The 72,089-nt window shown below is 43.2% G+C and overlaps 1 protein-coding gene across 1 annotated transcript; it reads right to left on the bottom strand.

Annotated features, from left to right (window-relative positions):
* Positions 1 to 27,995: 27,995 nt before the first annotated feature.
* Positions 27,996 to 68,470, bottom strand: LOC126992436 (fat-like cadherin-related tumor suppressor homolog). The gene is made up of 23 exons (XM_050851188.1): positions 68,349 to 68,470; positions 67,313 to 67,521; positions 66,205 to 66,349; positions 64,444 to 64,605; positions 62,117 to 62,373; positions 61,833 to 61,967; positions 61,485 to 61,731; positions 61,225 to 61,361; positions 61,004 to 61,124; positions 60,649 to 60,884; positions 55,937 to 56,117; positions 54,774 to 54,971; positions 53,185 to 53,373; positions 52,340 to 52,554; positions 50,523 to 50,660; positions 48,447 to 48,590; positions 44,612 to 44,785; positions 42,086 to 44,458; positions 41,590 to 41,881; positions 36,286 to 36,369; positions 31,408 to 31,431; positions 30,905 to 31,063; positions 27,996 to 28,561 (listed from the first exon to the last, which is right to left on the bottom strand). Exons 2-23 carry the CDS (start codon positions 67,475 to 67,477, stop codon positions 28,080 to 28,082), a joined length of 6,258 nt encoding a protein of 2,085 aa, XP_050707145.1. The 5' UTR covers positions 67,478 to 67,521; positions 68,349 to 68,470; the 3' UTR covers positions 27,996 to 28,079.
* Positions 68,471 to 72,089: the final 3,619 nt, after the last annotated feature.

Below are 72,089 nucleotides of genomic sequence, written 5' to 3'. Positions count from 1 at the left end.
CACTTTAATCTCTTACAACACACCGGGGCTCACGTCAGCGTCAGAGGGGAGGTGGAGTGTGTTTGGAGAGGCAATTGAGTCCACTCCTCGCCGCGTGTGATTAAGCCAAACGAAGACAGAAGCAAAAACACCACCTACGTCCAATTGAGTCCCGATATATCCACCCACCTGTCTCTGCCTCCCACACACCTCCACCCCGTTCACCTGCATCATAGCTTCCCTCCCTTTCCCTCCTCTTCTCTCCCCACCAGTCCCTCCCATACACTTCTATCGTCCCTCCTCCTCCTCTTCTCTCCCTACCTGTCCTGTCCCTCCCATACACCTCTATCTCCCTCACCTGCATCAACTCGTCCCTCCTCCTCCTCTTCTCTCCCTACCTGTCCCTCCCATACACCTCTATCTCCCTCACCTGCATCAACTCGTCCCTCCTCCTCCTCTTCTCTCCCAACCTGTCCCTCCCACACACCTCCATCTCCCTCTCCTACACCGTTTCCTCTCTCCCTTTTCACTCCTCTCCTATCTCCCACGCTTATCTCCGCCGCCTTACAGAGACGTACGCTTAAAAAACTATACCTACCCCCAATGAAGATTCCTATATATAGTGCACTAGTTATCTGGTAATTACACACACCTCCATGTCATTCACCTGCATCGTTTCCTCCCTCCCCTCCTCTCTCTCCCACGCTTACCTCGCTTACCCACGACCAATGGAGTTTAATTTTTATTCCTACATAGTTACCTCGAATTTCCATACACACTTCCCTTCCCCTCCACAGCTCTCTACCACGCTAATCACCGCCACCTTACAGAGACGAACGCTTACAGACTACACCTACGCCCAATGAAGATTCCTATTTATACTGCCCTAGTTATCTGGAATTCACACACACCTCCATCGCCCTCACCAAATCGTTTCCTCCTCCTTCCCTTCCCTCTTCTCTCTCACGCTTCTCTTCCCAACCTTAGAAAGACATCAGTTTACTAACATCGCCTACGTCCAATTGAGATTCTAAATATAGTTCCCTAGTTATCTGGCAAGCCCACGCTCTTCCTGTCCATCACCTGCTTACCTTTTTCCCATAATGATCACTCTTTTATATATATATATATATATATTTTTTTTACAACAAAGGAGACAGCTCAAGGGCACAAAAAATAAACATTAATAAAAAAGCCGCTTCTCGCTGCTCCTAAAAGAATTTGTCCTGTTTTGGTCGGGGATAGTGGAAAGGGGGGTGAATGAAGAGGGGGATAGAGTTAGGTAAAGTTGGAAGTGGGTGAAGGAAGGAGATAAAAAGGTAGAGGGCTGTCTGGGTTGCTATTCACATGTTTTCCTTTTTAACTAAGCTATTTATTCGCCGTTGTTTATGTACCTCCCTATCGACCCTTTCCTATTTATACCTACCTAGTTACTTGACAGTTCAACGCCCCCTGGTTACCTTTTCCCATAATGATCCTTATCTCTCACCTGCACATCTTTATAAACTACCTCCCTACCTGTTTTGTCTCTCGTAACGCCTTCCCTCGCTCTCTCTCTCTCTCATCGACTTCCCTTCCTTCCCTATTCTCTCACCTGCACACCTTTATAAACTACCTCCCTACCTGTTTTGTCTCTCGTAACGCCTTCCCTCGCTCTCTCTCTCCCATCGACTTCCCTTCCTTCTCTATTATCCCTCCATGCTGCCCCATATCCATCACCTGCTTACCTCTCCCCATAATGATCCTCTACCTCTCACTTACACCTTTATAAACTACCTTCCTACCTGTTTTGTATCTCGTAGCGCCCTCCGTCTCTCTCTCTCTCTCTCTCTCTCTCTCTCTCTCTCTCTCTCTCTCTCTCTCTCTCTCTCTCTCTCTCTCTCTCTCTCTCTCTCTCTCTCTCTCTCTCTCTCTCTCTCTCTCTCTCTCTCTCTCTCTCTCTCTCTCTCTCATCGGCTTACCTTCCCTCCCCATCACCTCTCCCTTCCACCCTTACCTTCCTTACCCAACGGAGACAGATGCATAAACATAGGCTCCCTCCCTCCCTACCTACCTACCGGCTATCCGTCTGTCTACCTGCCTATCCCTGCCATGCATCTTTGCCTGTCACATCTGGTTCCCTATATACCTACCTGACTAGTCCCTCCCTCTTGCACCTCTCTTCTCGCCTCTCTTCTCTTCTCTTCTTTCTCTTCCCCCTTACACCTGACCACCAAAATGCACCTCCACTACTTAAGCCTTCCTCCTTCTTCAGCTTTCTCTCTCTCTTCACCTTCCTCCTTCTTCATCTTTCTCGTTCTTCACCCTCCTCCTTCTTTACATTCCTCCTTCTTCATCTTTCTCGTTCTTCACCTTCCTCCTTCTTCCCTTTCTTCATTCTTCACCTTCCACCATTTTCACCGTCATCCTCATCCTCATCCTACCTACCCACATCTTTTTCCGCCTTTAAAAATAATATTGATCCTTAACCGAATGAAGGTACGGCAAGTGCTTTAATCTGTTCCGTTTAGTTACTGAAGAACCTGACTAATAGAGAACATCATTTCAGCAGGCAACCTCATTAAATCCCAACACTCTTCTTCTGCCTGTGCTTCAATGTTTCCACGCTTCTCCACTTTCTCGTCCACCTCCATCCCCCTTCACCCTCCCAACATGCCTCTTCTGCCTGCTCTTCTATGTTTCCACGCTTCCTACTCCACTTTCTCGACCACCTCCATCCCCTCCACCCTCCCAACATGCCTCTTCTGCCTGCTCTTCTATGTTTCCACGCTTCCTGCTCCACTTTCTCGTCCCCCTCCGATCACCCACCACCCTCCCAACATGCCTCTTCTGCCTGCTCTTCTATGTTTCCAAGCTTCCTTCTCCTCTTTCTCGCCCTGCCAACATGCCTCTTCTACCCTCTCTTCTATGTTGCACCTTCCTTATCCTCTTTCTCGTCCACCTCCCATCCCCCTCCACCCTCCCAACATGCCTCTTCTGCCTGCTCTTCTTTGTTTCCACGCTTCCTTCTCCTCTTTCTCGCCCTGCCAACATGCCTCTTCTACCCTCTCTTCTATGTTGCACGCTTCCTCCTCCACTTTCTCGTCCACCTCCCATCCCCCTTCACCCTCCCAACATGCCTCTTCTGCCTGCTCTTCTTTGTTTCCACGCTTCCTTCTCCTCTTTCTCGCCCTGCCAACATGCCTCTTCTACCCTCTCTTCTATGTTGCACGCTTCCTTATCCTCTTTCTCGTCCACCTCCCATCCCCCTTCACCCTCCCAACATGCCTCTTCTGCCTGCTCTTCCATGTTTCCACGCTTCCTCCTCCTCCTCCTTGTTCCCCTCGCATCCCTCTCCTCCCCCTTCCCCCCCAGCCCTCAGCACCTTGACGCCTGGTGTGAATCAAGGTGTTGCTAAGCTGACTCACCTCACCTCGGGCAGCGTCGTGGTGGTGGTGGTGGTGGCCAGACTAATGTACGTAAGGTTGGACTTCCCCCTTCCCACCCTTCCCAAAAATAATAATGATGTATGGAAAAAGACGGCCAGTGTACACAAGAGGAAGGAAAAACCACCCTGCGTGCTTACCTGTTTGAACTGCTGCATATGGCTCCGATGGTTCTCCCCGGTGGGTCTTCTTCAGGGGGGGGTATTGGGGCAGTGTTTATGGTGAGGTGAAGTCATGCGTGGAAAAATTTGAAGCCACTGACTGATTTGTGAGAGGTAGGTGTGGGAGGTTAGGTGAGTGGAGGAAGGGGAGGGAAGGGGAGAAAGGGGAGGAGAGGACGGGAAGGGAAGGGGAGTCAGTTCTTAATGGTTTGCACGACTTTTACTATGACAGAAAAGTAGAGACAAAGGGAGAGACACAAAAAGATGAAAGCAGAGAGAGGGAAATAAAAGATATCCAGATAGCTAGAAAGATAGATAGACAGAAAGGCAAAGACTCAGCCAGACAGATAGACAGACAGACTATACACAAAATTTAAATAGGATCACTCAAACCAAATTGCTAAACACACACACACACACACACACACACACACACACACACACACACACACACACACACACACACGGTGGTCAGTAAACAATTTGATCCCCCCTAAGTCTGAGGTAAACGAAATCGGACAAGGCGGAAAATGAATTACTTCCTCACTGGATATGTACACTAAGGGGAGAGAGAGAGAGAGAGAGAGAGCGAGAGAGAGAGAGAGAGAGAGAGAGAGAGAGAGAGAGAGAGAGAGAGAGAGAGAGAGAGAGAGAGAGACTATCTATCCCCTTCTCTCCACTCGCTCCTTATCTTCTCCTTTCTCTTCATCGTTTTCTCATCTTCTTTCTTCTCCTTTTTTCCTCTCTCTCTCTCTCTCTCTCTCTCTCTCTCTCTCTCTCTCTCTCTCTCTCTCTCTCTCTCTCTCTCTCTCTCTCTCTCTCTCTCTCTCTCGCTCTCTCTCTCTCTCTCTCTCTCTCTCTCTCTCTCTCTCTCTCTCTCTCTCTCTCTCTCTCTCTCTCTCTCTCTCTCTCTCTCTCTCTCTCCTATTCTTCTAATTCTCTATCTTCCTCCTGCGACAATACTACTACTACTACTACTACTACTATTACTACTACTACTACTACTACTACTAAATATATACCCCTCGTTACGTTGATGCTGCAGTGCTCGCTACGTGACTGGCGCTCGAATACATCCCCTCCCGATCAGGTATGTTATTCAGCTGGCTGCCCCGTGATAAAGTGGCCGTCCTGAATAAGATACAGGTAATGAGACACGTGAGCAGCCCAGGCAGCCTTGATAATAGTGTAGGGTGTCAGTCAGTCTGAGTGGGGCGGTGGACAGGGCTAGTGTGTTAAGGGATTATTCCAGACGCGTGAAGATGTTGACTTCAGTTGATACAGTTGCAGTAGTATGTAAAAAGACACTGTTGAGGCTTATAGTGAAGCTTACGTTGACAGTGCCATATAGGATGTTACAGACTGAAAAAATTGTTGTTGGAGTGTTTGAAAGGAGTGTCCGAGGAGTGTGTCAAGAGAGAGTTGCAATTGATCTCTGCATGTTGTTTGTTGATGTGGCAGAAATGGGAGCGTGTGAAGGTTTGTGAAGGTGTGAAGGTTTAGGTGGTGAAAGTAGAATGAAGCACAAATAAACCAGAACCAAGTGGCCACGAGTATAAAAAGAAAAGAGAATCCTGTGTTGGAAGTCATGGTGTCAGCGCCACAATACCTACATAAGAGAGTTTGAGAGTAAGAAACCTGGTGAAATATTTAAAGACAAAAGAGATCATAAATCCAAGAACCAAAGAAATATAAATAACAGAAAAGGAAATGGCAGAAAGAATTGATCTTAGGATGGTAGTGTTTTGTGCCAGTAACTTGACATGGACTGGAGAAAAAAGCTGTTCCCCCTACTTCTGTCCAAGTATAACTGAGCTAATACTTTTTTTTAACATTCGAATAATCCTCTCCAGGCTACGTGAAATATCTTCAGTGCGACAGAAAATAGAAAACAGATCTTAGAATGACAATGCTTCGAACTGTGGCTTGGCACGTAGACAGAAAAAAGCTGTTCCTCTCCTTTGTCCATGTGACTTTGTCCAAGTATGTAGCTGAGATCAAACTGAATCAAAATATCAACATAATGTACGCACAGGCTCCGAAAAGTGCGCATGTCAGTGGAACAAAACATAAAATGGAGTTATATGCAGTAATGTCACCCGGTGTGTTCTGGACGTCATTGAGAAGACTGCACCATAACTACATCAGCAGCGATGGTCATTATATTCAGGCTCTCATTGTCTCACTTCTGCAAACAAAACCCAATAGTATCAAGAGCGACAGTCAACGATAGGGCAGATGTAATGTATATTATAACATAACCACGTGTGAATGTGTAGATCGTATGTCGTAACGTCCTGGCGCCGCTAGACCATAGCGGCGATACGACATACATTCACACATTCACATGTATGTTATAATATACGACATAGAACAGGAAACGATGCGCGTTCTCCACGAAGATAAAGTGTTTCTCAGGAACTGCAGCCAAGGACTCAACAGGTGCGTACCGAGGACACTCAAGCGTTTTTTTTTTATGTGAACGTTACTCTGATGCACAAATATTTTTTTTACAGTAGCTCCATTGATAAAAAAAAAAAGGCTGGGGGGAACGGGAAGAATCACTCTCTTCCACACAAACTAAGCATACAAATCCAGCTATAGACCAATGATATAAAAGTACTTAATAATATAATGATAAATAAATAACCTGATTAAAGATGCTGAGCGGTAATAAAATTAATTAGTACAGTTGAGTGGCGGTAGCTATGACCATGCAGTATGCCGATCGAACCTCCGAAAAACTAACCCCAACGATATATAACACTGAGGGGGAGTAAATCATTAATAATGCTAGCGTTAGTTACAAAATCCTATGAATAAAAAAATAATTGAGACTAATTTGTCAGAGTTCAGAAAAAAAATTAGTGTAATCACGAGGTATTACTGAAGTTTCGTGCTTGAAGACCCGAACTGAAGATATAAAACTAATACAAACCTTCGAGAGATAGACACACCACACGAATGAAGAAGTAAATCACTAGAGTCACGTCGTATTAGTCACCAAAGCAGAGCAGAGCCGCCGCCGCCGAATGAACGCCTGAATACAAGAGATGAAGCCGCTCCGAGGTGACGATTATATTACATTGCCCCATAGAAGCCAGGCGGTTAGGCTCCACTCCTTTCGCACCGCGCTCCTGACTCCACTGCCCTCCGTGCCTTTGATGACTTCATATTAGGCTCATCTTTTGACACCGCCAGCCCCACCGAGACAGACACATTCACGGGGCAAACCTAGCAGTCTTGTTTAATGTATGAATATTAACATGTATTTGGCAACAAGAGTAATGAGTAAAACCGGGTAGTAGCACATTGAAGAGCAGTACCGTATTAACATTCAACAAATTTAGTAGTCATGTTTTATAATGTATGAATATTAATATGCTTGCTTAAGACCTGAGTAATGATAATATAATCACAAGTTAGATAATATAATCACAAAGTTATGCCATCAGTGATGCCCAGGTTCATGGCTCTAGCATAACCCCATAGCATTAAGTGTTGAGTTATGCTTTACTTATCTTACATTATTCCCCACAGGTGTGTGGAACTGTGTGAAGAGGCAAAATGAAAAATGAAGTCCATGATAGTGAGGGCAAAATTTACTGATGTACCAAGGTGTGGCTCAGCGACAGGCTGCAGAGTTCAGGTAAATGGTAAAAAATGTGTCAAATTTTGCACAAAAAGCAGTGCCCTTCATGGATCAGTTAAGAGCCCATTTTTAAGTTGATCTGTTACATAGAAATAGATTTAAATGTGGCATGAATATACATTATGTACTAGGTCTGCTGAAGATAAAAAAAATTGGGTTATCAATTAGATGAACCATGATCCCAGGGTATTGAATGGGGAACTTAGACTATATAATTGCTCCAATAAATGGCCAATTGATCTGTAATAGACAATAGTAGCATGATGAATGGTGGTAAGTCCCATGACAATTACACATTAGGTAAATCTAAATTTAGATCATCCCATCGTTGAAGAGAATCAGGCTTGCTTGAGTGTTCGGCTTTAACCCAGAAATGATTGCATTCTTACTATTAACTGGCCTAATAAATTGTTTCATTAAAATCCTAGAATTGATAAAAGTAGCAAGTTTCAGGCCGGATTAAACTTGCTTTGGGCCCTATGCCACCCACAGTTTTGCCCCCCTTGAATAAATTCGGCAGGATCTGGACATTTTCATATTTTATTGAAACTTCAGACTGAGTTAATGATACAATATATTTAATACAGATTGTCATCATCTTTATTTTCTATATATTCTGTATTAGCAGCATATATACCATACCTATGTACTACATAGGTAACTATAGCAGCTACACCAATGACTGTTTTCTTGATTTCTCTTGAGAAAACAGTTCAATTATGTTTTCAAGTGTCATTGAGGAGGTTACGTCATTTTCAAATGACACAACAGATAAATAATTAAGTCGTTTTTGAGTCAGTGTTGAACGAAATCTGTTTTGATCAAAGACAGTTTGGAAAATGAACGTTCACCTTCGCAGACCGTGACTGGTAATGTTAAGAACACTCATGAGCAGTTGAAACATTGACAAATCTTGACTCTGCAACTGGATTCTTCCTTAAGTATTTTAACAGGTCATGAGGATCACAATCCAACTTTAAATGGGTTACACATTCATCCTCGCAGTGGGGTTCCAAGTCATTGATGTATTTTTTCACCAAGCTGGATACATCAACTCTCAGCTGTGCAGTATCATTCTCCCTCATTGACTTGATAAAGGCAAAGTCGTCAGATATCTTGTGATAAGCCTGGCGACGTTGAGCTTAACTTTTAAGTAACTTGTCAATGACAACAACAAAACTCTGTACACGGAATTTTGTGCATCTTGAAGATCTGCATCATGGAAAATGTTCAGCAGAATCATCAGGTTGACGCCGCCGTCTTCTCTTCCGTACCATATACTTGCTGAACATTTTCCATGAGATTTTGCATCATTCTCCAGTTCATCAAATTGACCACGAAGCTCAGCAACAAAACTTTCAAGTGATAGAAACAATGATACAGCCATATTGATATCAATATTTGTGCTTTGGAGAAGAGTACTAGCTTTCTGAAAGTGCTGGAGGATCTTTTTTCTAAAGAAGCACATAAATGCATTTTCAAGAAAGGCACATTTTCTCTACAAAAAACTGATGTAGCAAGTCGAGCATCTCCTTTTACTTCCTCATTGTCTGCAATTTCATTTAATTAACATACCATAGATGCTAGTTAAGTGCAGTGGTTTCACTGATTCAGAATGGAAATGCCAACGTGTGGACGATAATGTTTTAAGGTTAGAATTCTACCATTTTCATTGGTGACAATCCCTTTGTTAGTAAATTCTAGCTATTTGTTGATCCAACTGAATATGCATATAATTCTACACAAGTCCAAAGAAATTGCAAACATCCAGGCAACAGTTGACATTGGCAATCCCAACTATATTTAAAGAATGTGCTGCACATGGAATGTAATCTGCTAATGGATTTATTTCAATTATTTGCTTGTAGACCAGCATATTTCCTGACATATTTGCAGCGTTGTCATACCTTTGGCCTATACAGTCATCAAGGGATGAGTAATTTTCTCGAGAATTTTCAGTACATCTTGTTGAAGACTTTCACCTGAATGGCTGAAAATAGGAAGAAACTTCAAGAATCTCTACAGTCAATGACATCTCAAATAATGGACGGCTTACTCTTTTGATTTTGTGGCGCCTTTGTCATTAAGCCGCGAATTTTGGAAAATCAACCGCTTTGGTGCGAATTGCCATTTCTGGTGTTACAGAAACGTTTTTGGTATCAATCGACGGCAGAATGAAAGGGCTATATTTTTTTAATTAGCGACCGGGCTCGAAAACCGCCTCGAAAGGGTCAAAAATCGAGTAAATTCGCAAAAAACGACTCTTAAATAAACCTATTTTCGAGTTACCAACGTTGAAACCCGCTCCTTTTTTTGAGAATTTCAAAAAAAATTATTTAACAAATGATTTAGCCTTGCCAATGGGCTTTCCAATATGGTGCATAACATTTCCCTTCTCCCGGTAGTTTCGTCGCTAGAGCTTCAAATGTAAACCCTGTCGAGAGCGATTTAGACGAACTCCAGATACTTTGCCGTTTTCGTCTAGTGTGGCCTTGCTATTGCCTCTAGAAGGCTGTAATTTGGCATGTAGCCCCTCTTGGCAATGTAGTTTGACCAACTAGAAGGATTTTTTGATAGCTCGATTCCAAGTTCGTTGTCGAGCCATCACACAATAGCCTGTTTTTCGGCCCTTTTGCCGCGATTTGGACACGTCCTAGTTTTTTGCTTTTAACTTTTTTATTTATTTAATGCTATCCATTTTTTTTTTCTGATCATTAATCTGTATTAAAAGAACTTTCATTTGCCACCAAGAACGCCTTCCTAGCTTCAGTAATTTTTGCTTGAGCTCGACCAGATGTCGCGACGAACATTCGCCGAATCTGACTCATTTCACGCACCGCGACTAAAAACCTTCCTGACGCCACAAAAATTAATATATCTGCATAAAAAATCATATATGAACATTTCAATATGTTGACTATCTTGTATTAAAACCATTTTTAGATATCTATATAAAAAGTTACTAATTTTATATAATCATTTCATTATATAAATCAACCTATACTACGTGCCTTATTATAGATGTTATTTCTTATTTTTTTTTAGTATTATTCATAAGTGGGAAGAAATAAGGTTGAATACTAAAAAAAATGAGAAATAACATGTATAATAAGGCGCTTAATATAGGTTGGTTTCTATAGTGAAATGATTATATAAAATTAACTTTTATATAATTTTATCTGATAGTCAACATAAGTTGCCGGTTTCCTGCCGCCCGCCAGCGCTATTGACTTAATTGTATTGCCAACACTTGTAAACAAATTATCGCTATTTTATTTTATCTATTTATTTATTTTTCTATTTTTTTTTCGATCAACAGTCCAACGAAGCATACTAATCTCCCTGAGGCTACAGGCATTTCCAGGATTTCCATTATGTGGGGGCCCAATTATGGGTCGGGTCTATCAGGTTTTGTGGGCCCCTCACTGCTTGGGGCCCTACGCCATGGTGTACTTGGCATATAGGATAATCCGGCCCTGGCTAGTTTCATATTTTATTTGGCATTTGCCAAGCCTCACCTTGATGTTTCATTTCAGTGAGGGATATTTTTAATTGAATATTGTCCGGGGTCACAGCTGTACCCAGTCCATTGGCAGGAAGGAGACGGAAATGCAACATCCCTCATTTTCTTCTTTGTAAGGGCTGTGAGTCAAATGCTTCAATATTTCAAGAAAATTCAAATAATTTTGTATGAAAATATAAATATAGATCCAAAATTATAGCAGAAAAGAAATCCTTGCTGAAGCCTGATTTTACCATTATCAGCTTGATAAGAGGGTGTCAAGAAGTATCTGGAGTTGAAAAGTTTTCCCTACAATGGCTTGATTTTTTTTATTATGCAAATAAATAAAGCAATTAAGGTGACCAACACTTTCTTATTTGCTATATTTTCATTTGTATTTTACTGAAATATTGTAGCATGTGCCCACCCTCTCAGCCATTTTAAAAAGGGACATGAGAGGTGTTGTATTTCCACCACCACGCCGAGACACCAGATGGCACAGTGCTGGCCCCTACTTTGTAATGTGTATTTTATAATGTACATGTGAATGTATGACTGTACGTGTGGTGACACCCGGTCGGTGTCGCACAACAGGATGTTTAACAACACGTTGTGCTTTTGGCCGTGGGAAGCTGTGATGAACTGACATTAGGATCAGCAAATGATGACTTTATCAACAGTCATCAACTGGAACCCACACCCTTCCGGACAAACAACAAGCAAATAAAACGGGCAAACAACACGGAATTCAAAAAGTCCTCCATTCTGGTTTCCTTATTACAGGTCTTAGAGTGTAGAGATAATGATCCATGCTTACTCAAAAACTTATCATACAGGGAAATATTAAGGTAGCTACTATGTGTTTCAGGCGTCGGACAAGGATGGTATTTTAGAAGACAATGATTAAGACCCTGACCTAATTGGCAAAAATAGGCTTAGTTGCCAAATGTGGATGATTACGGCACTTGTAGGAGCAACTTTAAGGTAAACTTCACTAAATTATACATGCACGGGTAGCAAGGCTAGGTGCCTCTCGTTCGTGACGTCCATGTGACGTGTAACTATGACGTAGTAGTCATCATCTCAACCGGCAGTTCTCTCTCTCTCTCTCTCTCTCTCTCTCTCTCTCTCTCTCTCTCTCTCTCTCTCTCTCTCTCTCTCTCTCTCTCTCTCTCTCTCTCTCTCTCTCGCGGTTCTACCTCTCTGAGTGAGGGCAGGGGGGGGGGGGCCCCTGCCCTCACTCAGAGAGGTAGAACCGCCCTGCTCTCCTGAGAAGCGGAAGTGAGATCCACGTTGCGATTGTACACACCCTTGCTGCTTGTTGCCTGTGATTTCCCTGCGTGTGTTTCGAGTGTGTTGTGTGTTTTTGCGTGTGATTTGGCTTTGTTCTCGAGTGTTTCTGCGTGGGTTTCCGAGTGTTTCAAGTGTGCTGTTGTGTTTCCGAGTGTTTTCGCATGTGATTTGGCTGTTTTCCCGAGTGTTTCTGTGTGGGTTTCCGAGTGTTTCTAGTGTGTTGTTGTGTTTCCGAGTGTTTTCGCGTGTGATTTGGCTGTTTTCCCGAGTGTTTCTGCTTGGGTCTCAGAGTGTTTTGAGTGTGTTGTTGTGTTCCCGAGTGTTTTCGCTTGTGATTAGGCTGTGTTCCCAAGTGTTTCTATGTGGGTTTCGAGTGTGTTGTTGTGTTTCCGGTGTTTTTGCGAGTGATTTAGGGGTGCTGAACCTTGTGCTTATGCGTGAGTTACTAAGTGTTTCTCATGTGTTTCGATTGTGTTGTGTTCCCAAGTGTTTTCGCGTGTGATTTGGGTGTTTGTGCGCGACTCTCTGAGTGTTTCTCGTGTGTTGTTTACGAGTGTCTTGCGTTGTGCATGCCGACACCTACCCCTTTGAATCCCTCTGAGAATTCAATCTGCTCCTCCTCACTACACTCTTTAAATCCCCTAGAGGAATAACCCTTCCTACCCCCCCCCCTTTTCCCTCACCTCACCTCACATGTTGACCTGACCCCCCCTCGCTCACCTCACCTCACCTCCTTTATAACCCACCCCTTCACCCACCTCACCTCGCCTCTTTCCTAACCCTCCTCTCAATCACCTCACCTCCTTTCGAAATCCCCCTCTTCACTCACCTCACCTCACATATTGACCTGAGCCCCCCTCGCTTACCTCACCTCACATCCTTTTACCCATCCCTTCACCCACCTCACCTCGCCTCTTTCCTAACCCTCCCCTCGATCATCTCACCTCCTTTCGTAATCCCCCTCTTCACTCACCTCACCTCACTCACCTTTCTTAATCCCCCTCTTCACTCACCTCACCTCCCTTCCTACTCCTCCTCTCACCCACCTTACCTCCTTTCCTAAACCCCCTCACACTCACCTCACCTCCTTTCCTAATCCCCTTCACTGTGTTTTTATCTCTTTCATTTCAGGCAATCATTAATCACTTTCAGCTAAGATGGCGCCTAAGAAGTGCAGTACTTGTAACGGTAGCTTCCCAGCTCACTTTTTTACAGGGCGTTCTGTTGTCTGTCGACTGTGTCTCACCAGGCAGCATCTCGAGACAAGACTGCAGGAGCAAGAAGAGAAGATGGAAGCAGGTCAGAATAAAATAATAAAGCTTTCTCACACTGTTGCCTCCTTGCAGGAATTCATCCAGGCTAACGTTGCCATGGTGCCAAACCCTTCTCCAGCCGCCCCCTTGCCCTCAGCGGTACCGTTGACACCAGCGGACAACACCACGCAGCGGGAGGGTGGTAGTGGCACCGCCCATGATGGCTTCACCATCGTGAATGGAGGAGCCAAACCAGCCAGACAAGCAATTTATCCTGTTCATTGCTTCAACAAGTTTGCCATTCTGGAGGAGGAGGATGAGCAGGAGATCACCTTCCTGGTGGGTGACTCCATGATTTGCCAGCAGGTCGTTGAGTTCTGCGGCAGAGTTCCTCGTCGAAGACGGAACTATTGCTATCCTGGTGCTGGGATCGACGATATAACTGCTGCTTTTGAGGAGATCTCCCCCCAGGCTACTAATGATTCACTGTTTGTTATTCACACAGGTACGAATGACATCGCCACGATCCGGTCTGAGGAACTCCTGGACAAGTACCGTAGGCTCATCCAGCAGTATAAGTCTAAATCCCCTAACATTTTGATTTCAGGAGTTCTATCACGGATGTGGGCGGAGAGCGACTTCTTCAGTAAGGCCTTCAGCCTAAACAACTGCTTACAGACTCTTTGCAGAGAGCTTGACGTGGAGTTCTTCAATGCCTGGGACAATTTCTACGGACAAAGTGAGCTCTTCCACAGGGACGTAATACACCTGTCTCCCATTGGGGCAGCCAGATTCGGAAGGCTTCTCAACGACGCAGTACGGGACACCCGATCAAAAAATGACCCTCCACCCCGCCCGTGTAAATAGACGCCATGCATCGCAACAAACCCGTAACCGTGATCCTGCAAGTACCACCACCTCTATTACCAAGCCTCTAGATAACTTGAAAAGCCTTAGTTTCAATGCGTGTAGCCTAAGAAACAAATTTGATGAACTGAGATGGCTTGCTCTAACAGAAAATTTTGACATAATTGCTATAACTGAAACATTTATCGACACCACAAATACTGATTTAAGTTCCGAATATAACATAGATGGCTACAGACTCTTCAACAAAGATCGTGTAAACCGTAGAGGCGGTGGCGTCGCCCTTTTTGTCAAAAGCTATTTGCAACCCACTGACAAAACACCAAGAAACAGTAACATTGAACATTTGTGCGTGCGAGTAAACATTGCAAAAGTCAATTTAAATATATCTGTCACCTACAGGCCTCCCGGGCAATCACTTGATGACGACCTTGAAATATACAGCGTTTTAAGGCAGTCACTTAATAACAATGACTCACTGATATTAGGAGACTTTAACCTCCCCCATATCGACTGGGCGACACTGTCAGGTACAGAAGGCAAGTCACATAGAATGATCGAATTTCTAGAAGAAAATTATCTAAGCCAAATAGTTTCTGAACCAACTCGACAAAATAACATACTTGACCTTGTTATAATGACCCAAGATAACCTAGTCAGTAATGTCACAGTTGGAGAACACCTCGGTTCTTGCGATCATAAATTAGTGCGTGTCGACATTAGAGCTCAAATATCAGTGACTGAAAATAAAGTAAAGGTGCCCAATTTCAAAAGAGCTAACTTCGTAGGAATCCGACAAAAACTAACAGAAATACAACTATCAGATGACGGCAGTGTAGAGGAAGCCTGGCTAAGCTTTAAAAATCATTTACTCACCCAGCAGAACACATTCGTCCCCTTGTGCGAGAAGCGAAATAACACTAATAAAAGCCCACCTTGGTTTAATAGCGAAATTAAACACTCAGTCAAGGAGAGAAAATTGTCTTACAGGTTAAAGAAAGAACAAAGCACGCCCGAAAACATTAGACTTTATAATGATGCCAAGCGACGAGTAAAAAGATTAGTATGTCAGGCAAAGCGTAGATATGAAGAAAATGTTGCAGCCAACTGTAAAAATAATCGGAAATCTTTCTTCAGTTACATAAACAACAGAAAGACGATCAGAAGTGGAATTGGACCTTTAACAAACAGCGACGGTGCACTAGTGACTGACAGCCAACACATTGCAAACCACTTAAAGAATTACTTTTCCTTAGTGCTTAATACTAACAGTCTTCCTCCCACTACCATCAACACCAGTACTAATGTAAATCTCGAGCATGCGTTGCCTAATTTTGAAATAACAACCGATGAAGTCCTTAAAGCTCTCCATTCACTTAAAACAAATAAAAGTCCCGGACCCAATAAAGTATATCCTATACTGCTTAAAGAAACAAAGAGCGAAATACTCTCCTCCCTCACTACCGTATTCAATATGTCCTTGCGACAAGGCATCGTCCCTTCGGATTGGAAAAAGGCTAACGTGACACCGATTTTTAGGAAAGGAGACAAAAAAATACCAGGTAACTACCGACCCATTAGTCTAACTTCAATTGTAGGTAAGCTACTCGAGAGCATAATTAGAGACAAAATGGTGAGTTACCTCGAAAGCCACTCATTAATTGGGGATTCACAACATGGCTTCCGTAACAAAAGATCCTGCCTATCAAACCTATTGACCTTTTATAACGACCTCTTCTCAGTTTATGACGTAACCAAATCACTGGACGTAGTCTATCTTGATTTCCAGAAAGCGTTTGATAAAGTCCCGCATCATAAATTACTTTATAAATTAAAGCAAATAGGTATTGACGGTAAAGTAGACCAATGGATCGTGAATTGGTTGAGCAACAGACAACAAAGAGTGGTGATTGACGGATTTAACTCAGAGTGGGCACCGGTCACTAGTGGCGTCCCTCAGGGCTCGGTTCTTGGCCCAGTGCTCTTCATTATTTACATCAACAACGTGGATGTTGGACTCAATAATCGCATTAATAAATTTGCAGACGACACAAAGATTGGTAACTCGATTCTCACTGACGAAGACAGGCAAAGCCTCCAAGAGGATTTGCACAAAATTTCAGCTTGGTCGGATAGATGGGAGATGCCCTTTAACGTAGACAAGTGCCAGGTCCTTCAAGTTGGAACAAGAAATAAGAAGTTCGAATACGAAATGCGCGGCGTTAAGATCACAAGTGTTCAATGCGTTAAGGACCTGGGGGTCAAAATTGCGTCAAACCTCAAATTCTCACATCAATGCGTCGATGCAGCAAATAAAGCGAACAGAATGTTGGGCTTCATTAAAAGAAACCTTTTATTCAAGAATAAAGATGTAATACTTCCACTCCACAATAGTTTAGTCAGACCCCACTTGGAATATGCAGTACAGCTTTGGTCTCTTCACCATGCAAAGGACATTGCTTAATTAGAAGGTGTTCAGCGTCGGGCAACAAAAATGATCCCTTCCTTGCACAACAAATCCTATGAAGAAAGGCTTTCCACCCTTAACATGTTCTCTCTTGAGAAACGTCACCTCTGAGGAAAATTGATCAAATGTTTTAAAATACTTAATGGTTTCATGAATGTAGACAAAAAATTGTTTATGATCGATGACACTTTGCGAACGAGGAACAATGGCATAAAACTCAAATGTAGACAAGTAAATTCAGACTGCACCAAATTTTTCTTCACCAACGTTGTAGTGCGAGAATGGAATAAGCTCCCACCGTCAGTGGTCCAGTGTAACACGATTGACTCCTTTAAAAACCAGCTCGACCGTCACTTCCTTGAACTTAATATTAACTAGAGTAGAAAAGCAACGTTTTGGAGCCATCTGATTAATGTAAAATCACTTAGGTTTAAGGACAGACCACCTAGTCTGGACCATGGGGTCTGTGTGGTCTGATTTTCTATGTAATTCTCTCTCTCTCTCTCTCTCTCTCTCTCTCTCTCTCTCTCACACACACACACACAGTAACAATAGTTCAGCCACTGCTCTGTGTTATATACGTACTTACAGCATGTGTAGTACGGCGACTATGCCTGATGAACGAGCCTCCCATAACCCATTTAGCCAGTGGGGTACCTCTTTGGCCGACTTGGTAAGGAGTGGCTCTCCCGTCATGCTGGTTGTGGGTTCAATCTCAGGCAGCCGGCGAATACCCTCTCCTGGTCTTGATTAATTTCTCCTGTGTTTCGATACACGCAGAGGTTGTGTTGGATAACAGAAAAAGAGAAAATACAGCTCCCGGGGCATGACACATGTTGTACCAAAGACCGTATTTTCCATGCAAAGGATAAGTAATTTCCTGCAAGTAAAACTTTTTTGCAAATATATAATAATTTCAAATGAGCATCATCCCTATGTATAGGACTGAACTAGTGTGTGTGTGTGTGTGTGTGTGTGTGTGTGTGTGTGTGAGAGAGAGAGAGAGAACTACCAGTTGAGTCAGTGATTACTACTACTCCATAGTAAAACGTCACATTGACGTCATGATTTCAATGAGAGGTGGTACGTACATGATGACGACACCTAGCCTCACTACCCGGGCCTGTATATTTTAGTGAAGTTTACCTTAAAGTTACTCCTACAAGTGCCGTAATCATCCATATATGGCACCTAAGCCTATTCTTGCCAATTAGGTCAGGGTCTTAATCATTGTCTTTCAAAATACCGTCCTTGTCCGACGCTTTGTTAAAATGTTATATTCAAAAAACTGTGTTTCATAGCACCTGCAACGCAGAGTAACTCTCAATCTCTTCCACATTCCCTCCTTTTCTCCCATCCCCCCCCCTCTCTCTCTCTCCACTTTTTTTTTCTTCTTTTTAGAGCTTAATTTCCTATTTCTTTCCTTACTGGTAACGTTCTCCATCCTCCCCCTTGCTTAAGGGGGGACAGTAACCACTCCTAGTCAATGGAAAGAATCTGGCCTGAGCAGGCTCGAACCGCTGCCCTGTCAGACTGTGAAGCCCGGCAGCCCAGCACTCTAACCAGTGTGTGTGTGTGTGTGTGTGTGTGTGTGTGTCTTGGTTCACTCCAGTTCTTGTTGGTTTGTTAACATGTTTTCATTGGAAAGGTTTGGCATAAAGATCCAGTAAGGAAATATTTTTGGAAGGTGAAAAGTAAGAACTATATTTCTTTCCTCAACACCTTTATTTACACAAGTACTTATTAAAAATACAGTTTGAAATTTTCCATCTTGCTTGCGTGTGTGTGTGTGTGTGTATATATATATATATATATATATATATATATATATATATATATATCTATATATATATATATATATATATATATATATATATATATGGTGTAGGCGGTGGCCGAAGTGATAGCGTACTGGACCCATATTCGCCGCGTGATGGACGACGCGGGTTCGAATCCTCACGCTACCACTCGGATTTTTCGGTCACCGCCGAGTGGCTTAAAACTACCCACGTGCTGTCCTGAAGACCACCCATCAACCCGGACTCTAAAGGAAGCCGTCCAAGCGAATCAAGAACGAGTTCGGGGCAGCATGAGCCAATGCAAGATGGCGCCACTGTAAACACTCGCCTGCGCCAGAACGGGCTGGGCCGACCATCAGGCCCCACCTGGAAGAAGCCTTGGGCCGACCATCAGGCCCCACCGGGAGGATGCCTACCGGCGCAATAGGCAATAACGTAAAAAAAATAAATATATATATATATATATATATATATATATATATATATATATATATATATATATATATATATATATATATATATATATATATATATATATATATATATATATATATATATATATATATATATATATATATATATATATATATATATATATATATATATATATATATATATATATATATATATATATATATATATATATATATATATATATATATATATATATATATATATATATATATATATATATATATATATATATATATATATATATATATATATATATATATATATATATATATATATATATATATATATATATATATATATATATACAGTCATCCCCCGCCGTTCGCGGGTATTTCGTTCCCGGACTTCGGCGCGATGCGCGAAACCGCGAACGGCGGGACTATAACCCTATGGGAAAATATGCATTTGGGGAAGTCACCTCTGACACGTCATATAAAACATGTTTTTTTCGTTCCCAAAAGTAGCCCAATTTGCGATAAGTAGCCCAATCTGGCAACACTGCAGTGTGGCGGCGCGTGAATTTTTTTTTTTAGGATAATGTTGCTATGAGAAAATCTCGACCAATAGCAGTCGTCCCTGAGTGAGCTGCTGGCCAATAGGAAAGCATGACGTCACAGTCTAACCGTGACGTCACTCAGGAGCAACCTAAAGGCGGTGTCACACTAGCACTTTTTCCGTCAACTTTTTCCGTCGTTTTTCTGAAAATCGTCGATATCTTGGCTGCGGCCTGTCACACACAAACGGTGTTTCGTCTGAAACTTTCCGTCGGCACAGACCATGGGAATGTAAACAAACATGGAGTCCACGCTGCGGCAAAGATACGCTGCTCTGAACCTAATACTGTGTATTGTGAGACTTAGACGAGCTAAACAAGCCAACAAGCGTGCATGGATGCGCTAATGGTTGGCTCGTCGGGAAAGTGAAAGTGTGGACCACTGGCTGTTAACAGAGCTGAGTTTAGAGGATCATGAGACTCTGAAGAATTGGATCAGGTTGGACAAGAGCCAGTACCACAGACTTCTGGAGTTAGTGACACCTCTTATTGCCAGAAGTGACACCAGGATGAGGAAGGCTGTCACTGCAGGAGAGCGTTTGAGACAGGTTGAAGCCACGCGGAAAGTCTCGGTCTTGGTCTTGGAAATGTAAACAAAGGCGGAAATTTGCAGGCGGAAACGATCCTGATCGTCTGACAAATTCATGCGATAAGTTCATGCGGAACGATGAAAATCGACGGAAATGGCATTAATCGACGGAAAAAGTAGTGTGACACCGCCTTAACGTCCATTGCCCCGCCTCCTCCTCTCTCCTTCCCCCTCCTCTGCCTCCTCCTCCCTCCTCTCTGCCTTCCTCCTCCTCTCCCTTCCCCTCCTCTGCCTCCCTCCCTCCTCTCTGCCTTCCTATTTAGCGTCAATGCATCCGCGTATACGAAACTGGGGCCGCGTATATAAGCGGGGGGTCACAATTAGTTGACCGCGAATACGCGAAACCGCGATGGGTGAGACCGCGAACGGCGGGGGGTGACTGTATATATATATATATATATATATATATATATATATATATATATATATATATATATATATATATATCTCCAGTGGTGGGCACGGTTCCGCTTATCCACTAACCGCTAATTAGCAAAGCTAATGTTTTCGTTAGCTGATTAGCGTTTTCGGTAACTTTGGAAACAGTTAGTGGACCAATTAGCTTCCGCTAAATGTAGTTCCTCCTCCGCTAACTTTAAATCCACTAAAAATTCATACAGATTTGTTATTTGTGTGCAGACACAGGACCAGTTGAGCCACATGGCACAATAATTCCTTTCACTTTTGGGTAAATTATGCCTTAAAACAGGGTAATTGAATATTATTAGGGAAACCTTTTTGTATTTTATGGTAATGCATCTTCCATTTCCAATTCTTTGAACTCAGAATTTAATAACAAAAATTCAATATTTTCCACCTGACAAGAAATAAACCTAACTTTAAATAATAAAAATAAAAGTGTCAGTTATGGAAAAAGTTAAAAATTCTTAAATTTGCACAAAATCTTGTGTAAAATATATGGGTTTAGGATAAACTGGAGGCTTCTTTCTCTTCTTGTTGTTGCTTGCTGGGCTCTTTGTTCAGTTCAGTTGCGACGTTGTCACTCTAGTCGCGTCCATTATTGTCGCCTTGTTTATAGTTATCGACGTCATGGAAGATGACCCAAGTGAGGCCTTTTTTTTTTTCCGCCTGAGGATGCTGACCCTGTTAAGGAGCCGGCAGCAGCTGATTTGATTTTGACTTGCTATACCTTTCTGGAAAGCTCTCTGTCTAAGCTACAACATATTGAAATTTCAGGTCACTAGGTCTGGTTTTAATTTTTCTAGAGCCAAAATACTAAACCGAAGCTAAATCCATATAAAAAGTTAGTGGTTAGCGTTAGCTTCCACTAATTTCTTTACCAGTTTAGTGGTTTAGCGTAATCGAAGCTAACTTTTTAATTAGTGGATTACCAGTTGGCGAAGCTAACTTTTCAGTTAGCGGCGACCACCACTATATATATATATATATATATATATATATATATATATATATATATATATATATATATATATATATATATATATATATATATATATATATACACACACATACACACACATACTTATTTATATATTAAAAGAAAAATAGAGTACAAAAAGCTAAGCATTTTGTTCACTATGTTGTTATGATGCAGCATGTCCGGATGAACCAGTGAGTGGCCGCACGCTGTGCTGGTGGGTAGCACAGTAAGCCACCCACAAGGCAGCAGCCTCCCACAAGCCCTTTGGGGTGATCCCTTCATGCCATGACTGTGATGCTCCAGGAAAGCGAGCATGTGGCTCAGTGGTTCATCTGAACATGAATTACCTTACATCAATATATAATGGTCTCTTGCATAGGCACTTGTTCTACTCCGTATCAATAATGACTAGTCCACAAGAAACAAAACCGTGTCAAGAGAAACGTCTCTTGTATCTTCAGAAGTCCCGTCTTTCTCGCATTCACACGTATGATTGTTTCTTGTATATCACTCACGTCCTTAAAGGCATGGTATGACTTTATGACAAATGTTTTTTGGGAAAATGTTACGTAACAATAAAGAAACGCACTAAAAAATATGTAACTCTTGGTAAAAAGGTCTTCAGTTATTAGCCAAAGAGTTTGTTGGACACAATGCATCATATTGCTTGTCTGTAGCTACACACTACACAGTTCACTTTAAGAAGACTTTGCAATCTTCACTCACTCCAGCAGACTGTAGAATCACAGGAAGATTGTAACTTTTGTGCGTTCGCATGGGACACATCAATAAAGAAATCTCTAGCGTTCACTTTTTCACATTGGAATATTAAATATCAAAGTTTCCATGTGTACAAGCTGCCAGTAGTCCCCAAGGCACCACAGTAATGACCTGCCTTCTGAGCAGCTCCTGCTGGGAGGCTCCTCATTGAGTCTTGAGTGTCACACTGTCATGAGAGGTTACTGTCTTGCATGGGGAATCAATGCAGGGTGTGACTGGCTGGTGGTTAAGCTGTGAACAGAGCTATTGGTCGTAGGAAAGGAGAAAAAAGTATAAAAAACTAGTTGTTGCATGAAATAAAAAGGCAGTACCAGTACAGTACCGAAACCTGCTCTTTGTATGTCCTGTTATCGTCCGTTTCATTTCATCTGTCCACCAACAAAGCAGGAATTTTGATGGATGTGGCACCTGTGCATTTCCAGTTCATGAATACATGAAAATCAACTGTTGTGATAGACATTCAAGCTTATTTTTCAATAATATATTTGAATGTTTATGTGTACAAAAAACTACTCGGTCATTTGCATCGATAATCTAACACACAAGCACACGAAAAGACAAGCTTGTATCAAACAACAGTCACATCATGCTCCAACGATCTATGTTTTTTTCAAATTCATTGATTGATAGCTCATTTCAGGTATATTAAAAGACATCTGGCCCTGCAATTGCATATAAAGGATATCTTAATAATTTACTGCATGTATATAATGATTAATAATCAAAATAACATGAAACTGTATATAATAACTTGAATGCGATGCTAGGCTATTTAGAATATTAGGCTACCCATGCTGTTTCATGCAACACATCAAAATTCCTTAAATTACTTATGTATAGACACTTGCAGAGTGGGATGTCACTTTATGTTCCTGAATAAGATGAAATATGGGTATCTGAAAGGCTATGAATCGTTTGAGTATGATTAGACTATATTATTTGATTTGCAAATTGTTTTTTCGTGTGCTTATATATATATATATATATATATATATATATATATATATATATATATATATATATATATATATATATACAGGGTGTCCCACGAGTTATGGTAAATACTTTGAGAGATGATATATCAGGTAATTCTAAGTGAAAATTACTCTATACACATATGCTCGTTTTTGCTTTATTATGCGAGAAATTGAGTGTTTAGGTGTGGCGGTTTGTGTGCTGGCGGGGGCTGCGGGGCCATGTTGTGTAGGGAGCAACAGCTGACTGACTGCCCGGGCGTGATGCCGCCAATCTGTAGCCTAGTGATAAACATTTGCATTTATTACAACATGGGGCTGCATTATCAACAAATAACACTTACTGAGTGACCAAATAAATTACTGTGCGGGATAATCAAAGAAAAAAATACTCCGAACTTAACAATGGAACAGTTAGAAAAAACGCTTTATGCAGACATGGCAACTCACAGCAAGGAATGCCGACAGTCTGTTGAGGCGCGCGTAAACGTCGCACTGAGAAGTGTTTCCTGACTACACTTTATCGAAATAACCTCTGGAAAATGCCCTTTACCTTCACTAATATTGAATACTCAGACATGATGTTCATCTACGGATTCTGTAACGGTAGCTCCTGGGCTGCCGCACAAGAATACAGACAAAAATATCCTGACAGAAGACATCCTGACAGCAGAGTATTTTGCCGAGTTTTCCAGCACCTAAGAGATTTTGGAACTTTCCCGGGAGTGCTTGCAACAGCTGAGCGTGCAGAAGGGGCACAGGAAGGTAGGGGTGTTGTTCAAGCAGCATTAAGAAGCCCGAGCATAAGCACACGGAGGCTTTCATCGCGTCTGGGAGTTACACGCATGTCAGCTTGGCGCACGCTGAGGAGAGAAGGCTTTCACCCGTACCATTTACACAAAACACAACACCTAAAACCAGAAGACCATGAAAAGAGACTGAATTTTTGTCACTGGCTCCTTCAACACCAACACCACAGCAACCACATTCTGTACACAGACGAGGCAACATTTTCACGCCACGGAGTAACAAACACTCACAATGATCACTGGTGGGCAAAGGAAAATCCACACCAAACTGTTGAAAGCAACTTCCAGCATCGCTTCTCCGTAAACGTTTGGTGTGGCATTGTGGATGACCTACTTCTTGGACCTTTCATTTTCGAGGGGCGCCTAACAGGGGACGTCTACCATGACTTTTTGAGAGATGAGCTTCATCTCCTTCTGACAGAAGTTCCACTACACATTTATGAACATCTCATACTACAACAGGATGGTGCACCACCACACTCCAGTAAACGAGTCAAGGAATACCTCAACCAGCTATTTCCTGAGAGGTGGATTGGTCGAGGAGGCCCTCAGCAATGGCCAGCGAGATCCCCTGACCTAACACCACTGGATTTCTACTTATGGGGTCACATGAAGTCTTTGGTGTACAAGAATAAACCGCATTCAAGAGAACAGCTAATTCAGCTGATCCAGGAAGTGACACAGGAAATAAAGAACAACAGACCAATGCTGAGGAGGGTGACGACATCGGTCCTGGATCGAGCAAGGAAGTGTATTGAGTGTGAAGGCTCTCACTTTGAACACTTGTTGTAAGGTGAGTTATCACACTGGCGTTTAAACACTACACTGTGTCAACTGTCACAGCCCCACAGTGAGCGCAGTGAGTTGCCATGTCTGCATAAAGCGTTTTTTCTAACTGTTCCATTGTTAAGTTCGGAGTATTTTTTTCTTTGATTATCCCGCACAGTAATTTATTTGGTCACTCAGTAAGTGTTATTTGTTGATAATGCAGCCCCATGTTGTAATAAATGCAAATGTTTATCACTAGGCTACAGATTGGCGGCATCACGCCCGGGCAGTCAGTCAGCTGTTGCTCCCTACACAACATGGCCCCGCAGCCCCCGCCAGCACACAAACCGCCACACCTAAACACTCAATTTCTCGCATAATAAAGCAAAAACGAGCATATGTGTATAGAGTAATTTTCACTTAGAATTACCTGATATATCATCTCTCAAAGTATTTACCATAACTCGTGGGACACCCTGTATATATATATATATATATATATATATATATATATATATATATATATATATATATATATATATATATATATATATATACAGGTAACTCTCGATTTACGCGAGTTTGGTTTACGCGTTTTTGAAATAACGCGGGGTCCAAAATCCAAAAAAAAAAAAAAAAAAATTATTTACACGTTTTTTCCACTTATACGCGATATTTTATGGAGTGGCCACCAGATGTCTCACGCAACTGGACTCACATAGCGCCGCGGCCACACAGCAGAGCTCAGTTCTTCCCGCGCGCCACTTGAACAACAATACAGTACCCACGCTGCCACGCTACTCAACAATAGGGGTGGGCAGTTACCGGTACTAATGGTACTAGCTATATGGTACAGTACCGGTACCAGACTGCTCGGTACCGGTACCAATACCAGCTAGCCACTCATGGTGTCCCTCATTTCTTCCTCACACGAGTGAGGCTGAGACTGAGTGCATGAGTGGATATCTCGGTGATATGGATATTCTCTCTCTCTCTCTCTCTCTCTCTCTCTCTCTCTCTCTCTCTCTCAACAACAACAATCTCTCTCCACTGAATGAAGTGAATAAGCATATTATTCCCACCATCACTCGTAGGTTATGACAGAGAACTAGGCAAGACACAATTCACACGTTTCTGGTGACACGCGGCATGCAGCTGTTTGTTGTATGGGTGTGGTTGTGTGGTTTGTAAACAATGCAAATGGCGGCCTGGCTGGTATTGCGCGAAATATCTCCTCGTACAAGACTCATGATGTACAGTTTCTGATATCATATTTACCCCATTATTCTCACTAATATTAATAATTAATAATGAACACATGGATATTTTTTTTCCAATATGATTTTTTATGTAGCTTGTACTGCTCCTTTTTTTAATCATACAATCAAGCCACCTGTGACATCAAGATCAAGATCATACAAATGGCGCCCGACGGAAACGGGATAACAGCAAGGCATGGGCAATCCTCCATCGATTTCAATTTTGTATAGTAGTTATTAGATCGCCCTGTATTCTATGGTAACATATTGTAAGACAGCTACGGACTATGAAGGATTATATACAATGATAAAGGAAAGTTTGCCATTGTTATTGGATAAGACAAAAAACAGACCCTTAAAAACACCCCAAAGAAGAAAAAAATCATTAAAAATTTGTACATTCGGCGTACAAGGCGCAGGGCTAAACTTTCAGGCATTTTTTATGAGAAAAAGGTGTGCGCTATACGCTGAAAAATACGGTGAAAAATACGGTATTTATTTTTCGACAGAAACCTACCTCTTGTTTGATTTACATTGTTTTTGATTTACGCGACCTCTACAAGAACGCAGTGCTCGCGTAAATCGAGAGTTACCTGTATATATATATATATATATATATATATATATATATATATATATATATATATATATATATATATATATATATATATATCAAATGATGCGGCTCAAAAAAAAAAGGCCCACTACTCGCCGCATCCACAAAAGTAGACAGTAAAGAGTAGCCACAAGAGAGGTCAATTTCGGGTGGAGAGGTGTCTTGATACACTTTTCTTGAAAGAGGTCAAGTCATAGGCAGGAGGAAATACAGACGAAGGAAGATTGTTCCAAAGTTTACCTGTGAAAGGGATGAAAGAATGGTGATGCTGGTTAACTCTTGGTAGATTATCGTTGCAAATCAGCATGTTTGCGGTTCATATAAAAAGACGAGGGTTTTTTGTATACACAAACATTCAAATATATCGCTGAAAATATAAAATTGATCTTCACGCAATCACGAACTAACAATGCGCAGGTGCCACATCTAAGTTCGTGAGTGGACAGATGGAATGAAACAGTCTATAGTGACTGATGTGGACTTGCATTCATGGAAGGGTTCCATAATATGAATTTCTTTAACTTAAAATTCCCATGAGGAGTAATGATAATAGGTGCACTTGCATTATCAGACTATGAAAACATACTAAAGTATAAAAAATGGTATAACACATTTTACAATATGATGCTTATGCACATCCTCTCCAGCATCTTGAGGTCTATTTGTACAATCTTATCTGGTGCGAGGCATATTTTTGATGGCCTTAGTCGTGCCTCCCCCTTCAGTACAGAACCCTTCAGTCCACACGGGAACAGTTCTGTGGCTTGTGCCTCACAATGCACTCACCCACTCATCCTGTTGCTCTAACATGAAACCCCACCTTTGGCAACAGCTTGTAACCAACTTGGGCTGGCTACAAGTGGCTTCCCTTGACCGTCCTGAGATACTGTGTGTTCATAAATCACAGTGTCTGTCCTTTGCTAGTTTGTACAAAACTTTTGGTGATTCTCGACTCACTCAGCTCAGCCTTGTTGGTAAAAATGTTCTTTTCTACGCATCGTGCTGACCTGACATGCGAAGGCTTGGCTTGAAAAAATGTTGCACACTGCTTGTGATACTTTAGATAATTTATAGAAGTGCTGTTGGTTATTCCAGGTTTTCAGGCAGTAATAGAAAGTAACTACACCTGTTCCATTTTTTCCTTAAGGAATAATGAATTTAGTTGGTGCTAAATTAGATTTTAGTAATCTTTCCATGAATGCAAGTTTGTCTGAAACATGAACAGAATGTGTATGTTATGTATATATTTGTATAAATGTATAATTAATAATTTCTTCTTTCTCTCAGTACATCTACCTATCTATTCATCCATCTATCTATCTACCTACCTACCTATCATGTAATTCATATTTATCTTTCCCACAAATTTAATGTAATGTTAAACAAACTGCTGGGAGTTGGTGGGGTAAAAAGTTTTTGCTTCCTTGTCCAGCAGCAGCTGTCATCACATCACAAGACTATAGAAACACTTCTGAGAGGGAAGTCTGCACCAGTGTGGGTGTGAGGGGCTCACTGACTCTATCCAGCGGCTCATAGACAGATTCCTGGAGTTCAGACATTGAGTCGTCAACCCCTTCCTCCTCCAGGGCGGAGAGGAAGGACAGGTCTGACATGCAGCTGTAGTCTCTGCGGTGGAAGGGGCGGCGGCTCCTGGGGCTGCCGAGCCTGTTGGCATCCTCGACGACAGAAGGCATGTTGGATATCTTCAGGGCTGACTCTGAGCAGTCATCTTCAAGGTCTGAGACAATGTTGTATTTAGACGAATGATCAAGAGTCAGGTCTTGGCATGAGTCAACAGATATATTATTTGCCAGGAGTATTTCCTTAAAGCTGCAGGGATCATCACCAGCATCATCATTGTCCTCGTTACCGTCTGGTGTGTCCCGGCCGTCTGGACCGCCCTGGGCGTCCACACTCAGCAGGGGTGTGGCAGCAGAGCCTGGAAGGACAACACACACTCAGTCAGCTCAACAGTCATGGTGTTTGTTATTATGGAGCTGGAACTAGTAGTGATAGCCAGTAGTGCAGTAACTGCTTGAATATCACTGGTGGAAGTAGCAGCAGCACCAGTACCAGTAGCAGCAGTACCAGTAGTAGCAGTAGTAGGAGTATAATAAAACCAGATTGGCGAGCCTGTTTTGGCGTTGGCTCCCGCGGGTCCTTTCCTCCCCTCTGCTCTGCCACAGTCCCAACACCTATATTTTCCTTTCATATGCTAGCTATAGCTAACATATGGGAGGAAGAGATAGGTGTTGCGACTGTGTGACAGAGCAGAAGGGAGGAAAGGACCCACGGGAGCCAACACCACAACAGACTCTCCAATTTGGTTTCACTATAGCAGTAGTGTTATGCCCCGGGAGCTTCATTTTCTCCTTTTCTATTTTCCTACATGTCCTCTGCGTGTATCAAAACACACGAGAAATTAATCAAGATCAGGGTATTCGCCGGCTGCCTGGGATTGAACCCGCAACCAGCGTGACAGGAGAGCCACTCCTTATCGAGTCGGCCAAAGAGGTACCCCACTGGCTAAGTGGGTTATGGGAGGCTCGTTCATCAGGCATAGTCACCGCACTATAGTAGTAATAGTAGTAGTAGTAATAATAAAAACAGTTCAACAACATAGTCTCAGTAAGTCCCATGGAATATTTGGCACCAACAGATCCACCAGCAAAAGGGTTTTCAGCAAATTTCCACCAGAATGCCAACAAATTTTCAATGCTTGCATGATAACCAATGTTACGGGTGAACCGCTCCCTGGGTGTGGCGAGGTAGACTCTACGGGAACAGTCTACCACGTTTACATTACTCACCGGCTCCCACGGTGGACAGTGCGACCTCTCAAGGGCCTCAGCACATCACAACCCTTGCTCATACACTTTGATCTGCTTCAATAAGTCGCTCCCTCAATGACCAAAAGAATTATGTGTCCATCACGTGACAAGGTTGAAGTACATGTTTATATTTGGTTCTCTCCTCTGCTGCACCTCTCAAATATTCTACATCACCATACTAGTCATGTGTTGACAGGATGAGTGGTGAGCTGCTACTCACTCTTCCTGCCGTGGTGAGCTCCTTCCCTCACACACACTCACTCCTCCTTGCTCCTCTGCTGTACATCTCACTGCCTGCATCACATTATTAATTTTCATATATATTTATTCTTTATTTTTTGTTTTACCGAATTTTGACAAGCATTATGCAAGTTCTACAATCAGTTCTAAGTCTGTTTATCTTATATAAGAGGCGAGCTGTGACAAATATCATAGTAATGTGTGGCACGAGAGCATGTGTGATTGACAGGCCATTGTCATGAGTCATAGAGAAACCCAGCCAATCAGGAGAGGCCTGACATATATATTGCCAGGCACCAGAGAATCACTTCATTTGAAGAGACTACTGAGGAGCCCCACAAGGGCAGATTTGGTGCCAACATTTTTTATATACAGTCGTCCCTCAAATAGTACGGTGTCCAATAGTACGGTTTCGGTTTTATACGGATTGTCATGTAAGAATTTTTTTAGGATTTTTAAATTTCCCACTCGTCGCACCAAGTAGCCATGGCGTGAGTGGCAACACTGTTCTACCAAAACACCTGCTGAAAGCACCCCAAATCATTCGAGATAGGTGTTCACCTTGCAGAATAATTCAGATTTAGGAGAAGTTACGTTTTGGGATGAGTTACGTTGTGGTAGGGAGAGCATACCACGTGAACGAGAGCAGTGTTCGCTATATCTATCATAGTGTAAAAGAACTTCTTGCTGCAGTAACTGCCAGTGCTCCAAGAGTGCTGCAAGAGTAAAGATAAAGGCTGTCCTTTTACTAAGCCTCGTTGCTGCTCTGGTAATGGCGTCTCACTCGCAGGAAAATGGGGTACGCTGATCTTCCTGATGCAATGGAAGCACTTATGTGTTTGTTTGGCCCGCCATATTTGCTGATGACGTCATCACAGCACAGAGGCGTTCCACCTTTAAAAGCCAGGAGCGGAGCAGATGTGCCGAGTTGGCAACTCGTGCTGCTGCATCACCCGTTTGGGAGCACTCGGGACATACTGAGTCCCGATTCCCTCTCTCAAACGCAGCCCAGGAGTGTTTCTAGGGGGGGCACTAATTTTATACGGATTTTTTAATAATATGGGGACCTGAGAACCTAACCCCCGTACTATTTGAGGGACGACTGTATATTCATGACACAAATTACAGTATAGGAGAAGAAAGCTGCTTAAACCTGATTGTAGATGCTATAACTCAAAGAAAATAACATCCACAAACACACAGAGTCTCACATGGCAGCAGTGGCGTTCCCTCCATGGGGTCGTCTCCGTGGAAGAGAGAGGTGCCTTGTCTCAGCATCAGCAGGTCTGGCGGGGTGGCTGTGGCCCCCTCGCCGCCACAGCGCATCAGCGTGTGGGGGCCACGCATGTCATAGTCATCCCAGTGGTAGCCTAGGGTTTGGGAAACACAGACATATATTACCAGGCTTTCTGACACTGAGCCACATGTGGGTTTGTTGAGACAGATCCACATTCCTCAGGCTTCAGTGTATGTCAGTGTATTCACAGCGTGCTATAAAGATTTCCAATGCTGCTGTAAGAGCTTTCTCCACATGCATCACAAGATGGTGAATATGATGTATGGGATACCATGCAAAAAAAATATTAATCTAATACAGACTATTTACACTTAAAGTTGCAACACCTCATTTAGCCTAATTCTCCTGCAGACTTTTATGACTTGTAAAACGCACAAAAGGAGGAAATTATATTACTACTAAAGTATGGATAGGTACCTTTCTTCTTCTGCTGGCTCAGTGCTGCGTGCAAGGGAAACAGAAGACACGTGAGTGGTCATGTCCCAGAGGCTTATATTTACAATGTGCATTCTCCCTTCTCTCAACCTGGGAAACTTACTTAAAATTACAGAGCAAATTTATCATTATAGATGAGGTTCAAAAGTTATCATATATATATATATATATATATATATATATATATATATATATATATATATATATATATATATATATATATATATATATATATATATATATATATATATATATATATATATATATATATATATATATATATATATATATATATATATATATATATATATATATATATATATATTGATGAAACATTTTGTAAGTTGTAAACAAAAAAAAATCAATAAAAAATTGGGTAAATCAACAAAAGCACTAGCTTCATATTAACTATGTACTACTTTGTTGCTCTTTTGGCTGTGTGATGAAAGAGTGTCTGTGGCCATCAACCACAACACAAGACTGTGTCAGTTAGCAGCATGCTGAAGGAACGGATCTGGAAGTTACACGGGGATGAAACACGACAGCACTCGTGTTCTTATATTATTAAATAAGCATGTTACTATCACCATGTTAACTTGTATAGTTTGTCATGGTAAGTGCTACTCAAAGCTGAGCCTCAGAAGACTCGCAGCAGTGGCCGGTTATCTCAAGCAGCACAGGAACTCAGTCGGTGAGTGTTGGCACAGCGCTACATTGCCTCTCAAAAACCCTTTGACTGTCACAAAGGTAAAGTGTCACTCAGCCGGCAGCATGACTCACGATGTCCATCTTTCAGGGTCTTAGAGACTCCTGGGCCATGGGGAACCCTTGTGTAAGGCCCACGCAAGGCAGAGGCCTGGCTCTGAGGGCCATGCAACAGTCTTCTGGTGTGGTCGCTATCAGCTGTGATGGCCTCTTGAGGGTAGTCTAAATGTGCTGGGGCCCGGTGAGCCAGGAGGTGAGGGCTGGGGAGAGGGGGCATGGCGGGGGTACCTGACGCCTGCCCTCTCTCTGCACCCGCCAGGATATAAATAGAAGTTTGTTATTCCTGAGGGTAAAGTCTTGTCATGAGAGTACGCTGCAAAACCTTCACACTTCCCTCCTCGCTGTGAGGGGAAGGCCAAAATCAAATTTATGCAGATCATAAATTAGAAGCAGGCACCAAATAAATACATGGAGTGAAATTTAAAAGAATTTTCATTAGAGTGCATTAACCAAGTCAGTGTTAAGCAGGCATGCTATTAGTGCCATCAGTGGGTGACCCATGCTGCAGCAGCACAGCGTGCCACCGGGAACCTCTGTGCAGTACAGGAGCTGGGCACATGATGCAACCCTGAGCCATCACACAAACAAAACTCCCACCATGACAGATTAAAAATGAAAGATTTTTTTCTGAAATACATATATCTATATATGTATATACTATACTGTGTGTGTGTGTTTGTATATATATATATATATATATATATATATATATATATATATAGAGAGAGAGAGAGAGAGAGAGAGAGAGAGAGAGAGAGAGAGAGAGAGAGAGAGAGAGAGAGAGAGAGAGAGAGAGAGAGAGAGAGAGAGAGAGATTCAGTAATCCCTCGCCATATTGCGGTTCACTTATCGCGGTCTCGCTGTATCACGGATTTTTAAATTGTATCGTATCGTGGATTTTTCACTATATCGCGGGATTTTGCGGTAAAATAATCTAACCTAAAAAATTTAAATGATATAAATCAACATAAGTAGGAACAAGGATGTTGGTAAAAAGGAGTGGTTTAACAAAAGATGCAAGGCGGCTAGAAAAAGAAAGGAGGAAACCTGGAAGGGATGGAGGAGACGAGGAAGAATCAACGCTTGGAACAATTTCAAACAAGCAAGGAATGAATATACAAAGATTAGAAGAGAAGAAAAACGGAAATATGAAAAAGATATAATCGACAAATGCAAAGACCAACCTAAATTATTTTATAGACATGTGAACGGCAAATTAAAGAATAGAGAAACAATCGATAAACTGAAAATGGATGGAACTACATATGAAGACCCAGCAGAGATGGCAGAAGTGATGAACAACAGCTTTCAAAGTTTTCACAAAGGAAGATGAATTCGTATAACCACCGGGCCAGGAAAGAGGAAGGGTTATGCAGGAGATACAGTTAACGGTGCAGGAGGTCAAGGAAAGCTTGAACAAGCTGGATGTAAGAAAGGCGACAGGGCCGGATGAAGTATCAGGGTGGATCCTGAAAGAATGTAGTGAGCAACTTTTAGAGAAACTGCACTCTATGATGAGCGCCTCCCTGAGTGAAGGAAGGGTACCACAAGATTGGAAGAGAGCAAACATAGTACCAATATATAAAGGAGGAAAGAGAGAGGACCCATTAAATTACAGACTGGTATCACTCACGTGTGGTTGCGAAGATATGTGAGAGGCTAGTTAAAAACAAGTGGTCGGATTTTTTAGAAAGGGAGAGAATTATCTTGGATTGCCAGTTTGGATTCAGTAGAGGGAGATCTTGTGTCACCAACTTGTTATGTTATTACTTAAGGGTGACAGATTTAATACAAGAGAGAGAAGGCTGGGGGGATGGACTGTACCTGGATTTGAAAAAGGCATTCGACAAAGTACCGCACAGAAGACTAATTTGGAAAAATAAAAATAGGGGTGGAGTGGGTGATGGAGTTATTAAGTGGCTGGAGGACTTCCTAACTAACCGGGAAATGAGGACAATAATCAAGGACAAGGTTTCCAACTGGTGTGTGTGGAGTGAGAGAGAAACGACAGGACATGGAAAGAAGTTGAGGGCGACCACATGTAGGCGAGATGTGAAAAAGTTTAGCTTCCCAAACAGAAGCATCGAGCTATGGAATAGACTGGAGGAGGAGGTGGTTTGTGCAAGAAACTTTCATGACTTTAAGGAAAAGTTGGATAAGAGAGGATATGGAGACGGGACAGTGCGAGTGTAGTTCTTTTCCCGTATGTCACAACTAGGTAAACACACACACACAAGGGGAAATGGGAAGGGTGTGTGGAGGGAGGGGCAGAAGTGAGTCAGGTCATGTCCTGACCAAAGCCCTGACCTGACTCTCCCTTCTGCAACTCCCTCCCCACACCCTTCTCATTTCCCCTTCAGTGTGTATTTACCTAGTTGTATTTACCTAGTTGTAATTTTACAGGGCCTGGGCTTACGCTCGTGTGGTCCCGTCTATAATTATCCAACTTTTCCTTGAAACTTTGCACACTCTTCGCCGATACTATTTCTTCACTTAATCTGTTCCAAACCGCTATATTTCTTTGTGGGAAGCTATATTTCTTTGTCTCTTGAGCATCTTCCCTTCCTCAACTTTTTACTATGTCCTCTAGTATTCCTGCTGGAAGGTTCCTCTCTTAGTAGCAATTTCTCGTTATCTACTTCTTCCATTTTACTCAATAGCCTATATATTTGTATTAGGTCTCCTCTTTCTCTTCTTTGTTCTAGTGTTGGCAAGTCCATTTCCTTTAGTCTCTCTTCATATGTCAGTCCCTCCAGTTCTGGAACCATTTTTGTTGCCATCCTCTGTATTCTTTCTAGTTTTTTATGTGTTTCTTCATATGTGGAGACCACACTGTTTCTGCGAATTCTAGTTTAGGTCTGATCATAGTAGTTATTAATTTTTTCATCATTTCTTTGTCCATATAGTGTAATGCTATGCCTATATTTCTCACCATTTTATATGTATCACCGAAGATCCGATTTATATGACTTCCTGGTTGCATATAATCTTGCATTATTACTCCCAGGTCTCTCTCTTCATTTACTTTCTTTAATATTTCACCATCTCCCATTTGATATGTCCATTTTGGTCTTTCTACACTTTTTCCCATTTCCATAACATGACATTTCTTCACGTTGAATTTCATCTCCCATTTCTGACTCCATTTCCAAATCTTGTTTAGATCTTCTTGCAGCTCCTTGCAGTCTTCACTGTTTCTTATATGTCTTTGCAGTTTAGCATCATCCGCAAACAGGCTCATGTAGCTGTGTGTGTGTGTGTGTGTGTGTGTGTGTGTGCAAAATATGTAAGGTACCAATTTCTTTTTCTCCTTTCTCATGCTGAAGATTGACTTTATGTCTTGAATAAAATAAATCCATTAATCTGCACAAGTTATCAATGCTGAGTTAATATTTTTCTTTACTTATTATTTAATTCTCAGAAATCAATGGCAAGTCAATTTTTTAAATGGCAAATGACGACTGAAACAGCAGATATACTTTTTGAGGAGTAACTAAGTTAGGGAAGGGGGAGGAAGGAGGGGAGTGAAAGGGAGGAGTGGAGGAAGGGTGGGAAAGGAAGGAGATAGTGGAGAGGTAGGAGGAGATGGAGAGGAGGGAAAGGACAGTGATGAAGGAGGAGCAGGAAAGGGAGGAGGATGGAAAGGAGAGAGAAGGTGGAGGGGAGGGAAAGGGGAAAGGAAGGGAGATGAGGATAAAGATAGGGATTAGGATGAAATAGGAGAGGAGCACAGATGGGAAAATAGAAATAATGATAATGGTAATGATGATAATGGTAAGGAAAGTAATGATGAAAGAAAAGCCTATTGAGAAGAAAGCTAAAAAAATAAAGAAATAAAATACAGGGGTCTGGAAGGGCTACATTAACTCGGTAGCAGCGGCGGACCAAATTTGTGGCTTTACAGTGTGGCAGCAACGGGCCAAATTTGTGCCATGATATAAACCCCCAAAATAGATGATACATAATCTGATCACAAACGCTTTGATATATATTATGAAATGATTTGTGTGAAGGGTGATTTTTTCTCATTTTTCTCGCTTGGTGGGACCATTAAGAAACCTGATTCCCACTGCTACCGGGTTAAGAATGTCATACCTGAAGAATCGTCTGAAAATGGAGACTGCCGGGCCGGGGAGGTGTGGGTCTCGCCGAGGTTGGTCACCAGGTCACAGGCCACATCTGAAAAACGAGGACACATGAAGTTCTGGTCCTCACAATCTGACGCACACCCAACGCCTCAGATACAAATAAACATAGTGCAGTAAGGAAAGGAGACACTCAACAGGGAAAAGGAGATAAAGTTGCAAGTTATGATATAGGGAGTTAGAAAAATTGCAAGTTATAATATAGTTCTGATCCTCACGATTTGGTGCACACCCAATGCCTCAAGTACAAATAAACACAGGCCAGTAATGAGAGGAGACACTCAACAGGGGAAAAAAAGGAAAAGGTCCCAATTCTCCCCGAGCCTTTGAATAAATTACTCCTAAATTGGTGACCTGGCCATCCCATTCTTAAGGCAGTGAGGTCCCCCAACATCACACTTGACATTTAATTTCTTAGGTGATTCGTCAAAAGTTGAGTGTAGAAATCTCTGGAGACAAACACTGACGATCTTAGGGCAAGAATCACAGCTGCCATTGAAAGTATGGAAGTGTTGCAGTGTACATGGCAGTACATAGAAAATATAAATTAGTATGATGATATTTCCATATATGTTTTGGCAGCTACTGCTCACCATTCCTTTAGAAGGGTTGCCACAGCAGATGTGTATACACATGCAGTGAAGAAAGGAAAATACTTAAAGCATCAAGCTGCCTGTGCTCCTTGTACTGCTCTAGGGCTGTGAGGTAACAGTAAATGGTGAGGCAGTGAGCTGATACCTTCTGTAACGCACACCTTTGCAGGACTGCTGGGCATCACTAAAGTGGCTGTGTGCCAAACTGCTAGCTATTGCTTCAGTAAACAGGAAAATTAATCAAGGCCTTTTTTTACCTTCATTCCCTGTGCATGCAAACTTTTGCTCTATGGGTGAGGCAGACCACAGGGAGGCCAACAAGTCTTGTGCCCTGAGGGAAATGACTGACCCTGGTAAGACTTATTTCCAGTGGTAAGGGAGCTGCTGTGGAGGCCTGGATATTTCCAAACCACTGGCCACTATGGTTATGAAGTCGTCCAGCACTGGGGTAGTACTGGCACTAGGGAAAAGGCCAATGTTATACCAATATTTACAAAGGGGGATAAATAAGCTGTGTCTAATTACCACCAACTGGTTTAAAGTCAGTTGTAGGGAAATTATTTGTGTGTTACAGCTAGAAATATTCATGACCACCCAGACAAATACGATCAGATTACTGACTTCCAGCATGGGTTCACGAAGGGTAAATCTCATCTCACTAACCTTATGTCACTTCTCAAAAAGGTGCATGAAGGGGCAGGAAAGGATGAAAATTATGATGTTGTTTATGTGTCTCACTTTAAGTTGAGCATTCAAGACTTAAATAAAGTCAAAGCACATGGGACAGAGGGCTAAGGTTTGGGGTGGATCAGGAGGTGACTAAGAGACAAGATGCAGAGAGTTCAAGTAAACACAGATAAATCAGACTGGGTATATGTTACTGATGGCAGCCCACAAGGTTTAGCTTTAGATCCATTGCTATTTACTATTTACATCAATGATCTTGATTGCAGTGCAACCAGTGACATCATGAAGTTTGCAGATGACACCCAAATAGGACGACTAATCAGTGACACTGGTATTGCAGGGCGACCTAAATGCACTGTACGAGTGTTCCCATGAATAGATGATGCAGTTCAACATGGAGATGCTGATAATTTCAACCCAGTAGCAGTGACGGGCCAAATTTGCACCATGATATAAACCTCCCAAAATAGATGATACATAATCTGATCACAAATGCTTTGATATATATTATGAAATGGTTTGTGTGAAGGGTAATTTTTTCTCATTTTTCTCGCTTGGAGGGACCATTAAGAAACATGATCCCCGCTGCTACCAGGTTAAGTGTAGGAAAAAATGATCTTCCAAATAGTTAAAACAAATAATGAAACCAAATAATGAAAACATATAAATAAAACAAGTCTTGGTCACTCTAGGTGTGTGTGAACCCTGACATTCAACCCCCTAATCACTGTATTACTGCCCTGAACCACACAATTTTTTCATTTTATTTTTACAGCAGGGGAGGCAGCTCAGGGTCAAAAAACAAAAACAGCAACAAAAAGGCCTGCTATACACCACTTCGACAAAAGAAAAAAGAATGAGAGGCCAGAAGTGAGGTCAATTTTGGGTGGATAGGGGTCTTGATACTCTCCAACTGAAAGAGCTCAATGCAAATTAGTCTTGGTCTGTATTTCTATGGGCATCAGCAACTGGCAGTGCAGAAGTAATCCTAGTTGTATATTTGCCACTGGTTAGACCCTTCCTGGATAAGACTGCTCAATTTTGGTGCCCCTATTACAGAGAGGATACAGTTCCCTTAAATTAGTACAGAGGAGAGACTAAAGTGATCCAAGGACATAGAAACGAGCTGTATGGGGTGACTGAAAAACTTAACATATTCTCCGGAAAGCCGTAGACTGTGAGGTGATTTATTAGAAGTTTTCAGATGGGTTATAGGGATTAATAAGGGCAATTTATTAACCTTCCCTGACTAAATGAAAGCCTAATTCACTTAACTCATATGGGACAAGACTGGAAAGCCGTAGACTGTGAGGTGATTTATTAGAAGTTTCCAAATGGGTTATAGGGATGAAAAAGGGCAATTTAGTAACCTTGCCTGACTTAACGAAAGCCTAAAATCACTTTCGTATGGGGTGATATTAAAAGGCTTATATTCTCTGGAAAGCTGTAGACAGTGAGGTGATTTACTAGAAGTTTTCAAATGGGTTATAGGGATGAATATTGGCAATTTAGTAACCTTCCCTGACTTAACAAAAGCCAAATTCACTTAACTCGTATGAAGTAAGATTAAAAAGCTTAGGTATATTCTCTGGAAAGCCCTAGACTGTGAGGTGCTTTATTAGGAGTTCTCAGATGGGTTACAGGGATGAAAAAGGGCAATTTAGTAACCTTCCCTGACTTATTGAAAGCCTAAAATTACTTCACTTGTACAGGGTGACTAAAAACCCCATAACTTACATATTCTGGAAAGCCGTAGACTGTGACGTGCTTTATTAGAAGTTTTTAGATGGGTTGTAGGGGTGAATAAGGGCAATTTAGTAACCTTGCCTGACTTTCCTAAGGCCAAAAATCACTTCACTCAGGCAGCTGCTTCCCATCAATCATGTTCCTCCTTCTATTGCCACCTCTCTTACACCCTCCTTCTCCTCCTCTTCCATCACAGCACTCATTCATTCCCACCCTGCCATACAAAACCGTACAGTACCTCAGAACTCATAACACGGTACAGCACCTCATTGGAAGAGAGGGAGCAGATGACAAGAGGATTTTTTTTACAAGGGAGGCAGCTCAAGGGCAAAAAAACAAAAAAGAGCAACAAAAAAGCTTGCTATACGCTGCTTCAACAAATGAAAGCAGAACGAGAGGCCAAAATAGAGGTCAATTTGAAGTGGAGAGGTGTCTTAACCTGTCCACTGCGATTGGCACAGATTTTGCCCTCACTGGTTGCCTGGTAACATATATATCCCTTCACTGGTAGCCTGGTAACATATGGTCCCAGGTCACATATGGTCCCAGGTCTTTCTCTGCCTCTGTGGTGGATAGTGGAGTGTTTCCCATGTGGTACTGGTGTGCTGGATATCCCTTCATTGGTAGCCTGGTAATATAGTATAGTCCCAGGTCTTTCTCTGCCTCTGTGGTGGATAGTGGAGTGTTTCCCATGTGGTATTGGTGTGCTGGATATCTCTTCACTGGTAGCCTGGTAACATATAGTCCCAGGTCTTTCTCTGCCTCTGTGGTGGATAGTGGAGTGTTCCCATGTGGTATTGGTGTGCTGGATATCCCTTCATTGGTAGCCTGGTAACATATAGTCTCAGGTCTTTCTCTGCCTCTGTGGTGGATAGTGGTGTTTCCCATGTGGTATTGGTGTGCTGGATATCCCTTCATTGGTAGCCTGGTAACATAAAGTCTCAGGTCTTTCTCTGCCTCTGTGGTGGATAGTAGAGTGTTTCCCATGTGGTATTGGTATGCTTCCCCTCCCAAGGTGCATGGCATTACATTTTTCTTCACTGAATTGTAGCAGCCACTTCTTGTTCCATTCCTTAGTTTGGTGATGTCTTCTGGTAGGAAATCCACAGTCAAGCGGTTAATACTCTGTGGCAGCCTTTAACTGCTCATACATATAAGTGCCACCCAACAGTCTGGCACATCGATCATCCACCACCGGGCTGCTCACCTCCAAACAGGCTGAATGGACTTTTACTGTACATCTTATTAACCTCAGTACCAGGGGTGTGGAGTCTGAGTTAAAATTTTCCGATTCCGACTCCGGGAAATTTTAAAGTTGTGACTCTGACTCCGACTCTGGCCCCCATGTCCCTCCCCCTCTATGGCAATTTTTTTTATTTTTTTTTATTTTTTTTTAGATAGACAACATCCAGATAATGTATAAGAAAAAAAGTTCACAACTACATTACACGATAAAGGATTACGTTAAGGAGTCGGAATCGGGGGTATTTTTACCGACTCCGGCCAAAAGTACCCGACTCCTCCGACTCCGACTCCACACCCCTGCTCAGTACTATTAATCCAGTGCTGAAATCTTACCTCATGACTTGACATTAAAGTTTCAGTATTGGATTAATAGTACTGAGGTTATGTTAGGTTATGCATGTTTGTATGTATAAACTCTATATCAGGTTCTCAACTTGGTGTAAATCGTCCCAAGTGTGCTAATTTGATCTTTTCTGTTGGGCAATATTTATTTATTTTTTCTTATTTATTTATTTATTATTTATTGGCAACTGGGAGACAGAAGACCAAGAAAAAAATCTCAGTAAAATCCTATCCATTGCATTAGACTTCAGTTCACTAGAGGCTCAATATGTTCTTCTCTGTTCTTTTTTATTCCTGCTATTTACCTCGGCCTAATATACCACATACAAGTTTATTAACAAGTTTTCAAAGTGTGGGCGCTAAAATGTAATTGTGGAAGCCTGAGCAGCGAGGGGAGATGTAGGAAGGGAGGTGTGTTCTATAATGTGCTTTTTTTATTCCAGCTATTTACTTCTGCCTAATATACCACATACAAGTTTATTAACAAGTTTTCAAAGTGTGGACACTAAAATGTAATTGTGGAAGCCTGAGCAGTGAGGGGAGATGAATGACGGGAGGCATGGAAAATGGGGTCATGGGTAAACAATGGTTGGGACCCCTTGCTCCATATATTGCTCTATTTACAGAGCTATTTGACTCACCCTTGATGGGCATGAAGTAGGAGTCGTTGAGGTTGTTGTGGTGGTCCCAGGGCTTGTGGAGAGAGTCGGAGTCACTGCTGGAGGGCGGTGGAGGGGAGAGGTTGGGCGGCATGACCACGGGCTTTTTAAGGCTGTGGAGGAACTCGTCGGAGCATCGTGAAAGTGTCTCCAGCTCAAGACTCTCGTGTTCCGCAGCAGACAGGTCCACCAGGTGCTTAAGGGTGTTGAGAATGGCGGAGTCGTTGCCGCTGGGGGTGTAGGAGGCCAGGCGGGGGGGCAGCGGCGGCCCCTGCTGTGTGGCACCAAGGCAACAAAAAGAAAACAACTCAAAAGTCTGTAAGAAACAAAACATCTAAGATGCTGACGCCCTAACACACAGAGGCTCAACAACATCCACAAAATGAAATATGGACAGAAAACATTCAAATTGCAGCCTGTAACTTGATGCCAAGGAAGTGAGTCTGATTAAACTAACATGTACCAGTGTCTGTCTTACCTGGTCCACCTCCACGTTGCAGATTTTGGAGTTTCTTTTGGGTGCGCCATTCGCCTTGAGGTCGTTCTTCACGTGGTGGTCCGTGAGCTTGACGCGGTTGTTCTGCTGGTGACGCTTGTGCCTCCACCGCCACCGCTGCCAGGTCCCCAGCAGCAGCACGGCCATCACGCACCCCAGGAACACGGCCAGGATGCACAGCAGCTCCTCCAGGGTGATGTTCAGGGAGGAGGACGGCTCTTCAGGCTTCCTAACAGCCTCTGTGCAGTATTCACCGGTAACACTGGAGGAACATATGCACTTGAACCCACCAAAGAAGTTGAGGCAGGTTCCCCCGCTTTGGCAAGGGTTGCGGGTACACTCATCAATGTCCAGCTGGCACATTGCACCGGTAAAGTGTTGGCACTTGCATATAGGCCCATCGGTACCCTCCTCACAGCGACCGCCATTCTGACAAGGGTTAGGGTTGCAGAAAATGCCATATTCACAACGTTTTCCACTCAGTTTTGAAGGACATTGACACTTATAGGTGTGGCCAACAACAATACATTTGCCTCCATTAAGACAGGGTGAGGAGGAGCAAGGAGCCGTGTCCACCTGGCACTGTGCTCCGGTAAAGCGTGGAGGGCAATTGCACTTAAAAGAACCTTCATTTTCTATGCATGTCCCAGCATTCTGGCAAGGGTAGGAGCCACACACGCTGGCCAGGGGCAGTACACCTGGACACTGGAGCTCCACGTTGGCCAGGCGCGTGAGCACCGTGCCCCCGGAGGCCGTCCCTGTTATTGACACGGGAAGCTCGGTGCCGTCAATAATGATCTGATCGAGGCAACCCACAAATCCCAGGCTGCTTTGGGAATAGGAAGACATGCCTGACTCTGGTTCACTGCTGAGGGTAGCACCGAGATACATGAAGTTTGAATCCATGTTCAGAATGTCATTAGCACCCGGCGCCGCTCCTGAACTCACCTCGCCGTCCACACTCAGTGTTGATATGGTGCCGTCTCTGGTCAGGTTGATGAAGTGCCACGCATCATTGTCGACCCTCACCGTGGACACCCTGACCAGCCCTTCCCCGCTGCCACAGTCCCAGCGGTACTGCACATGTCCGCCGGCCACCTCCAGCACACTGTAGTCCACGTCCCCAGCAGTAAAAACCAGCGTTCCCACTGGGTGTCTGGTGCGCATGAAGGCACTCAGCATCAGTGAGCTGCTCTCACTTTGCTGAGCTATGCTGTACTGGGCATAGCTCTTTCCCCTGAAGGAGAGAGGCCTCAGTGGGTAGTGGCACGCAGGGCTGCGGCACTTTGTCAGGTCCACTCGGCACGAAGGTCCTGCTCTGCTGGCAGGGCACTGGCACGTGTAACCTCGGCTGCTGGTGCTGGTGGGCGCACACTCCTCATACTCAGCACAGGGTTGGTGCCCACAGGCATTGACTAAAGTAGTGCAGTTCTGGCCTCCATACCCTTGGTCACACACACAGCCAACTTTCTGGGTAAATCTTGGAGCAACCAGACTAGACAGCTGTGTGTTGAAGGGCATGGCCACATCATCGTTGATTTCCACCACGTCCACACAGTCCCCGTGGCCGCCGCACTCTGAGCCAGACACACACAGGGACTCCATGATGTCCACGAAGGGCAAGCCAAGCTTCTCTTTTATGTCAACTTGTTTTTCTTTTAGCTTCAGCAGCAGATGTTCTCTTGTCATATATATTTCAAATAACCTCACAACTATAAGAACGTCAAGACTCCTCTGTATGTCTCTCTTGGAACGTTGTGGAATGTAGTCTATTTTATCTAAAGAGTGTGAGTGTACGAGGGCTGGCTGCAGGCTGACCAGGACCACAGAATGCTCCTGAACTGACAGCTCTATGGCAATAACTTTGAGGAAATATTTCTGATACCTGGAGAGAAATTCATCGGAGGACAGAGGACCCAGGCGAATGATGACGGCATTTTCAACCATTTCCTCAGTGACCACGGAGACCTCGATGGAAGCCTGCACGGTGCGGTGATACCTGCCGTCCGACACACTGACGTTGACGCTGTAGTTACCGGCATCAAGTGGCGTCAGTGCCACCAGAGTGCCGTCCTCACTGTCAATGTCAAAGTACTTGATGGAGCTGACTTCCTCTGGGTAGGGAGCCACAGAATACTGCAGGGTGTCATAGGGGTCCTGGTCCAGTGCAGTGACCCGCCCAATGATGCCTCCGGGAAAGGCACTCCGGAAACTGATGACCACGGTTTTAAGCGGGAAGAGTGTTGGCGGGAAGCGGGACTCCTCCACCACGCTGACGGTAACTTGGGTGTTAGTGTGGAGTGGTGGTGAGCCGCTGTCCCACACTCGCACCTGCACCACATACTGATCCTGGACCTGGTGAAGAAGAGGAAACAGGGACTGAAGAATGGCACTCATGTATTACTCTCACTATCTGTGGAGCTTAACTAAAAATGCATACTTCCTTGAGCACTCAGACCACCTGATGGTTTTACTGGATTAAATATGTTAAAAAATATTGAGTGTTACCTTGTGGTTCAATTTATTGGTGGCCAGCCTCAGTGAGCCATCCTGGTCCAGGGTGAAGGCACGACTCTCAACAGGCTGGTTGATCACCTCCCAGGTGAAGGGAGCCCCGCTGGGGTCAGCGTCGGCATCGGTGGCCATGAGGCGGATCACTGAGTAGCCCACAGCTCGGTTCTCCTAATAAAGAAGAACCACTTGAGACGCACCACTTAAATGTTCACTGGATATGGATATGAATGTGCATGTATATATGTAGTTGCATGTAGTTGAAAATGAAAGATGATTGGAAGATAACTAGAAATACAATTCTCTCAATAGATGCAGTGAACAGTGGATCAGCCTGGACAAAGAGGTTGTTCAATCTAAACTTTTAATCAAATTTAAAGCTAAATCTGACCTACTGAGACTCTCAAGAGATGGGACTCCACTAGTGTAGCTCACAACTAGGTAAACACACACACACACACACACACACACACACACACAGATGGCAGAAAGATGGGCTGGTGAGAGATGTTGTTGAAAAGAAGAGTGTAGTTGTCTTTGGGCTGAAGGAGAAGGTCCTGCCAATACGACATGAGAGAGAGAGGAATGAAAAGTAGGCAGCTGTTGAGCTGGTGAGGGAGGTGCAGCATGAAGGTCACAGTTTGGAAGACAAGGTAGAGGAAGTACTCCTGAGGATTGGCAAATATGTAAAAGGAGGACATCGACCTTGTGGCTGCAGAGGAAGTGCTTGCAGGAACCTGGAAACTCTAAAAGAGAGGATTACAAAGATGTATGGACCAGGAAGGACCTAAACAAAGAAGAAAGGGCAAAAGTCAACGAACTGTGGGAAGAAGCCAAGCAAAAAAACCAGAGCAGGACAGAGGCAGAGAAAAAGAGGTTTTGGTGGAGGGTCACAGATTTAAATGCTCCCAGGTCTTTTCCCAAGATGCATGACCTCTTGTTCCACGATGTCTTTTAAGATTGAGGACGTGGTACAGACGGGCAGCAGAGAGGGATGAAGTGAACCAAAGGTGGCATACACAAACATGAATGGGTTAACAATGGCACTGGCAAAAGTAAATGACTACTGGAGGGAGAACGAACTGGACATCATGGGAATAGTTGAAACAAAGTTGGGCGATGCTGTCGTGTCCCTAGACATTGGTGGAGGAAAGTACAATGTGTGGAGAAAAGACAGCCGGGAAATGCAGGGAGGGGGAGTGGTGATGTTGGTTAACCTGGTAATAGCGACGGGCCAAATTTGTGCCATGATATAAACCCCCAAAATAGATGATACATAATCTGATCACAAATGCTTTGATATATATTATGAAATGGTTTGTGTGAGGGTGATTTTCTCATTTTTCTCGCTTGGAGGGACCATTAAGAAACATGATCCCCGCTGCTACCGGGTTAAGAAGGACCTGGGAGTTGACAGTGTAAACTATGGCAAGGGATGTGCTGAAATGATGAAAGTTGGAGTACACCGGGAAGGAAGCAGAAACAGAGACTTTGGTGTGGTGTGTGTTCCACCAAAAACAAGATCTTGGGGTAATGAAAGATATGAGAGAATGATGAAAGACACAAGTGAGGGTATGGAGGAAATGATGAGTGGAAGTGACAACCTAACCATGATGGGGACTCCACCTGCAAAGAGGTGTGTTGGGAGGAGTGGACGTCAGAGGGCGGTGAGGGTCATGGGGAAATATGCTGCTGAGGATGGCAATAAACAACACTCTTACACAATGGATCAAGAACACAAGGTTTCAGGGGAGTGATGAACCCTCAAGGATTTACAAAGGAGTCTGAAATAGTAGATAGAGTGTCGTACAAAACACCTCTAGGACGAAGTGATCACATGGTACTTGAGTTTACGATGAATGAAAGAAGAGAAGTGAGGAGAGGAGACCACAAAACTGGGAGATACAATTACAGCAAGGTGAACTCTGCATAGTTGAGAAAGCACTTGAAGAAGCGGACTGGAGTAAGTTCTATGGAGCGGAAACAGTGGACATGAAGCGGCTGTCCTTACTGGAGACTTACAATGAGGGAGTAAGGCAATACTTGTCAAAAAGGGGAAGAGGGAAGTTAGAAATAAAATTTGGTTCAATAAAAGATGTGGAAGTGAAAGTGAAGCAAAGTGAGAAAGAGATGTAGCATGGAACAGGTGGAGAAAAGGGAAAGACAGAACCTTTGGCTGAAGTACAAACAAGTATGCATCTCACGTGTGGGGGGCTCCACTCACACAGCTCTCCTGGACAGAGTGGAGTCTGAGGGTCGTATTATAAGACACGTCATCGCTCAAAAACACATATTTGACAAGGCTTTCATAGGAGTTGTGGGCATTTCCAGGGGTAGTTTTATGACCCTGGTGGTAGTTTGACCCTTCCTCTGTACGGTGAACCTAAAGAAACACTCATTAGACCCCGACTGACCCCCTCTTTGACCTTTAGAAACAGCTGATGTGAGACCTGAAAGTGTCTTCTAATACCAACTTAAGGCTCTTCGTCTCATCAGCTCTCCTCCTCTTACTGACAGTCTTCTACCTCTTAAATTCCGCTGCCACGTTGCTTCTCTTTCTTTCTTCTATCGATATTTCCACGCTGACTGCTCTTCTGAACTTGCTAACTGCATGCCTTCCCCCCTCCCGCGGCCCCGCTGCACACGACTTTCTACTCATGCTCATCCCTATACTATCCAAACCCCTTATGCAAGAGTTAACCAGCATCTCCATTCTTTCATCCCCTTCACTGGTAAACTCTGGAACAGCCTTCCTTCGTCTGTATTTCCTCCTGCATATGACTTGAACTCTTTCAAGAAGAGTGTATCAAGACACCTCTCCACCCGAAATTGACCTCTCTTTTGACTACTCTTTACTTTTTAGTGTTGTGGGAGCGGCAAGTAGCGGGCTTTTTTTTGTACTCTTTTTGTTGCCCTTGAGCTGTATCCTTTGATGTAAAAAAAAGTGAAATGAATGAAGAGAGGAACAGAGAAACTACTTGAGAAATGTAGGCTACTAGAAAATTTTAAAGCACAGCTGAAATTATTTTATAGATATGTCAATAGCAAGCTGAATAACAACAAAGAAATAAATAAACTGAAGGTGGACGGTGAAAAGTACGAGGATGCTGCAGCAATGGTGGAAGTTATGATTTTTTATTCTTTATCTTATTTATTTATCTTTTTTTTTTACGTTTTCACCTATGGCACTGGTAGGCTTTCTTGGTGGGGCCTGATGGTCGGCCCCAGCCCATTGTGGCGCAGGCAAGTGTTTATAGTGGTGCCATCTCGCATTGGCTCATGCTGCCCCCCTGAGCTCACCTTTGATCCTAGAATCTAGAGTCTGGGTGAATGTTTTTTTTTCAGGCAGTGTTTACAAGGGAGAGTGACTTTAATGGACAAGAAGGAAGAGAAGAAAATATGGAGTACCTGGAAGGAAGACAAGTTTCAGTACAAGAGGTGGAAGGATTAATGGGAGGTCTGGACGTGAGGAAGGCACTAGGACCGGATGGTGTGTCAGGCTGGGTCTTAAGGGAGTGCAGTAAGGAATTAGCTGATAAAATCCAATGTGTCATAGTCAGCTCTCTAGCAGAAGGTAAGGGCCCAGCAGACTGGAAGTGAGCAGACATTATGCCAATTCACAAATGAGAATGCTGGGAAGACTCTGGGAAGTACAGGCCAGTCTCTTTGACAAGTGTGGTGGTGAAGATCTGTGAAAGGTTGATCAAAGATAAATGGATGAACTATCTGGTGAGACAACAGATTGACGGACAAACAGTATGGCTTTGGAGGAGGAAAATCTTGTACAATGAACTTGATGTGCTACGCAGCCACTACTACCCTCTCGCCTCACCTGCACGACCACGGTATAGTTGTCTTGCGTGAACTTGGGTGCATTGTCGTTGACGTCGCCCACCTGGATCACGACCTGAGCCATGGCAGTGTTGCTGGGTGTGCCCAAGTCCCTGGCACCCAGCGTCAACTGGTACTTTGTGACCTGAGGAGGTGATGAAAAAGAAGAGGAGGAGGAGGAGGAATAAGATGAAGAAATGAAAAGAAGAAGAGAGAAGGAAAGAGAAAAGGAAAGAAGAAAAGGAAAATAAAGAAGAGAAAATAAGGGAAGAAGAAAGGAAATAAAAAAACAAAGAAGAAGAGGAAGAAGAAGAAAAAAGAAGAATGATGAAGCAAGAGGAAAAAAATAATAATAATGACAAGAAGGGAAAGAAGAAGAAAAAGAAAAAAAGTTCAAAATCAATTAAATCAGCTTTGTATGATAATTTAGGAACTGTCTTGACATGCCTGATTTAAATTTCCAACAACACAAAGGATTTGATATCACAATTATTTCTTACTGGGAATATATGTAACCCAAGGCCAGTAAAAACGAAAGGCAAAAAGGAGCTGCCATTAAGCTGCTAAGGGCATAACATCAACAGTCTTGGAGGGTCACAAAAAGAAAATGGAAGAGGTATTTGGCCTAGGAAGGTATGAGGAGGGAGGTTAAAGGCCACTATCAACTATATTTGGGTCGCAGGGCAATGAGAACAGAAAGGAAAAAGGAGCTATAAGGGTATAACATCAAGCCTCGGAGAGTAACAAAAAAGAAGAGACAGAAGAGGTATTTAGCCTAAGAAGGCATGAGGAGGGAGGTTAACCCAGTAGCAGCGACGGGCCAAATTTGTGGCTTTACCGTGTAGCAGCGACGGGCCAAATTTGTGTCTTTACCGTGCTGGCGGTAAATTTGAAATTTCCGTGTAGCAATGGCGTATGAGATTGCGACAAAATTTGTGTACCGTTGTAGTGGCAGCGAATTTTTATTTTGTCTTACCGTGTAGCATGACAGGCCAAATTTGTGTCTTTACCGTAGCACTGTGTAACAGCAACAGACCAGAAATGTGTTCCACAGTGTGTAGCAGCGACAGGCCAAATTTGTGTCTTTACCGTGTAGCCAGACCCAGAATTGTGGTCTTACCATTAACCCCAACGACGGAATAAATTTGTCTTTACCGATAATAACAGAACGGAACCGTTGTGTCTTCCGTGTAAAGCAGCGAGGGTCAATTTGTGTCTTTACCGAGCAAATTATATCTTTACGATGTAGCAGCCAGGTTTTATTTAATATGTCTTACGTGTAGCAGCGACGGGCCAAATTTGTGCCATGATATAAACCCCCAAAAATAGATGATACATAAACTGATCACAAATGCTCTGATATATATTATGAAATGGTTTGTGTGAGTGATGATTTTTTCTCATTTTTCTCGCTTAGAGGGACCATTAAGAAACATGATCCCCACTGCTACCAGGTTAAAGGTCACTATCAACTGTAATTGGGTCACAGGGCAATGAGAACAGGAAGGACAAAAGGAGCTGTGAGTTGCTAAGGGCATAACATCAAGTCTTGGAGTAACAAAAAAGAAGAGATGGAAGAGACATTTAGCCAGGAGAGATAGGAGTAGAAAGGTGCAAAGCCACTATCAACTGAATCTGGGTCACAGGGCAATGGCAACAGAAAGGAGCTTAAGAGTTTTGAAAGGGTATAAAATCAACTGTCTTGGAAGGCAACAAAAAAAGAAGATGGAAGAGGTATTTAGCCAGGAGAGACATGAGTACAGCGCTGCAAAGCCACTATCAACTACATTCAGGTCGCAGGGCAATGAGAACAAAGATAAAAGGAGCTCAGAATTGCAAAAGGGCATAACATCAAGTGTTGGAGGGTAACAGAAAAGAAGATGGAAGAGACGTTTATCCAGGAGAGATACGAGTAGAGTGCTGCAAAGCCACTATCATCTGTATTTGGGTCGCAGGGCATGTTGAATTATACGGCCAACAGGACAGAAACTAGCAGACAGCAATATTATTTGGATAAGGAAAGTTATTACATCATGAGAATGCTATACCTAAAAATATGATCCTAGTTAGTACTTACCTTTTCCCTGTCCAGTTTCTTGATGACAGTGATGATGCCGGTGTCGTCATCAATAGTGAAGCAGTGGTCTTCGTTTCCCGCCTTGATGCTGTAGCAGACGAGGCTGTTCACGCCATGGTCCACGTCGCTGGCTGAGACCTGCGGTGAGGGAAAAAAAGTTGTCATTTGTAAAGTCACATTAGTGTAGTTGTGGGTCGCTTTTAGTTTGCTAACACCTTGACTGTGGATTTCCTACCAGAAGACATCACCAAGCTACAGGGATGGAACAAAAAGAGACTGCTACAATTCAGTGAAGAAAAATGTTAAGTCCTGCATCTTGGGAGGGGATATCCAGCACACCAATACCACATGGGAAACACTCCACCATCCACCACGGAGGCAGAGAAAGACCTGGGAGTATATGTGTAGTGCGGCGACTAGGTCTGATAAGGGAGCCTCCCATAACCCACTTGGCGAGTGGGGGCACCTCTTTGGCCGACTCGGTAGGGAGTGGCTCTCCCGTCACGCTGGTCGCGGGTTCAATCCCAGGCAGCCGGCGAATACCTTCTCCTGGTCTTGATTAATTTCTCGTGTGTTTCGATACATGCAGAGGTTGTGTTGGAGAATAGGAAAAAGGAAAATTATGCTCTCGGGGCATGACATATGTTACCAGGCTACCAGTGAAGGGATATCCAGCACACCAGTACCACATGGGAAATACTCCACTATCCACCACAGAGGCAGAGAAAGACCTGGGAGTATGTGTTACCAGGCTACCAGTGAAGGCCAAATTCGTACCAATCGCAGCAGATGGGTTAATGAGAGTGCAGAGGAAAATAGAACCTGCAGTAGTTTTAACATTAGCAATAACTTTATGAAAAGTTGTGGATATGAATGTACTTGAGAAAATGAGGAGAAAAAGGAAAAGGAGGTAGAGGAAGAGGAAGGAGGAGGAGAGGGAGAAAAAAGAAGAATATGAAAGGAGAAGCAAAAGAAGTAAAAGAAGAAAAAGAGGAAACAGAAAAAGAAAAAGAAAAAGAAGAAGAAGAAGAGGAAGATGAAGAAAATGAAGAAGAAAAGAAAAAGGAAAAAGAAGAAAGAAGGAAAAAGAAGAAGGAAGGAAAAAATAAACTATTCTGGAACTCCTAAGAGGCAGTGGTGAGTTGACAGTGTGACGGCGCCGCGTTCAGGAGGACGTGAGTTCAATCCCCGCCCGGTGCCACCAAGCTGAGATTTTTCAGCCGCCGCCGAGTGGCTTAAAACTACCCACATGCTGTCCAAAAGACCACCTATCAACCCGGACTTTAGATTCTAGGAGGGCAGCATGAGCCAATGCAAGATGGCGCCACTATAAACACTGGCCTGCGCCACAACGGGCTGGGCCATACCATCAGGCCCCTCCAAAAACAAGCCTACTGGCGCCACAGGCGAAGATGTAAAAAAAGAAATAGAAAAAAAAAAGTGTTGGTGACTAATGCCACCATCAAGTGAAGCGCTGCACCAGGTGTGTCATGTTCCTCAGTATCATCCGGCACACACAGAAAGGATGCTTTTGATTCCCACCTTCACTACTCTGCATAAGCTTAGTGACACCAGCAGCAAGTAAAGACATCTGGGTTCACTTATCTCCTCAAGCAGCATATGCATTCTTTCATCCTGCTCACTGGTACACTCTGCAACAGCCTTTCTTTCACTGTATTACCTCCTCCCAGACCTGTTTAGCAGTTAAGGATTTAGTGACTAGGGTAACTGAGGAGGATGTTGGGTACAGGGTGTGTGGTGGAGGGAAGAAAGGGAGTGCATGGAGGTCAGATGAGACGAAGGAGGCACTTGCTTACCTGCACCACGCTGGCGCCTTGCAGAGCGTCTTCCCTGACTGTGGCGGTGTAGGTGGGCAGCGTGAACACCGGGGAGTTGTCATTCACATCAGTGATTGTTAGGTTGACCAAGGCCGTGGCGGACAGAGGCGGCACACCCCCGTCTGTGGCCACTACTGTCGCCACCACCTGCTGTACGCGCTCAAAGTCCACCTCGGCGCCAATGCTTATCACACCTGTGGCAGTGGTGGGTCATGAGGGACTTGCAGGGAATTAGAACACACACACACACACACACACACACACACACACACACACACACACACACACACACACACACACACCAGCCAAAGAGACTAATTCAATTTTCAGCGGTGAAATCAAACTATCGTCTGACACCAGTATGAAGTCAGTCTGGGTGGGGCCCGAACCTCTTCACAGCGCTGCCGCATCATCCCAAATACATCACTCCCTCCCTCGTGTGTTATCTACATACTATTTGAAATTGTGTATCAAGTATTCAGTATACAGTAAATAAGATTTGATGCTATGGCCAGGGAACTCCCCGAACACCCTGCCCAAACTGACTTCATGGCTGAGTTGAACTATAACAACCTACTGATATATATATATATATATATATATATATATATATATATATATATATATATATATATATATATATATATATATATATATATATATATATATATATATATATATATATATATATATATATATATATATATATATATATATATATATATATATATATATATATATATTGCAGAATGATTTGGACTCTGAAAAAAAAAAAAAAAAAAAAAAAAAAAAAAAAAAAAAAAGGGTGTTGATCACAAGTGTACCAGTCTTCGGGTGGATGTGCAGGTACTCCTCCAGCGTGGTGTGCTGAAGGGAGTAAGAGATTTCTGCATTGATGCCGATGTCCCTTGAGGTGGCCATGACCCGCAGGACTTCTGTCCCCACGGCCGTGTTCTCTGCCACGGAAGTTTCGTGGAGTTTCCTCACAAACTCAGGAGCATTATCATTCACATCTGTGGGGGACGGAGCTCACAGCCTTGCTTTGAAGCATTCTCGTACAAGAAGAGATCATAATGCAGATATACGGGACAGAGGCTCAAAAATATATGGAGGATGGACTCATTATCTAAAATACAAATAAACTTGGCCTTCCAAATGATATCAGTGAGACTAAGTTTGAAGAATGAATTATTCCTTGAAATTTTTAAACATCAAAGCAACTATTTTTTTTCATGCAAGTAAACTCTGATTACTGTTGATTACTGTTGGCAGGACACTTTATTTTGTGAGGACTCAATGGTCAATCTAACGAGGGCATGTTGGAATGGTTCCTTTAAACATATCTTCTCAATCGTGACTTATGGATAGAGACTACCATTAGGAAAATCTGTCTGTCTGGTCAGGGCAGTTAAGGTAGTGCTCTGCTACTGGTAACATGTAACACAGTACAACCAGCCACAGGGTCGGGTAGTCAGCGGCTAAACCGGCAACCCCGCTGGTTTTGTTTTGGACCAGGGAGGAGGGTGTGCTGGACCCCCAGGTGGATTAAAATCAAGACCATTCTAAGGGCAGATGAACTCATGTTTATTAGAGTCAATGGCCATCCAGTTCCAGCTACGGGTGAAATAGCGGGTGGTAAACTTCATAGCCCCCTGCTCCTGCTGCCTTGTAGGGTTTGCCTGTTTCGTTCAGGCAAAGGCTTGGGCCACCATTTAAAATAAGTGGTTGGGTGTGCAAGGGCATGCACCCAGAAAATCTTGCGCCAAAAACTGAAAATGGCTTGATTTATGAGCCATAAACCGCCCAACCACTCATGAAGAGTGAAAACGGACTTTAAACGAAATGATGATGATGATGATGATTAGGAAAACCTGTTTGAGTAAATTGGGTAATATAAAACATGGATTTCAGCATAAATCTGATCCTCTGTTGGAATCCACTCTTGTCTTAAACTAGCAAGGCTCAGGACATGAGAACCAATGTAGACGCATGCTCCATTAGCTCGGTAGCAGCGACGGGCCAAGCTTATGGTTTACCGCGTACCAGCGACGGGCCAAATTTTTGCCTTGATATAAACCCCAAAAATAGAGGATGCATAAACTGATCACAAATGGGTTGATATATATAATATAATGATTTGCATGAGTGATGATTTTTTCTCTTTATTTTGCTTAGAGCGGCCTATAAGAAACATGATCCCCGCAGCTACAGGGTTAGAGACAAAAAAAAAAAAAAATATCCTAAACTTTTTGGTATTTTTTGATAGATTTGTTCTGTTTTTGGGTACTAGTTTGTGCATGACAGATTTTTGTAATAAGTGTGTCTCTAATGGCCCATGCTCCTCCACTGGTACCTACTTATGCCCCACAAGACACTTTGGGAGGGCAGTGCAGGGCAGCGGCATGTCACAAACCTGAGACTGTGACGATGAGCTGCGTGGTGGATGACAGCGGTGGGCTTCCCTGGTCCACGGCGCGCACTGTCAGGCTGTAGGAGTCCCTTGTCTCACGGTCCAGGGGCCGGGCCAGGCTGACCACACCCTCCATCTCGTCAATGGTGAAGTGGCCCTCCGCTGAGTCCACAAAGTTGTACAGCAGCCGTTGATTGATGCCTGGGGGTACAGAGGAGACGTTCTTCTTATTATTATTATTACCTCCGCCAACGAAGTTGGGAGGAGGTTATGCTTTCAGTCCGGTCGGTATGTTTATTTGTTTGTTTGTTTGTGAGCAGTCTCCTGTACACAATTTTGTGGATATCTCAACCAATTTTTCAGGGAAGTTTCGTGTCCATCCAGAATAGAAACCATTAAATTTTTTGTCAAAGGTCATGGTCAAGGTTACAGTCTCCTGTGCACAATTTTGTGGATATTTCAACCAATTTTTCAGGGAAGCTTCGTGTCCATCCAGAATAGAACCCATTAATTTCTTTATGTCAAAGGTCAAGGTCAAGGTCGCACAAAACGTCAGATTTACATATTTTTGGCCATAACTTCAGTTCTCCTCATCACAGACTTCAGACTTGGTTCATATTTTAGCGCATGGAAAGACGCACCTTGAACGGCCTTGATCTTGACCTTTGACCTTGACCTCAAAAAGTTTGCTCAAGGTCAGTTTCCAAAAGAAAAAAAAATATCAAATTTCAAAACAAATGCTTCCATATGATGCACCTTGCATGGCCTTGACCTTGACCTTTGACCTCAAAAAGTTTGCCTAGGTCAGAGTTTAAAAAAAAAAAAGAATTTCATCAAATTTCGAAACAAATGCTTCCATATGATGCATAAGGTCACAGTTGATGCCCATACCAATTTTCAAGATGATCTTTGGCGGAGGTGTGCACTCTCCGAGTGCTATGAGTCTAATTATTATGATCATTATTATTCTCATTATCATTATCACACATTACTGATCATGGGCCTCACAGAACAGCATAAAATCCCTAATACCCGTGTCTTTTGTGAGGGGCATGAACAGCAAGGAAAAAGGGAGTGAGATTTGTGCCCCTGAGCTGCCTCCCTAGATGTTAAAAAAAAAAAAAAAATCACCCAGACCTAATCCCCTGCCACAACAAAGCCTTTACCGAGGTCAGGGTCCGTGGCAGACATCTTGAGGACGACGGTGTTGATGGGCGCGTCCTCCAGCAGGGTGGCGGCGTGGGTGGCCAGGGAGAAGGACGGGGGGTTGTCGTTGGTGTCCGTCACCAGGACCTCCACCACCACCTCACACTGCCAGGCCTTGTGCTCCCAGTCCTCCACCACAACCTGGACAGTCACACCCAGAGTTTTGGACTCATCATAGGCACCATTACCCTAACCTGGCTACAACTAGTATTAATATTGTTATTACTATTATTACTGAGCCATGAAAGGCCAGTGTGTGTTTGTGTGTGTATTTACCTATTTGTAGTGTACAGGGCCTGAACCCAAGCTCGGATAGTCCTGTCTCCCAATCTATATTTGTCCAACGTCTCCTTCATTTTTTGGACACTGCCCGCTTCAACAATGTCTTTGTTTAGTCCCTTTCATATATATATTCACACTTCAGTATGGAAAACTGTACTTCTTTATGTCTTTCAAACAAGTCTCCTTTCTCAATTTCTTGCTATGTGTGTGTGTGTGTGTGTGTGTGTGTGTGTGTGTGTGTGTGTGTGTGTGTGTGTGTGTGTGTGTGTATTTACCTAGTTGTATTTACCTAGTTGTAGTTTTACAGGGCCTGGGCATTATGCTCGTGTGGTCCCGTCTCCGTGTCTGCATTTATCCAACCTATCTTTAAAGCTTTGCACACTCCTCGCTGATACTGTATCCTCGCTCAGACTGTTCCAAACCTCTACATTTCTTTGCGGGAAGCTATACTTCTTTGTGTCTCTCAAGCATCTCCCCTTTCTCAATTTTTTACTGTGTCCTCTTGTATTTCTGCTTATGTTTCCTTCTGTTAGTAGCAGTTCTTCATTGTCTACTTCATCTATTTTGTTTAATAATTTATAAATTTGGATTAGGTCTCCCCTTTCTCTTCTTTGTTCCAGTGTTGTTAAGTTCATTTCCTTTAATCTTTCCTCGTATATTAATCCCTCCAACTCTGGGACCATTTTTGATGCCATCCTCTGTATTCTTTCTAGTTTCTTTATATGCTTCTTCTTATGGGGGGACCACACTACCTCTGCATATTCTAATTTTGGTCTAATCATGGTAGTGATTAGCCTTCTCATCATGTCCTTGTCCATGTAGCTAAATGCTACTCCAATATTTCTCACCAAGTTATATGTGTCTCTAAAGATCCGATTTATATGACTCTCTGGTTGATTATCATCCCTCATCACTACTCCCAGATCTCTCTCTTCATGCACTTTTTTTAATGTTTCACCATTTCCCATTTTGTATATCCAGATTGGTCTTGTTTCACTTTTACCCATTTCCATAACATGACATTTTTTCACATTAAATTCCATCTCCCAATCCATACTCCATTTCCAAATTTTGTATAGGTCTTCTTGCAATATTTCACAATCTTCTTTGTTTCTTATATGTTTTTGTAGTTTAGTGTCATCAGCAAACAGGTTTATGTAGCTATTAACTCCTTCAGCCATGTCATTTACATATACCAGGAAGATTATCGGTGCTAATACTGAACCCTGTGGTACTCCACTTTCTACATTTCTCCATTCTGATTTTATGTCCTTGACCACAGTTCTCATCTCCTTCCCATTAGGTAGCTTGCCATCCATTTTTTCATATTTCCTTTCAATCCTCCTTTATTTTCCAGTTTCCATAATAGTCTTGTATGTGGAACTTTGTCAAAGGCCTTTTTCAAATCTAGATAAATACAATCAACCCATCCATCCCTTTCCTGTGTTCTGTCTGTCACTCTTGAGTAAAAACTGAGTAAGTTTGTAACACATGATCGGCCCTTTTGAAATCCATATTGTTTGCTGGTAATTAACTTATGCTCTTCTAGAAATTTAGTCCACTGCTTCTTTATTATTTTCTCACATATTTTGCACAAAACACTTGTCAGGGATATGGGTCTGTAGTTTGAAGGTTCATCTTTCCTTCCACTTTTATATATGGGGACCACTTCAGCCCTTCTCCACTCATTGGGCACCGTACCTGTTGCTACTGAACATCTAATGATGTCGTATATTGGAACAATTAATTCATCTCTACATTTTTTTAAAATATACCCAGAAACTCCATCCGGTCCTACTGCTTTTCCCTCTTCTAGTTCTCCCAGTAATTTATGGATCTCTTCTTTGTTTACCATAATCTCTTCCATATGAACTTCTATTTTATTCTCTTGTGGCGCAATAAAGATTGTTTCTTTGGTAAAGACTTGCTGGAATTTTCTATTTAATAACTCTGCCATACCTTTAGGGTCATTGACTTCCACATTCCCGTCTCTCAGTCTTTCTATTGTTTCTTTCGGTTTAGTCTTCCCATTTATAAATCTGTAAAACAACTTGGGCTGTTCTTTGCATTTTTCCACAATATCCTTCTCATATCCTTTTCTTCTTCTTTCCTTATTTTCACATATTCATTTCTCGCCATTCTGAAGTCTTCTTTGTTTCTTTGATTCTTCCTTCTTTTTAGTCTTTTCCATGCTTTGTCCCTTTTTTCTTTTGCGTTTGCACATTTGGCATTAAACCAGTCCTTCCTACCCTTAACTTTGGGTCTGTATACGGGTACATATTTTTTGACACCAGTGTTATAGGCTTCCATAAAGATATCATACTTTTCTTGTACTTTATTTTTTCTCAGTAACTCATCCCATTCCACTTTCTCGTAAAACTTCCGAAGGTTTTCCATGTCTGTCTTAATATAGTTTAGCCTGTTTGATTTGTAGGATTCGTCCTCTTTAGTAACCTCCACTTCTGTATCAATCTCTATGGTTACATGATCACTCTTGCCCAGTGGACATCCATACCTTAGTTCATCCTTGATGTATATTCCTTTTGTTAGTACTAGGTCCAGTCTTGCCGGTTCATCGTCACTTCTATATCTTGTATGTTCATTCACTCTTTGTATCATAAGATTCTCCATCATCAATCTTAGGAATCTATCTCCCCATGCGTTATCTCCACTATTACTCTCGAATGTCTCCCAGTCAATCTCTTTACAATTGAAGTCACCAACTAGCATAACTTTTTTGTCTTCCTTTAGCATTTTGCTTAAACTCCGTATAGTGTCATTGATCATAGTGTCGTGCTCTTCCTTACACCACGAGTTTGTTCTGGGTGGTACATATGCGGTTATAATTGTCAACCTTTCCTTGTTTTTGGTTTCCACATTTACTTTCGCAATTTCAGCTTTACCTTCACCGTATTCTACCACTTTCACTGTTAACTCCTTTTTTGTCATTATCATCACTCCACCTCCCCCTTTGCCCATTCTATCTTTCCTCCATATATCATAGTTTTTATTTATCTCTAATTTAATAGCTTCGTTCAGTTTGGTTTCCGTTAAGCATACGATAATTGGTTCTTTCTCCTTTATGAAATCTTGCAGTTCCAATTTACTAGTTATTAATCCATCTACGTTTGTATACATCACTCTTAAACATTTACTCTTATCTATCTTTTCTAACTTTCGTTCTTCTTTATCCTCTCTCTTGTGTACCACTTTCTGACTCGGTCCCCTACTATTCTCCAAAAAAATATCTCCTTTTCTTCCACAGATCTTTCATTATTCTTCTCCTTTGCCTCTGCTAGTAGTTCGTTCCATTTCCTTCTTTCTTCTTCATTTCTATTTTTCTTTATGTATATATCCTTACAATCTTCTGTTTCCTTTAATTTAGTTGTTCTGTACAAAATATCCTCAGCCGCCTTCTGTGATCTTAACTTTATTTTTATTGGCCTGGTCTTTCCTTCTGTGTAAGGACCCATCCTGTGGATTTCCTCCACCTCTTCCTCAATACTTTGTTGCTCGTCATCATTTAAATTTTTTAGTAGGTCCTTAATTGATTTCAATTCCTCTTTATCTCTTTTGGGCTTATATGTGAACGTCTTTTCCTTCAAGCCAAATACTATCACACTCTTCTTCTTGTCTGCAACTTCCCTGACTAGTTCTTCATTTTTCTTTATTACCTTAACCACTTCCTTTTCTACATCTTCCTTATCTTCTTTCATTTGTTGCTCGATTACCTCTCTAAGATTCACGTTTGCTTTCTCACTCTCCACTTTCCAGGTCTTCATTTCACCCAATACCTCCTCCCTGACTCTTTTCTCCTCCTGGGTGACTAATTTCTTTAAACTTTAAACTGTGTGTGTGTGTGTGTGTGTGTGTGTGTGTGTGTGTGTGTGTGTATTTACCTATTTGTAGTCTACCAGGCCCGAGCTAAGCTCTAACAGTCCCGTCTCCATATCTACATTTATCCAACCTTCCCTTCAATTGTTGGACACTGTTCGCCTCCACCACTTCTCCCCGCAAACTGTTCCAGGTGTTAACACTTCTATGTGGAAAACTATAATTGTTTTAAGTCACTCAAACAGGTTCCTTTATTAAGTTTCTCCCTATGTCCTCTCTGCCCATGCATTCTCGCAGTTAAGAAGATATCATCTCTATCCACCTCATCAAACTTATTTACCAACCTATAGCCTACAGCACGATCAGATCTCTCTCTCTTCTTTGTTCCAGTGTCGTCAAGTCCATCTCCTTCAATCTGTCTTCATACGTCATGTTTGAGAGTTCTGAGACCATTTAAGTTGCAACTCTCTGTATCCTTTCCAGCTTTCTGATAGCCCTTTTTTTTTTTTTCTTTTTTTTTTTTTTTTTGTGTGTGTGTGTGTGTGTGAATACTTACAGTGAGGTGATAGTGGTCCCGTGCCTCTCTGTCCAGCTGGGTGGCTGTAGCCACGTGGCCATTCAGCTGGTCAATACTGAAGTGGTGGGCGCTGTCCCCGGTGAGAATGTAGCGGCTCCAGGCAGCAGTGCCTTCATCGGCATCCCAGGACACAACAGAGGCCACCTGGGTGCCTGGGGTGGCATCCTCAGAGATCTCCTGGCAGTAGATTGGCTCCTTGCACACCGGACCGTTGTCTGTCGTGAAGCACACCAGTGTGAGTCACAGAAGTGCTAGACACTCTGCTTACTTAATTCATGACCTATTACCATACATTATCCATTATCATTTCAGGCAAGGCTATACTGTCACCAACCGTTGATGTCAATGACTGTCACAGTAACAGTCGTGTTGGCCGTAAACTTCCCGTCGGTGACGGTGACGGTGAGGGTGTACTCGGCCTGCCTCTCCCGGTCCAGCTCACCGGCCACGTACACCTGGAATATGGACCACAGCACCGTGACTCTCTCATTAAAGAACAGTTTCGTTGTTGGCAGGTCACCATTGTTGTTGTGTCTCACCATCCCTCCCACCCACCTCCCCTGAGGCGTGCACCAGGAATTGGCCGTCAGGGTCGCCGCCGGTGATGAAGAAGTCAAGTTCGGCCACAGACTCGTCGGCGTCCGTCACGCTGAGCTCCACCACCGCCGTGCCCGTGGCGGTGTCCTCAGGCACTGGCGTCAAACAAAATTAATTTGGCAATGTAGATATATAAAACCTTCACAGCCAATGACATATTACAGAGAAAATCAATTTCCTGTCAATCATTTATCTATAAAACCCTTGTAGTGCCTCACCAGCAGTGACGTAAGTGTCTTTGGTGAGCACTGGAGGGTTGTCGTTGTAGTCCTTGACCAGTACAGTGACTCTTGTGCTGGTGGACAGAGGCTTGGGGCCCCCGTCAGTGGCAGTGACGGTGAAGGAGTACTGGGCCATGGTCTCGCGGTCCAGCGGGGCCGCCAGGGTCAGCGTCCCGGTGTGTGGATCAATGCGGAAAGTTGACTTCACTACAGCGCTTTCATCGGGGCCGAGGCTGTACTGGATCTGAGGAGGGAAGAGCAGAGAGCAGAGCAGACATTTAATAATTTATTCTGGAGAATGTTTTCATGGACTGAAAATAACATGGAGACACAGGCAACATTTACCTGGCCATGGTTTCCTTCATCGTCATCAGCGGCCGTGAGGATGGTGACGGTGGCGCCCACCTCGCTGTTCTCGGCCACCAGGGCTGTGTAGCCGGACTCAGAGAAGCGTGGAGGGCAGTCATTCACGTCCATCACCTGTTGGTCATGCCAGAGCAAGACCCAATCAGTTCAAGACCAATATATTAAAACGTCTTTCATTGACCCTAATTTCAGCCCATAATCCAAACCCTAATCAACAATACAGACAAGAGACCAAAACTTGCTGCTTCCTGCCATAAACTCACCACCACAGAGATGGTCATGTAGTCCACCGTGGGCGGCGTGGTCAGTGTACGGTTGGTGACGCTGATGCGATGTGTGCGTCGCCGCTCATGGTCCAGGGCCCTGTGCACCACCACCAGGCCAGTGGAGGTCACGGTGAAGGGCCCTGAACTCTCCCCAGACTCCCTCTCCTCACTGGCTGCCTTCATGCCCTCGTCCACCATGATCAGGTACTGCACTGACTGTGGCCCCGCCATCCACAGGGACGTGATCACATTGCCTGCCAACACAAGGCAAGACTTTGAGCATACAGAAGGTGGCTAGCTGGGGCCAGAATGTTATGAGGTGCAGATTGTGATGTGTGTGCTAGTATGTGTTATCTGAGGAAATGAGTGTATGATTTCCCAGTACTGTAATGTGTCTGTGTGTGTATTTACCTATTTGTATTTACTTATTTGTAGTATACATGGCCAGAGCTCAATCTCAGTCAGTCCTGTCTCCCACTCTATATTTGTCCAGAATTTCCTTCATTTTACGGACACTGCTTGCTTCAACAACGTCTTTGCTAAGTCCATTCCATGTATTCACACTCCTGTATGGAAAACTGAACTTCTTTAGGTCTTTCAAACAAGTCCTCTTTCTCAGTTTCTTACTGTGTCCTCTTAGTTGCCTCCTCCCTTCAGTCTCGATTAAATCATTTCTATCCAACACTTCCATTCCACTTTGACCCGGAAATTTAATGCCTACGGAGAGCCAAAGTTGCAGTGAAACTCGAAAAATATTTTTTGTAAATTTTTGTAGTTTTTTCATTCTGGAATGAATCTCATTGAATAAAAGTTGTAAAGAATCATCCGTAAAATTCAACTGTGAAATCAGATTATTATTTGGACAGACCGTTTAGCTGGAATTCCGCCAAAAAAGGACGGCTGAGGGAACAGAATTGCTCTACAGACGCCATGATGTGTAGGCAGGAACTGTAGACTATTTTTTGCACGGAATGGTGGTGGGGGACATCGCAAGAACAAAAGAGGTGCCAGTTAGTCACTCAGCATCAACAGAGACCTATAGTTACACGCGCCCTTCAAATTTTGGAAAGCTTCTCACTCTCCAGCGCTGGCGTCATGCTCGTTGCCCATGTCTGATAGAACTATATGATGCCAGCGGCATCATCGTCATTAAGGGGTTAATCAACATCTATTTCTACTTGAAAGTAGGTATACAGTCCCTGAAAGTCAAGATCAAGACCAAGATGGCCCATCGAACGTAGCATCCCCGTGTGATTAGTTCCTTCAGTAGCACAATGAAAGTTACCGCCTGCACACTGTGCAGTGAGTGAATTTACCAACCAACCCTTTTGTTTACCATTTCAAAGTCACAGCTGCTCGGGGTAAGAGCACTGTAATTCTTCAACAAACAGTGGAACACTTTGAACACAGAGAAGGGCACAAAGCAACATACGGTATCATAGTCATAATTGTAAGTAAGGTGGCCAAATGTGATACTGCATACACATTAAGTTCAGGGAAATTTTTTTTTTTTTTTCAAATATATCTTGCCAAATTATAGGTGTCTTATACGTCAGTGCGTCTTATATGGCGGGAAATACGGTATATATGTTTCTCCAAATATCTTATTTATGTGCTTCTCAAATGTTAGTGTATCTTGTATTATAATTCCTAAGTCTTTTTCTTCCTTCACTGTATCGATGATTGTCCCTCCCATCCTACACACTCCACTTGCTCTATTTTTACTCTTGCCCATTTTCATTGTGTGACAATTCTTTTCATTGAACTTCATTTCCCATTTTTTACTCCATTCATGTACCTCATTGGAATCTTCCTGTAGTTTATTACAATCATCATCTTCATCTCTTATTTTTCTAAGCAGTTTGGCGTCATCTGCAAACATACCCTTGTAACTCTTTACTTTTTCTGGCATATCATCTATAAATATTAAAAACATAATATTCGCTAACACTGACCCTTGTGGAACGTCACTTGTGACCGTTCTCCATTCTGATATCTCACCTTTCAACACGGTTCTCATTTCTTTGTTTGTCAGGTAATTTTTCATCCATAGTCATTTTTCTCCCAATCCTCCTCTATTTTCTAATTTCCACATTAGTCTCTTATCAAATGCCTGTGTGTGTGTGTGTGTGTGTGTGTGTGTGTGTGTGTGTGTGTGTGTGTGTGTGTGTGTGTGCCAAGTGATCTGCATATTGTTTCCTTCCTTGTATTTTCTTAAATAATATGCATTTTACCAGTGACTTTTTAATTTTATCTTATTTTTTATGTGTGTGTGTGTGTGTGTGTGTGTGTGTGTCATATTACTGATAGCTGTGGGTGCTCACCGATGGGGGCGTCCTCCCTGATGAAGAACTGTGCATACTTCCTGGCGCAGTGCGGGGGGTTCTCATGAGGGGGCAGCAGGAAGATGGTGACGGGCACGTCGGAGTGGTGCTGGGGGGAGCCGCTGTCCTCGCCACGGATGAAAAACTGGTACACCTCATTTTCTGTAACATTTGGGAGTTCACTGATACTTATGGAACTAATGGAACAGTCTCTCTATATACGATAATCACTTGTGCATCCAAACTCACACTTTTTAGAGTAAAGAAAACAGCTCAACAAAAAAGTCAAGAAAAGATACAAAAATTTGGGAGTTCACTGCTACTCATGGAACTAATGGAACAGTCTCTCTATATACGATAATCACTTGTGCATCCAAACTCACACTTTTTAGAGTAAAGGAAACAGCTCAAAAAAAAAAAAATAAATAAATAAATAAATAAATAAAAAAAAAGGGGGAGGGGGGGAGGGGGAGATAGAAAAATATGGCAAAAAGATACAAAAAATTGAAAGTTTACTGCTACTTGTGGAAATTTTTTTTTTAAATTACAAAAAAAAAAAAAAAAAAAAAAAAAAAAAAAAGCCCACTACTTACTTGTGCATCCAAGCTCACTTTTCTTTACAGTAAAGAAGACAGCTCAAGATATAAAAATGGAAGATATGAAAATGCTCGCTGGCATAACTATCCTAACCCAGACACGCTCCGGACCGGCATCAGTAAAAAATATAAAAAAAAGCATGCGTAATTTTGGAGAGGTAGATGTAGTACTTGTGCACGAAGATGACACAGCCTGGCAGAGCATTAGCAGACAGAAGGAAGTGTAAGGCGCATCAGATCAGTATTATACACTTCTGACTCTCACATCAGGTATTTCCAAAGGCTGAGAAAGATTAACCCGGGAAGCAGCGGGGATCATGTTTCTTATTGGTCCCTCTTAGCGAGAAAATTGAGAAAAAATCATCTCTCACACAAACCATTTCATAATATATATCAACGCATTTGTGATCAGTTTATGTATCATCTATTTTGGGGGGGTTTATATCATGGCACAAATTTGGCCCATCGCTGCTACACGATAAAGCCAGAAATTTGGCCCGTCGCTGCTACCAGGGTAACCCCTTGACTGCAGATTTCCTACCAGAAGACATCACCAAGCTACAGGAATGGAACAAAAAGTGGCTGCTACAATTCAATGAAGAAAAATGTAAAGTCATGCACCTTGGGAGGGGATATCCAGCATACCAATACCACATGGGAAACAAACACTCTACTACCCACAGGGAGTATATGCTACCAGGCTACCAGTGAAAGCCAAATCCGTGCCAATTGCAGCGGACGGGTTAATCAGGTTCTAATGAGTAGCTTTGTAGGTCCACATTATAAAAGCTTCGTCATTCTACCACTAGTATCCATGGAAACACCTAGGAATCCTACGAAAGCCTTGTCAAGTATGTGAGCTTGGGCATTGAAATGTATAAAAATACAGTCCTTAGGTTGTTGGAGGAAATGTTTTGAGGCAGCAGGAAATACTAAATGTTACAAAGGAAACTGATAACACAGAGGAAATGGAGATAGAAAATGAACAAGTTAGAGAAATAATAAGACTCAGAAGACTGACATACAAACTGTTACAAAGAAAAATTATGACTGAGAAAGTAGAAATGGAAAATGAACATGTTAGGGAAATATTAAGACTCAGGTTTGACTCTGGTGACTCAACTCCGACTCTTCACCCATAACCGTGAGTAAGTGGATGAATTACCTCGGCTGTGGGTGGTCTGTGCCACAGTGACCTCGCCGGTGGTGGGGTTGACCAAGAAGAGCTCCAGTGCCTCAGAACTGTTGGCTTCATACATGCGGTACCTCACTTCACTGTTTGCCCCTTCATCTGCGTCACTGGCCTCGACCTGTGATGGTGAGCATGGGGAAAGTATAACAAACGAGATCCATAGCTAGGTAAAGGTAATCTGGAACCACTGCATGTATTCTCAAACTATTCTTCACTGTTAACTCCTTCACCTGTGTCACTGGCCTCTCTAACTGTGATGGTGGGCAGGGAGAAAGTATAACAACTGAAATCTGTAGTTAGGTAAGGGTAATCTGGAACCACTGCATGTATTCTCAAACTATTCTTCACTATTAACTCCTTCACCTCCATCACTGGCCTCTCTAACTAAAGAAGTGAGCAGGGAGAAAGTATAACAAACGAGATCTATAGCTAGGTAAGGGTAATCTGGAACCACTGCATGTATTCTCAAACTATTCTTCACTGTTAACTCCTTCATCTGCGTCACTGGCCTCTCTAACTGTGATGGTGGGCAGGGAGAAAGTATAACAACTGAAATCTGTAGTTAGGTAAGGGTAACATATGGAGCCACTGCCCGTATTCTCAGAGCATTTTCCACTGTTTACTTCTTCACCTGCGTCACTGGCCCCAAACTGTGATGGCAAGCATGAAGAAAGTATAACAAACAAGATCTATAGCTAGGTAAGGGTAGTCTGGAACCACTGCATGTATTCTCAAACTATTCTTCACTATTAACTCCTTCATCTGCATCACTGGCCTCTCTAACTGTGATGGAGAGGTCTAGGAACGATCGCCAGATGCTGAGTCGGCACAGTGTGAGTAGGGCCTAAAAGTCACTCAGTTGTCATGGTCCAGAGTTGGCACAGTGTGAACGGGGCCTAAAAGTCACTCAGTTGTCATGGTCCAGAGTCGGCACAGTGTGAGCGGGGCCTAAAAGTCACTCAGTTGTCATGGTCCAGAGTCGGCACAGTGTGAACGGGGCCTAAAAGTCACTCGGTTGTCATGGTCCAGAGTTGGCACAGTGTGAACGGGGCCTAACTCCTCCCTGCCCAGTGTTCCCCACCTTGAGAATGGTTGTCCTGGGAGCCACGTCAGTGTTGATGTTCGCCTGATACTCTGGCAACATGAAGACTGGTGGGTTGTCGTTCTTGTCACGGACCGTCACACGCACCGCCGTGAAGCTGGCCCGGCCCCCCTCGTCCATCACAGACACCTTGAGGCTGTGCATGGGCAGGGACTCCCGATCCAGAGGTGTCTCAGTGTATAGGTTGCCTGAGAAGGGGTGAAGTTTGTATGGTATAAATTGCAAAGATGAGGAAGCAGCTGAAGGGCATAGAAGAAAAGTGTAGCAAAAAAGCCCGCTAAATGCTGCTCCTAAAAAAAAAAAAAGATAAAAGTAACGAGTGGCGAAAAGAGAGGCCAATCTCGGGTTACATAGAGTCTCGTTAATAAGGACGCATATGTGATTTTTCCGAGTCAAGACATATGGTAATTGTTTGGTAATCGTCGGCATTTTGTTAGGTTAGGGTAAGTTTAGAGTATCTTTCATTCAAAGCCTCACAACAGTATGCTCTAGTGATGTGGTTCCTTGAGGTTTAAAATGTAGGTAAATATACAAGCTATTGTAATGCTGTCTCAGGGAAAACTTCAATAAAATATGACTGGAAGAGCAGCATATTTTCCATTTTTTTTTTTTTTATCTCCTTAACCTTTTATTGCTACCATTACTGTTACTACTATGACTACAACTTCTTTTACTACTCCTACTAATACTATCAACAACAACATTCATACATCAAACCTTCAAATGAAATCTCTTACTGCAGGAACCTAAAATTCAAAAGTATAGTACGAGCAAATTCAAAGGGCCGTATTACTAAACATTTTGTCTCCTAAGTTCACATATTTGACAAGGCTTTCGTCGGAGTTTTGCACATTTCCAGGGGTAGTTTTATGACCCCGGTGTTAGTTTGACCCTTCTTCTGTACCGTGAACCTAAAGAAACACTCATTAGAACCTGATTGATCCCCTCTTTGACCTTTAGGAAATAGTTGATGTGAGAAATGAAATTGTCTAAGAATACCAATGTCTCTCTCTACCTTCTTTGTCCACGGTGAAGGCTCCCTCTGAAGTCTGGTGCAGGATGGTGTACTGCAGCTTGCCCAGGTCCCAGGCATCAAGGTCCGTGGCCACCAGGTTGATGACTAGCTGGCAAGGAGATGAATTTTCCTCCACGTAAGCTTCATATAGAGTGCGATTAAACCTGAGGAATATAAACAGACACTGAGTTTGTATGATGTATGATAGCTAGTGCAATGTAGTGTGTTCCAATGGTTGATGAGAAGGTTGAGAAGAGTTTTCCACCATGTAAGCTTTGTAGAGAGTGCAATTAAACCTGAGGAGGATAAAAATACAGTGAGGTTGTATGGCACTGTTTGGTAAGATATATGATAGGCATTGCGATGTTGTAATATGTTACAAGGATAGTGCTCATTTCCTGCTATAATGCCTAGGTAAGGTCTGGGTGTTTGTGGCTGACTGGGCTGCTTGAGGGCTTTGCTGGTGTTGCTTATTATACTACATGCTGTCCACCTATCAGTGCCTTACAAGATGAGATGGGAGAGAACAATATGAAAACTTGAATATAGCTGACTGTCTTGGGCCTCCTTAAAATCTGCCACACTGAGAAGAAGAAGTATACCCCTTGCTATCTTTTATTACTGTTTTCATATTGACTGCTCTTGTGAAAACTTAAAGGTAACTGACTGCCTTGACTCTTTAAAGGATGCCATATTGATATTTCTCTCACTGTCTTTTATAATTATTTTCATGCTGACTGACTGGTGTGATAAATGCTGTGATCACTAATACTACCTGACACTAAATCACCTATCATCTATTACGTCTAGATCCCCCTTTCCTTCCCTACTCAAGTCACTCCCGACCCACCCTAATGTCACTCTCCACCACTGTGGCTTCATAGTCCATATTGGAGATGTTGGTGGCTTTTGGGCCAGAGTGTCTGGTGCCCCTGAGACATAGGATGGCCGACCTGAGCTGGGAGAACGAGAGGCAACACCTCATCCAGGCGACAACGTGGCTCCTTGGCTGATGCTTCTTTTCTGAGATTAGTTCCTCGAGGCGTGCGTAGAAGCATTGGGCCCTGGGACCCATCCCGCCGGATGTGGTGAAGACGAGAGGGGTGAAGCTGCCCTGATCAACATGTTGGATTCTTTCACCGTATGCCCTTGTCTTCTCCTGCTCGTTCCTGTGGTGGGCGGCTTGCAGGGGCAGCTCACGGCGACAGGCAGCCATCGGGTCGAATATGCGGATGTCCATGAACGCCCGCTGTCCGCGCACCCAGAATCCGCGGGCACTTACATCAACCCGTGCCTCCTGTGAGGTATTGGCTGTCCTGTACCGAAGGTGTTCGCCGTCCAGGGGAAGCAGTGCCGGCTCGGTAGTGACGTCTTGGCATACCTCCCCGAGCATGCTGGCTGTCAGATCCTCACTTCATCGTGTCGAATACAGAAAGCCTCCTTTTTACATGTCATGGTGTGGGTGACATCATTTGGTGATCCATGCAGAGATCATGCACTACTACAAGTACTACTACTACTACTACTACTACTACTACTACTACTACTACTACTACTACTACTACTACTACTACTACTACTACTACTACTACTACTACTACTACTACTACTACTACTACTACAAGTACTACTACTACTACTACTACTACTACTACTACTACTACTACTACTACTACTACTACTACTACTACTACTACTACTACTACTACTACTACTACTAGTAGTAGTAGTAGTAGTAAACAACCACTACTACTACTACTACTACTACTAGTAGTAGTAGTAGTAGTAGTAGTAGTAGTAGTAGTAGTAGTAGTAGTAGTAGTAGTAGTAGTAGTAGTAGTAGTAGTAGTAGTAGTAGTAGTACTTGTAGTAGTAGTAGTAGTAGCAGCAGCAGCAGCAGTAGTAGTAGTAGTAGTAGTAGAGGAGGGGGAGGGGGAGTGAGAGTAGAGAGGGGAGAGAGATAGGGAGAGAGAAGAGAGAGCAAGTTATAGTTTTTCCATGTACGTACATCATCCAATATATTTTCTCAGTATGTCAAATAGATTAAATGTCAGTGATTTATAGGGGAGTGGTGAGTTCTGGCAGGCGTGTCGGGATGGGCGGAGGTGGGTCAGTTTTCAAGACCGAGGGCAAACAGTAACAGCCCCTAACCCCCCCCCCCCCCTAACGCTACCCACGCACATCCCCTCACGTCCCGGGTCCCTGCTAACCCCGCCCCGCTGCCCAGTAACTTCCCACCCCCGCCTGAGGGCCATAAAACACAGAGTATCTGACTCGGCGAACTGCTGGTAATGATATCACTACTACTACTACTACTCAACTTTAATGTGTAGGGTCAGGTGCATTAGTAAAATTGTAAAGTGTTGGCGAGGAGCAATGGTAGTGGAAAAATAAACAATCATTCTAATATTACCGTAAAGGTAGAGTAAGCATATGTAAGTGTATGTCTGTGTGTAGGTATATGGGGGGAGACAAGAGTAAAAGTGGGGTCTACTACTATTGCTCTATTCATCACCACAAATAGCAACTAAGATACACTAGCATGCATAATGGCACCGAAATGGACCCCCCTCAATGTTGCATTTGTTCGTCTCGAAATCAAAACTGTGTTCAATGCTCGTGCGTAAGACGAGGCCAGCCATGTGTGAGCTGTAAGAGAGGTGGAGATTGTCGAAACTCAAACAATCAACGGCAGGATGTGGAAAATGGGGAGCAACCACAAGTGGTGTTGGGTAGACAGGCCAATGAAGGCGCTGGAGATGATCAGGTGGAGAGGGGTGCAGGTGGCGAGAGACAAGGGCAAGGCGACCAGGGTGAGGACGCCTCGCGCGAGCTCCGCTTCTGGCAGAGGTGGACACTCGAGGAGACAGAGGAGTGGGTGCGAGACGCTTACAATCATGTGGTAACGTTTTCTCCCAATAACGTATTTGAGGCCCCGAGATGTAACGCCACCAAAACCTTGATAGAGGAGAAAACCTACCTCATTAGAGCGTACAACAACTCCACGCAAATCGCCCCCTACGCTTTAAAGATTCTGGCCATACTACCGCACCTCATATGCCAACGGACTCACAAAAAGTCGAAACAATCTGAGGACGTGAAGGCGGTACAAAGAAGAATGGAGCTGTGGAGGAAAGGGGACGTCCGGAAGCTACTTGACGAGGCTGAAACACTACAGGAGAGACTAGGCAGACGTAACAGTCGCAAGAAGGACAGTAACGACAGGGCTAGAAACTTTGCTGACAAGATGAGACAAGGCAAAGTGGCCATGGCAACTAGATCACTGTCAATAGAAGATGAGGCAGCGGGAGTCCTTCCCATGACGGAAGAGACACGCCAGATCCTCAAGGACAAGCATCCAGATGCTAGACCTGCACACCCAGAAATGAAGTTCCTTGGACACTACACCCCACCGCATCGAGTTGTCTTCGACCATATCAGCGGTGACGTGATCTGGAAGCACGCCCTTCACACGCAGGGAGCGGCTGGACCATCAGGCTTGGATGCCAAGGGGTGGAAACACCTCCTCAGTAAGAACATCTTTGGTAATCCAGCCGTGGATCTTCGCGACGCAATAGCCGCCCTAGCAAGAAAATTGGCGTCAGAGAATTGCCAACACCTCGAGCCTTTGATGGCCTGCCGGCTCATCCCGCTGGATAAAAAACCAGGCTGTCGCCCCATCGGGATAGGGGAGGTGCTCAGGAGGATCATAGGCAAGGCTGTCATGGAGGTGGTGAAGGA

This window comes from Eriocheir sinensis, unplaced genomic scaffold (assembly GCF_024679095.1).
Source record: "Eriocheir sinensis breed Jianghai 21 unplaced genomic scaffold, ASM2467909v1 Scaffold462, whole genome shotgun sequence".
Classification (NCBI taxonomy): Eukaryota; Metazoa; Arthropoda; class Malacostraca; order Decapoda; family Varunidae; genus Eriocheir; species Eriocheir sinensis.
This window is presented reverse-complemented; position numbering and strand designations above follow the sequence as displayed.

Coding starts and splice junctions, on each gene's coding strand:
- LOC126992436 (XM_050851188.1), bottom strand. CDS start 67,477: ATGCACAGCCTCAAGGTGTCTGTGATGGACGAGGGGGGCCGGGCCAGC. Junction 41,882..42,085: donor GCAACGTGGAGGTGGACCAG/GTAAGACAGACA, acceptor GGTGCCACACAG/CAGGGGCCGCCGCTGCCCCC. Junction 28,562..30,904: donor GGGAACGCCACTGCTGCCAT/GTGAGACTCTGT, acceptor TTGTCCTTCCAG/GCTCTGCTGCCACACCCCTG.